Source organism: Helianthus annuus, chromosome 15 (assembly GCF_002127325.2).
Source record: "Helianthus annuus cultivar XRQ/B chromosome 15, HanXRQr2.0-SUNRISE, whole genome shotgun sequence".
NCBI classification, from domain to species: domain Eukaryota; kingdom Viridiplantae; phylum Streptophyta; class Magnoliopsida; order Asterales; family Asteraceae; genus Helianthus; species Helianthus annuus.
The window spans coordinates 39,129,220-39,201,308 of NC_035447.2; the positions used below are offsets into that span (position 1 = coordinate 39,129,220).

Consider the following 72,089-nt stretch of genomic DNA (forward strand, 5'->3'; position numbering starts at 1 on the left):
ATTTGAGTCGAGTCGTAATGTCGAGTCATTGTTTAGGTCAGCTTAGTCATGGTGTTTATGTCGAGTCTGTAGTGAGTAGTGAGTCGGGTAATGTCTATTGTGTTAGTGTCTTGTATGGGCTTGGCAAATGAGGCACGGGTGCGGGTGAAACGGGTTGGCTTGGCATGTTGATTGATTTGAGCGATGTGAGGTTGGAGGTGTGATAGTTCTAAGGGTGGGGTGGTTTTGTCCGTGTCTTATTGATCGAGTTCTTATGCGCTAACCTTTATGGGATAAATAAAACTCAAGTGTGGGGATGTGACGCGCGCCCTGTCACCAAACTTCGAAATTTTTTATCAAACATACGCGCGCCGCATCCATTGCTTCCACACTTTGGGATTGTCTAATTTTCGGCACTTGGGATTGCTCGAGGGCGAGCAAGGTGCCGGAAGGGGGTAAATGTTGCGTCTTTTGCGTCAAGTTTGCGTCTTGTGAGTAGTCTAGTGTCGTCTTTAGTGTGTCGAGTCGTCTTGAAGTCTTGTCCAGTGTCAATTTGCGCAATGTACATCGCTTGACAATCGGATCACTTTGCTCGTACTCAATCTCCATTCGGGCATAGTTGATTTGGTTTTCGACCCGATATGCGTAAAAGTCACTTGTATCGGATAATGGCCGCGAACGAAATGCTATACGGCCAGTGTTCGACTGTACAAACATCTAGAAAAAAAAAATAAAAAATAAAAATAAAAAAAAAATAAAAAAATAGTTTGTTATTACTGATGATCTGCTTGGTTTGTCTTGAATGTTAATTGTTTTGCAGATATGGCGAGCAGTGCGAGAGCAGGTCGCGCCAGGAAAAGGGTCGTGGGCCAGACTGCACCGGGACAGGATCCGGTAGTTGTCGAAACGCCAATCATTCAGATAGCACCCGATGATCCGAATTTACGAAAAATCACATATGATAAGTATAGCTTCATCCCGGATTGTAAGATGCACAGAGATGACCATCCGATCCTCAAGTTCGAAGAGGATACGTACGAATGGGACAAGTTCAATAAGTTTAAGAAAATGGGTTTGCTTCAGCATAGGATAATACACTGGGAATGGTTGGGTGAGATAGGAGCTGAGCAGGAGGTTAGAGATTTGTTAGGAGAGAGGTTAATAGCTGCGATGAACTGCATTGAGCCACAGTACGTAGAGCTTGTGCTAGAGTTCCACAGTACGTGGTATCATAAGGAAGGTAAGTTTGAGCAGGGAAATGCGTTATCATTCAGTTCTGGTAGGAAGGTGTACGAGATGAACGTACCTCGGTTCGCGGTTATTTCGGGCTTATATACTGAGGATGAGGTTAGGAGGCCCGAGTTCTCGACCTGTCTGAGGGGTGCGTACGTGGAGAATAGGAGGTTTAGTGTGGGGAAAAGAGAGTTGAAGGCGTTCTGGGAGTCGATATCGGATACGAAGTTTGGCCAGACAAATCTGATTTCTACGGTTAGGAATCCGATATATAGGTATGTGCTGAGGTTGTTGGCGACTACGTTGGTAGGTAGGAAATCAGGGGAGAATAAGGCCAACTGGATTGAGTTGTTTGTGTTGATGTGTAGGGTTCAGAGGCGAGAGTTTAACTTAGCCACCGTGTTGGTAGACTCGATTAGTCGAGGTAGGAGAGGTGGCAATAGAGCTAGGTTGGATATGGGCCCCTACATTACTAGGATTGCATCACATTTGGGGGTTTTAGATGTATATCGACCTGAGTTCTTACATAGGGGGCCGACTACTGCGATCTTCGGGTTAGAGGACCTGCAGAAGGCAGGAATAGCATCGTGGAAGGCACCGTACGGCTGGGAGCCGCTTAGAGAGGGCCCACCTGTTCAGCCACGACAGAGAGGACCGGTAGAGGTAGTTGAGCCTCAGCAGGAGGCAGGACCGTCGGGTGTTCAGCAGCCGCCACAGTCACCGGTACAGCCGGCACAGCAGGCTGAGAGGAGAGTTCCATTACCAGTTCCCCTTACTTTAGAGTCATTCTCTGGCTATGTGGAGCAGAGATTTGATAGACTGGAGCGCATGATTGAGCTACTACACAGGGAACGTGGTGCACCGGCAGGTTCTGTTTCTACTTATCAGGTTTATGAGGCGAGTAGCCACGAGACAGACAGTGGCTAGAGACTGTGGATGGAGTACAGGAGGATGAGCAGCAGCTGATGATATCTTTTGATGTTTATTTTTCTTTATTGTTGTTTTCATCCTAGTTTGTTTGGTCTGTACTTGATATTGATATACGTTAAACTGGTTGGGTAGGATGGGTTGGTTTGAAGAACAACTTATGCTGTTATTTTGATAGATATATATATGATGGCATGTTGGTAGGTTGTTCGTTGTTTGATAGGTGATTATGTTAGCCGCTTTCGTTCGCGTGTACGAGGTTGAATTGTTTGCTGAGCGCGTTTCGAATTGGAGGGCTTATGTGGAAATGACTGGCACTTTGACAGTCTCACATATCAGCTAAGTCGTTTCCCTTTTGTTGTTGTATTTATTTTTATTTCGTTAGTTCGTTATTTATTTAGTAGTTAGTTAGTTTGAGTCGTATTCTCGTTCTTGCATTAGGGACAATGCAATCTCTAAGTGTGGGGATAGGAATACATGTAAATAATCGAGTCTTAATTTTAAAAATCCAAAAAAATAAAAAATTGAAATAAAAAAAAAATTGAAAAATCAGAAAATGTCTTTCGAAATAAAAAGAAGTTTGCATTTTTAACGGAAAATGATAGAAAAAACAAATGATTGCTCGGGTTTGAATAATAATAATATGAGATTATAATAAATCGAACTTGCGTCTAGTTAGGGATATGTGGGTAGGCCCGGGTTTTGGTTTTAAATCCCTTTGAGTTAATACACCTTAATTGTCGGTCTGCTAGTGGGTTCTCGCCTGGGAAATATGGGAAACTAAAACTGGCAAAAATAGTATAAGGGGTGCCGTTATAAGCTAAGATGGTTAGAGTTTTTTGTCATATCTCGCTGAAAAAAAAATAAATAAAAGTGAGCTAGAAACTAAATGAAAGTAACACAGGCCTATGTAATCTGTGGTTGGGGATAGCGACTCTACAGCCGGAATGCCTCTGGGATGTGTGAAATCGACTTGCCGAATAAAAGTACCGAAACCTATGTAATCTGTGATTGGGGATAGCGACTCTACAGTCGGAATACCGCTGGGTTAGGGAAAGCATCGTCTAGTCTCACGAAAATGAATTTGAAAAAAAAAAAACAAGCTGAAAAAAAAAGAAAAAAAAAAGAGAAAAAGAAAAAAAAATTAGATTTGATGTCAAACTCTCTTTATCTTGGTATAAAACGGTTAGGAATTGGTCAAATGATCGTTCTTTTAGCCCTATAAGCTTGAGTTGGGAATAGGTGGACTGTTGATTCTAGTGTGAGACCCTAGGTAGACTGACCGCACTTGAACTAAATCTACATGATAAGGGTTTAGGATCAAATTCGGGTTTAAAGTGGATCAATATATCTGCAATCGCTGCTAACGCAAGTCTTGGTTTTAATTAAATATACCTATGATTTTCAGCCCGAGTGTTTGTTTGTTTATGATTCCGTTGCATAATTCTTTTTCGGGGACGAAAAAAGAGTAAGTGTGGGGATATTTGATGTATTGCAAAATACATACTTTTATCGTGTATAGTTTGTATATTTTATCGTTAATTTTAGTTTAGTTTAGGTTAGAATTGCGTGCTATTGATCTTTATTGCGTTTTCCAGGTCGTGATACACAAAAATGCTGGAATTGGAGCAAAACCGAGCTGGAATGTCGAATGTCAAGTCCTGGAATCAATACACAAGGTGTTAGAATAATTTTCAAGGATTTTGGAGAGTTGAACTAGCTTTTGGAAGCAACATTCTGTGAAAAAGTCCCACTCGCGTAGCGCTAGGGTGACACCCTTACCAGTCGCGCTACGCTACTGCCACAGTTTGATTTTTCGTTGACCTGGGATGCGCTGGTGTAGCGCGAGCAATGAACCCTTACCAGTCGCGCTACGCGACTGGTGTAACTGACGAACCTGATTTGCTGGGTTACTAGGGTTTAATATAAAAGCTTATTTTATCATCATAAAACAGAAGACACGAATCAAGAACCCTAAGGCGATTTTCTCAGCAGATTTTGAAGGTTTTCGAGGCGTTCGAGCGTACAAGAATCATAGGATCGAAGCACGGAGCGTAGGAAAGAAGATAACTCGGGTCTTACCTCCCGTTTTTCACTATTTTCTCGTTTTGTCACTTTAATCATGAATTCTTGTTTTGAAACCGATTTGTTTTCGTTAGACATGATGTTTCTTGGCTAGATCTTCGTAACTACCTAGACTAGATGATGGTTTGATTATTGTTTTGGATCTTTTAACGGTTTTTATTTGTTTGATTATGGATTGATTTTTAAAGTAACGTGTTCTAGAATTTTTGACTTGGTGCACATGCGTATTTACCTTTGATTGTGGATTACTTGCTGTTTCACATAGATCTTAGTGACGGTCTTTATCACAACATAGGTCTGTGTTGATTATTTGCATCCTTGCGGGTTCGGGTAATCTTTGGGTAAATCGGCCGATAGCCTTAGAAACAGTAACTAAAATATAATTAGAAGTAAGTATTCTGCTTAGCTTGTCGCTGAGAGGCTCGAGTTAGTTATTAGGTCGCAGTGCAATATATAGCTAAATTAGATTTTGAGAGAAGTCGAGGTTAGTTCCCTAATTGCAGTTGTGTCTAGTAAGTCAAGTCAGAACCTAGAACTGCCTTAGATTATCGCGCTGAGAGGTAGATAGTCATATTAGGGCACTTTTAGAATCGTTAGAGGACTGAGAGGAAATCTAACAGTCGGTAATCATAACAGCCTTGTAGGGTTTCCTAGGTTTCTTCCTGAGAAGGGTCGGGAAGTCTTAGCATTGAAATACCTTAAGGTTTAGTATTTAACGATCCCGGCTCCATACAACAATAAACCTGTTAAAAGTCCATTCATTGTCAAACCGGATTCATGTCTAGGTAGTCTTTAATCTCATCTGAATCAAAACCTTAGTTCTTCGTGCGTGCTTTAGTTAATTCTAATTTAATCACAATTTTAGGATTTTAGCAAACCCCCCCCCCCCAAACACAATATTTGTTAGTCGTGTCAGTATTTAGTCTAAATTGAGTCGTTAACGTAATTCGTAGAGTCCTTGTGGGTTCGACATCCGGACTTACTTTTCTGTGCTAGAGTCGACCGGTACACTTGCCGGTGAGTAGTTTAGTCTGGTTTAGGAGTCTAGATTTTTATTACTTGAGTCGTAATTTAGGGTAATTTTAGTTTAATTAGTTGAACTACTTTTTCCACATCAAACTTAATTCATTATCTTTCAATAATCCGACCCTTTAGGATTGTATCCTTGCTGACTCAAACTACTGGGTTGAGGGTAACGTCGCCTTCAAAAGAGGGGCCTACTACAATAACTAAGATAATCTCTTAAACAAGTGCAAAAGTGCGAAAATAATCAAAGGTTATACTAATACACGTGTCGGATCCAAGTGATTCATCTTGTCTATCTGTTTTTATTTTATTTTATTTTTCAGCATTTAGTTAGTTTTTATTTTCTTAGTTTAAAAAACATTTTTCTCACTTTTTGATTTGATTAGACGTTGAGGATAAACCGGTATTAAAAGCTCTTGTGTCCTTGGACGACCTCGGTATCTTACCAACACTATACTACGTCCACGATGGGTGCACTTGCCCATATGTGTGTTTAGTGTTAGTGAATATCGTGTTTTATAAATTTAAAACTTGGCTAAAAGTATAAAAATGGCTTAATTATACATCTAAAAAAATATATTACACTACACACGCATCAATCCTCAACCATTTTCTCACCTAACAAAACCTTTAAATTATCCGATATACTTCATGTTCCTGAACTAAAACAAAATCTTTTGTCTGTTCAAAAATTTTGTGTTGATAATGATGTTTTCTTTGAATTTCACTCATCTTATTTTGTTGTGAAGGACGAGTCTACACGCACTACCCTCCTAACGGGTCCCAGTGAACAGGGCTTGTACTCCATTCGTCTGCCACAGCTCAAGTCTATTCCCAAGGTGGCATTCACTGCTGTCAAAGCATCTTCCACCACTTGGCATCAACGTTTAGGACATCCTCATGCTCAAGTTTTTCGTTCCATTGTTTCACGTTTTTCTTTACCCATTTCGGACAAGTTTTCTAATAATTTATGTACTTCGTGTCAATTAGGCAAGTCTTCCAAATTATCTTTGTCAGACTCAACTTTTCGGAGTACCAATTTTTTTAGACCTTGTTTATTGTGATGTTTGGGGGCCTTCGTCCGATTTATCATTTGATGGTTGTCGTTTCTTTTTATTATGTGTAGATCATCATTCTAGATATATGTGGTTTTATCCATTAGTTCAAAAATCAGATGTCTACAACGTGCTAACAAACTTTATTAAATTGGCAGAACGACAATTTAACACCAAACTAAAAAGTATACAATCTGATTGGGGAGGGGAGTTTCGTCCTCTTACGTCCTTTTGCACTAGTCTTGGTATCATTCATCGATGCTCTTGCCCTCACACAAGTGAGCAAAATGGGATTGTCGAGCGTCGTCATCGCCATGTTGTGGAAACTGGACTTACTCTTCTTGCACATTCCAGTCTTCCCCAACGTTTCTGGCAATTTGCCTTTGAAACAGCCATTTACTTAATTAACCGTCTTCCCTCTCGTGTCTCCTCTAACAAATCTCCGTATGAACATGTTTTTAAACGGAAACCTGGTTACTCCTTTCTTCGTGTTTTCGGATGCCAATGTTTTCCTTATCTCCGTCCGTACAATCGTCATAAGATTGAATTTCGATCCACCCCGTGTGTCTTTCTTGGCTACAGCCCTGTTCACCATGGCTACCGATGCTTTGACCCATCCACCAAACGACTCTACATTGCCCGACATGTCCGCTTCAATGAACACATCTTTCCATACCACACACCCATACCTACCCAATCCTCACCACAGCCCGAACCATCGTATGTATCCATCTTTCCTGAACCACCACCCGGTTTTCCAACCGAACCCATCCTACCGCCACCACCCTCCACGGATCCATTACCAACCGCTACCATCTCACCTGAAACTGCAACCACTTCACCACCCACTAACTCATCTCTCGGACCCTCAACCGAACCCACCATGCACGCGGCCCAATCAATCCCAACTCCTAGACCACGGCCTCCCAACCTACGTCCCCATCCCAAGCCACCCACTCGCTATGATCCTGCTGCCTACACTGCCACCCCCACCCCCACCTCACCCATTGAGCCCACCTCTTTTACCGTTGCTAATAAGTCTATAGAATGGCGCCAAGCCATGGCTGACGAGTTGGATGCGCTACATAGGAATGGGACATGGACATTAGTTCCCCCTGCCCCTCATACTAACGTCGTTGATTGTAAATGGGTTTACAGGTTGAAAACGGATCAAAATGGAAAGATTAGCAGGTACAAGGCACGACTTGTGGCAAAAGGACTTCAGCAGCAACATGGGGTCGATTATCATGAGACTTTCAGCCCAGTAATCAAACCTGCTACTATTAGGACTATCTTATCACTTGCTGTTACAAATAAGTGGTCTCTCAAACAGTTAGATGTCCAAAACGCCTTTCTGCATGGTGATCTTCAAGAGACAGTTTATATGCGACAACCTCCTGGCTTCGTTGATCAAACCAGGCCAGATCATGTGTGTTTATTACACAAGTCCTTATATGGGCTCAAGCAAGCCCCTCGTGCCTGGTTTACAAAACTGTCAATGGCTCTTCTTCAGTTGGGCTTTCACGGGTCCAAAACTGACCCGTCCCTATTCATTCTCAATTCAAGTGGCACGCTTGTCTATCTTCTTGTGTATGTAGACGACATTATCATTACAGGTAATCACTCTAGGGCTGTTAATGATGTTATTAAAGATCTCAGCTCTATGTTTGCACTCAAAGATTTGGGTTAGTTACATTATTTCTTGGGCATTGAAGTGGTGCATCATGGTTCTGATCTGGTTCTGTCTCAACGCAAATATATTCTTGATATTCTTCATCGAGCAGGTCTTGCAGACTGCAAACCCATATCATCCCCTATGAGTACCTCTCATGTCTTCTTACCTGATGATAGTCCTTTACTTGATGATCCTTCCAGATACAGGCAGACGGTAGGTGCTCTTCAATATGCAACCTTAACTCGCCCGGACATTGCCTTTGCAGTTAATAAGGTGTGCCAATTTATGCATGCTCCTACCGAGAATCATTGGGCTGGTATGAAGCGCACATTGCGTTATCTGAAGGGCACGGCTCATTTTGGCCTACTATTTCGTCACAACACAGGGTCCAGGCTACAAGCCTTTTCTGACTCCCATTGGGCTACTAATCTTCGGGCATTCTCGGATTCTGACTGGGCTGGTTGCCCTCTTGATCGTCGATCCACGGGGGGATATGCTATCTATCTGGGTTCCAACCTTATTTCTTGGTCTGCTCGCAAACAACGAACTGTCTCTCGATCTTCAACAGAATCCAAATATAAGGCTATTGCTGATACTGTCGCAGAACTGATCTGGTTAAAATCTCTACTTCATGAACTCGGTCTAGTTAGCAAGGCACCAACGCTTTGGTGTGATAATCTTGGTGCAACCTATCTCTCTGCCAATCCAGTGTTTCATGCCCGCACAAAGCATGTTGAAGTAGATTACCACTTTGTTCGTGAACAAGTTATTCAAGAAAAGCTGAATGTCAAGTTTATCTCGACTGATGATCAAATTGCTGATGTGTTTACAAAGCCCTTATCTTCACAAAGATTTGAGTTTCTACGGTCCAAGTTGCAGGTCGTTCCCCGCCCTCAACTTGCGGGGGAATGTTAGACTAAATTGTTTAGATAGACAAGATTATTATTATTGAGGGTACTAAACTGTAATTAGTTTATCTATATATAGGGCCTTGTATTCTCTATTCATAATCAATAAAAACCAATTACAATTACAACCAAATATACGCTTTGTTTTTTTTAAAGTTGACGGTTTATAAACCGGTTCTAACACATTCAATAGAAATAAGTGATTACATAAATCGTTATAAAGCTTATTAATAAATCGGTTCTAACACACTCGTTAGAAATAAATGAGTACAAAAATCGTCATAAAGTCATCAGTTTATATATAATAAACAGGTTATAACACACTTGTTAGAAATAAATGATTACAAAATCATTATAAGGCTTATTGATTTATATAAAATATATCGTTTTTAGCACACATGTTAGGAAGCAAGAACTTTAGACAAACGTTTTACACAAAAAAAATTATATATAATATAATAATTTCTAACACACATGTTAGGAAATAAAACATTTACAAAAAAAAATGTATTGTTTACAAAAATAAACCTGGTCTAACAAGTATGGTAGAGAATTTAATGTTTATAAGAAATGTGTGGTTTATACCAATAAACTCGATTAACACACACATGTTAAAACCAAATTTGGTTGAATCATAAACTATTTGTTTTACATCATGGTATATGGTTTAAGATTGTACCACAATCTTAATAAATCTAAAGACAGCATGTTGTACCATATACATATTCCTCCCCCACCCTCATATTATTCCATATATAAATAAGCAAACTTTTTGTGCATAACAACTTGTAATATGTGCTTTGTGAGTTTTTCAAAAAAAAACTTCCTTTTTTAATTTTAATCCAAAAATTTTTAACTTTTACAATTTTAACCCTACAAAATTTGTTTTTTTAACTTTAACCCAAACTTTTCATTATTTTTAACCTAAAAGTTTTTACCTTTTGCAGTTTTAACCCTACATAATTTGTTTTTTTAACTTTAACCCAAAATTTTTCATTATTTGCAATTTGACTTCACAACTTTTGTCACTTATACTTTTCATCTTTGGCAAATTTTCGTTTTACGTATAGTTCTTAATTTTTCGAGTTAATACGACGCAACGTACAAGTGTGGTTCAACTTTTTTATGTTTTGTTTCAAATTTTGCAAGTTAATACGACGCAACGTACATGTGTGGTTCAACGTTTTTACCTCTATTTTTCCATGTTTAACAGGTTCGTCGCAACATGCAAACCCTAGGTCGAGTCAGTGTTGGTGGTCGATAACGGTTGTGTAACATTAGTACTATTTGACACCGTTTTACGCCCCGTCGCAACGCGGCGTGTGCTTTGGGGGTTTCCCAAAGAAAAAATCATTATGCATCTGGGTGTCGTAACCTTGGCTTTGGGGGTTTCCAAAAAAAATTGATTTTTTTTACTTTTCACCCAAAAGTATTTCATAAATTACTTTTAACCTGAAACTATTTGCTTTTTTACTTTTAACCCAAAACTTTTTATCTTTTGCAATCTATCCTCACAAATTTTTTTACTTTCAACTTTGGTCCTTTACAGTTTTCATTTTCCACAAATTTTTCGCTTTATGCTTGGTTCTAAATTTTGTGCCTTAACACATCGCAATGTGCGTCTTTTGTTTAACTTTTTTACGTTTCGTTCTAAATTTTGCGAGTTAACATGACGCAACATGCGTGTGTGGGTGAATGTTTTTACATTGTCTATTTTTCCCGTTTGACAGGTTTAACATAATGTGCGAGTCCTAGATCGACTTAGTCATAACTAAAGAATCCACGCCGCATTGCGGCGGGTCTCAATTCTAGTTATATATAAAGAAGTATAATCTCTATTCTCTAGATATTTTTTATTCTATATATAATAACAAAAGGAAATGTAAACATTATTATAATACTATTTGTTTTTTTTTTTCTTTAATAGTTTGATAATTAACCATTAGAATAAATTGCTATTTTAGTCCCTGAGGTTTGTCTAAATTTGTCATTTTAGTTCAAATAGTTTTTTTCTTCTCTGTGTCCCTGCCTTTCCCGTTTTGTTGTCATTTTGATCACATTGCCTAACTCCATCCAAAAACCTCATTTTTTACCAGGGGTATTTTGGGGATTTTCAATGTAAATCTTTCAAATTGTCATTTTGATCCATTCTTTTTTATATTGCAAAAAATAAAGGAAAACCATTTTGATCCATTTTTTTATATTGAAAAAATAAAAGAAAAATATCTAATTAGTAGAACCCACCCCTACCCTCCCCTTCTTCATCATCTCTCTCTCTCTCTCTCTCTCTCTCTAAGTCCGAATTCTTTAAATTCAACTCTTGTACGAACCTATCAGCAACACATAAATTTTCTAGACTTATCAAAATTTAGGATCTTTACCTAGCACTTGTATTCATTTTTTATATCTGTGTGTTGGTAAGAAAAATAATATGGAAATAATATAATAAGGATATTCAAAACATGATGGTGTTCCTAATGATTCGAGATTTGAGATTGGATAACAAATTCGAACACTACATAAGCTGATACGAGTTTGGTTATTCACTTATTCTAGAGTTTATCCTTGATAATTGGTGATCCATAAGGGTTTGTATGAGAGCTCTTAATAGGATAAGAAGCTTCCATTGCTATACCACATAGCCCATTCTTACCAGGAACGCCACGTTGCATTCGTATGTATCCATTCTCACCCAATTCGCCTCCCCACGAGTTCTTCACTATCCACTACTTGAGTCCAACTTCACTCGTATCATATCCGACCACTGCAACACCATGATTCAACTCCGTTCCACACTTTCCAGTAAAAAGTCCCTATTAAATCGTGTAAAAAACGCTAATCTCGCTTTTTGAATCATGGTTCAAGATTTACAAGCACATCTTCATGTCCATCAATTGATATAGCTTCATCACCCTCCTGCAATTAAAAGATTTAGAGAGAGAGAGAGAGAGAGAGAGAGAGCAGGTAATGAAGAAGGAGAGGGTAGGGGTGCGTCCCACTAATTAGATATTTTCCTTTATTTTTTCAGTATAAAAAAAGAATGAATCAAAATGGCAATTTGAAAGATTTAAATTGAAAATCCCTAAAATACCCCTGGTTAAAAATGGGGTTTTTGGATGCAGCTAGGTAATGTGATCAAAATGACAACAAAAGGGAAAAATCAGGGATCCAGAGGAGAAAAAAAACTATTTGGACTAAAATGACAAATTTAGACAAACCCCAGGGACTAAAATGGCAATTTACTCTAACAATTATAAGGCTATAAAAATATAGTTTTTATAATATATTTACGTTTCTAACCTTAAACTTTAAATAATTTATCATATGACCCCTGAACTCTAATAATTTTTTATAAACGATTTACCTATACCTCTGAACTTTAATAGATTTATCATACGGAAGTTTAGTAATAATTCTTTTCTCGATAAATAATGTACGTTTTAAATCCCGAACTTTAATCAAGTTATCATACGACCCTTGAAGTTTAATAAAGTAATTTTTTAACAAATATTTGTTCTTTTATCTGTTTTATTTTACTTATTATAATTAAAACTAGGGTTAAGACCAGCCCGCGTTGCGGGGCGGGTACATCGTAAACATTGAATGGATTAGTCCAAATGTTATATGATGCATTAACCATAGGAAAACACACATGTCGACGTATCCAGTTGAACTCAATGTAACATGTATAAGCATTGTGATTGGATCAAACGTAAAGTAAATCAAATTCATATCGAACAATTATAACGTATTATATGTGACCCAACTTATACATAGAAAACGTAACGGGTATGAAGGAAAATATGCACATGTAATCAAAAGGGATTAATTAGAGTTTTCGAAAAAAGTGAGACAAAGAAACCATAATTTGACTCCACTCAGTTCAAAACAAACTTTACGAAACATAAATAAAATAAACACGAAAACATATTATATTTGACCTGAATCATTTCCCAAAAAAGTTTACGTCGAAACGTAGAACAACTTGAATTTATACTAAAACGTACATAAAAATATGCATGTAAAAATGGTTTCTTTAAATGAAAACGTATTATATTTGACCTGACTCGTCTATAAAAAATTTTTACGTCGGAATGTAGAACAAATCATATTTATACATACCCGTACATAAAATATGCATGTAAAAAATAGTTTTTTAAGTAAAGGAAGTATAGGGGTAAACCGAAGCAAAATATTAGTAAAAAATTTAATAGGTTAAAAACGTTCGTAAAACCGTGCCAAGTAGCACCAATGCCACAACGACATCGACTCTCAACATCGTAAAAAAAGTAGATAAAATGGTAAAAATTACACTGAACGAAAAGCAGACTAAAATCATTGAACCACGCACACCCGTTACAGTGTGTTAATGCGAATAAATTAATCAGAAACGTAAAACGTAGAAAATAATAATTTAGTCGATCTAGGACCCGCCCGTTACGGCGAACTTTTCAAAAGGGAAAAATGGATGCGTTGCGACGGGTTTGTCAAATATGGAAAAATAGAGCAAAAAATATTGAACCTCACATGCACGTTACGACATGTTAACTCGCAAAATTTAGAACGAAACGTAAAACGAAAAACGAAAAACTTGCGAAAGACAAAAAGTATGGGGGACCAAAGTTGTAAATAATAAAGTGTTGTGTTAAATTACAAAAGATGAAAAAGTTTGAGTTAAAAGTAAAAATTTGAAACGGGTTAAAATGTAAAAGAAAAAACTTTAAGGTTTAAAGTGGAAAATGAAGTTATTTTTTTTTTGAAAAAGTTCCAAAGCATAATGTACAAGTCATGATGCACAAGAAAGCTGCTAATTTATATATGGAATAATTAACTTTTAACTCTATATATATTTACTTGATCATGTTACTTGCTTATTTTTACCAACGTTTAGATTAAATCTTACATGGTCTATATTAACCCTTTACTACACCAGGTAACAAATATAATCATTTTTTATTTACCTTATTATAGTTAAAGCTAACTTTTAACTCTAGACATGTTCAATTAACCGCGTTGATTACTCATTTTTACCATCGTTTAGATTAAAGTCTGCATCATCTATATTAACTCATCGATATATCATGAAACAAGTACATCTTCGCCAGCAACCTCCAAGGACCCCGCCGCGAAGCGCGGGCGCCAATTCTAGTTTTAAACAATTTCGTGAACTCAAAACCCATATAAATAAGGTTTTAAAATTGTAACAACAATCTCACAAAGTATGTATGAATTGTAGGAGATTGGTCACAATTTTATGAGAAATGTATTAACAAAAATAATAAAGATACTCTTTATGCATTAGGGGAATTGTAGGACACGTACTGTGTACAAATCCAAAAGAAAATAAGATGATATACAACATATGTAAATAAATGACTCAAACTGACAAGAGATTGAATCACATCTTTTTGTATAATCCTTTGCGTAGTCTTCAACGAGATCTTGATTCACGTCTTCTTATACGATCATTTGTGTAGTCTTCAGTGTGATCTCGAATCGCATCTTCTTATACAATCTTTTGCTATAATAAAGAACAAACAAGTGTTGATGATTGTAGTTGAGGATTCACGTTTAACACGGGTCTCTTAAAACAGATTCTGCTCCTCTACTTAGACAACATGTCAATATACTAGGGTACAATATCCAAAGCAGTATGTACTGCCAGATAAGGACACTCACCCGAGGTTACAACGGGTGAAATCGTAGTGTTACAACTTGTGGAAGGATGTGAAGGTGGTGGAGTCAGATAGAGAGTACTCATCTCTATTTACTTCTAAAACATACAAGCCATCAAACGTTCACCTCTTCTCTAAGAATTCTTGTATATTTTTATGTATATTCTCATGTATATTCTATGTTACAACTCAAACATATGAGACAAGTTCTATACCTTACAATGATTTAACTCCGTAACATTTCATGTACACAAAGGAAGCGCAAAGTCTTCTATTTATACAACATCCATGGGTGAATAAAGAGTTAATTAGAGACTTAGTTAAATACTTAAATTTCTAATCAAGTGATATAAAAAAAAAACTTTTTTTTCTCTTAAATTTAGCATACGAAGAGTCTCATTAAATCTCCATTCACCTTATTCCAAATTTCCAACAAACACCGTCTCCCTTGATAGGGATGGAAGGGAAGGAGATGACATGAATTAGAGGGTGGGGACGACACTCTTCAACCTAAGGAGGTAAGAATATATTGTAAAGATCTACAAATCAAACCTGACACCACTCGACTATGCGACACATGATTTACCTCGCTTGTGTTAGGGTGAAGGGAGTGGTTACCTATTTGGAACAGGTAAACTCCCCATTCACCCAAACAGACAGTGCCGCATGAATTCACCTTAATTGTTTACCTAATACTCAAAAACGTTGGTGGTTTACCTAATGGGGTTTAGGTAACTATTTAAAAAAAAATGTGTGATAGGTTGAGAAGGAATGGACCCCACCACACATCCTTCCCTCTCCCCCTTCCCTCATCAGTAAACCTTCACCGAGCGGTAAACACAGACGACGACGGTGTTACCGTTCGGTAAACCGCTTTGCCGATCTGTTTACCGCTCCACTTCGCTCACCCTTAGCCATGAGACCAGTCAATGAGGATGCTAGTCTCGCTTGTGTTAGCCATGAGACCAGTCAATGAGGTTGCCAGTGGCACAAAATTCTATGGTTTAAACTTTAAAATATAAAAAACATTCTAGTCATGTTGTTAAATTAAAAAACCCAAAAACAAATCATATATCTTGATATCACTCGAATAACCAACCGGTTACACTCCATCCAAACCTTGGAACTTTCACGATGTCCAACACGTCACCGGAGTCAACCACCGCACCGTTACTCCGGCCACGGCAACCCACCGGAGACTCACAATCCACCACCGCTAGACCTAACACACTCGCTCTCCTCCTCGGCCGAGCTTCGGGACGCCACGGCGCCTCTATGCTGGTGCGCGAGACGGCAGCGCGCCAGCTGGAACAGCGCCGAGCCGACTGGGGCTATTCAAAGCCGGTCGTAGCCCTAGATATGACGTGGAACCTCGCGTTCGTTGCGGTTTCGGTAGTTTTGTTGTTCTGTACGATGGATGAGAAACCTAATGTGCCGGTTAGGGTTTGGATTTGCGGTTATGCGGTTCAGTGTGCGTTGCACGTGGTGTTGGTGTGGTTGGAGTATAGGAGGAGGAGTCGGAGATTAACGGAAGAGGAAAGTGCAGGTGGAAGTGATAATTTGAATGATAGTGAAGAGGATGAAGGGAGGATTGGGGATGGTTTGAGTTCTAATGGAATCAGGTGTGTTTTGTCAGTTGAATGTTATGATTCTGTACTCTGCATGTTGTTATTGTTATTGTGGTGTGAATATGCCTGTTTTTTTTTTTTTAATATGTATCTGCAATTTGTGAAGTGTTTATGTTGAGAAATATGGAGTATGTTATTTGAGTTGTGATTTGTGAGGTATTTTCAAGGAAAAAAAATGTTGTGTTGCGTTCTTTAGAATCTATGTTGTCAAAAGCCCAAGGGGCACTCAGGTGCATAGGCTGAGCCTGGAGCCTAGGTGTTTAAAAAGCGAGGCTTTTTTTAAGCTAGGCGCATAGTATAAATTACCATTTTTAGGGGTTTAAGACATGTTTAGGGCTAGTTTAAGGTTGATTCCAAGCTATTTTAGGTTGATTCCAGCCTTAATTTGGACTTTTTTTTCTTACATTTTGGCTAGAAAATGCCCTGAAGCAGGCCTGAGAGCTCGAAAGCTCGCCTTTCAGGGCGCAATGCAAATGCGTTGGGCTGCGCCTGGGCGCCTAGACACGCACCTAGGGGGCTTTTGACAAATTAGCTTTAGATGTTGGTGTATTCAACCTTTCAGCCTCTTTTTTACTGTTTTGTGTGTGTTGAGCTGCTGTATTTTCAAGATATAAGCTTCACTTTGTCTGCAATCATTGAAGACACTGAGATTTTAATGGAACTCGTAGAAAATTTTGACAAAAAAATACAGTTGTCATCAAGTCAATATTTCCATCGTGTTCACTTGGGATCGATTTGGAGGCTATTAGATGGTTTGATTTTTGTTTATTATGCTAGGCATATCTAATCATCTGTGAGGTTCATTGCATTACTCTGATTTTTTGTAGAATTTGTTTTGTGCCTGTTGTCTGTTGTATACTTGCACCTCCTAGAGGACATGTGATGAGCAAATTAAGCATATGATTTGTTAGACTTGCACCTCTCTGTGAACATGATCGGTGATAAGAGTTCTTGGAGACAAGATAAAGGTTAGCTTTTTTTAGGATATAGGTTATTCATATTTGTAAAGAAAAATACCTACGGGTGGGGCATTACTTGGTATGTTTGTTTGTTTTGTCTGCTGTATACATGATTCATTAAGCGATGCGTTTCAAGATTTGTATGTTTTTCAGCTACGCTAAAAGATGTGAAAATCTTAATACAATGGTATCATTCGTCTGGTGGCTGATCGGCTTCTACTGGATGGTTGCTGGTGGTGAGATTCTTATGCATCGTGCTCCGCGTCTGTACTGGTATGTCTTGAACCAATATAATATTATTACAGTCTAGAACACCGAAACCCCTAAGTGCTACAATTCTCTACCTTTTCTTTCTTTCCTTCCCACGATTGCAGGGTGACCGTGGTGTTCTTAGCCTTTGATGTGTTCTTCGCCATCTTCTGTGTTGTGTTGGCATGTTTAATCGGGATTGCCCTTTGTTGTTGCCTGCCCTGCATAATTGCTATTCTGTATGCAGTTGCTGGCCAGGTGAGAAGACAAATATTCTTTCTTGTTTTTTTTATAACAGACGGGTCATGCGGGTTGGGTAACATTTTAAAATGGATTCTGGTTAGAAAGGGTAACTTCATGTTTTTTGTCAACTTTGAAATTTTGTAAAGAGTAAAATGCCATTTTCGTTCCTGAGGTTTGGCCAGTTTTGTGACTTTCGTTCAAAGGTTTGTTTTTTTGCATCCGGATCCAAAGGTTTGAAATCTTGTCATTTTCATCTGGCTCATTAACTCCATCCATTTTTCTCCGTTAAGTCATGTGCATTTTCGTCTTTTTTATTTAGTAGGGGTATTTAGAATACTTGTACATTATGCTAAATGCTTGTACATAAAGTGAAAAAGACTGAATTGCCCTTTAAGTTAACAAAAAAGACGAAAATACCCTTGACTTAATTGAAAAAAATGGGTGGAGTTAACGAGCTGGATGAAAATGGCAAGATTTCAAACCTTTTGGATCCAGATGCGGAAACACAAACCTTTGGACGAAAGTCGCAAAACTGGCCAAATCTCAGGGACGAAAATGGCATTCTACTCTTTGTAAATAATTAGATGACTTTTGACCGGTTATCAAACAAATACAACCTGAATTGTCGTGTTTGCATATAAGTGGGTTGACATCACTGCATCTACTAACGATCAATGTTTCATGAACTTGTATAACATACCATAGTAACATGCAGGAAGGTGCATCCGATGCAGACCTCAACGCGCTTCCTAAATACAGATTTCAGGCATCCAAAGATAACGAAGACAAACCTGAGGTGGGAGCAGGTAGAATGGTTCCTGCTGAATCAAATGGCGGTCACTTAGCTGTCGAACGTGTTCTTCTACCTGAGGATGCTGTAAGTTTATTGTTGATGATTTGGAAGGGTATGTTAGGAATTTGACTACGATTAATTTTTTTTGTGGGATAAAATGTTGCAATTTTCTTTCAGGATTGCTGCATTTGTCTAAGCACATATGAAGATGGAGCAGAGCTTCATTCACTTCCTTGCAACCATCATTTCCATGCTACATGCATTGTGAAATGGCTGAAGATGAATGCAACTTGCCCACTTTGCAAGTACAACATCCTCAAGGGAAATGAACAGGTTTAAAAAGTAATCGAGTCTTCATGCGCGTGCTACTATGTATTTATTCATGTACATGAAGTAATGTAAACAAATAAATATGTGATGACAATAGATCCCGACCGTTGCTTATTTGGTTTTTTGTATGAGTTTGGTCTTCTTGGTACAAATGAAGAAAATAATGCTTACATTTATAGGATTTATTTCAGCAGTAGTTTGTGTAGCTATTTGATGAGTTCAGATCTTGTATATGTAATACAAAGTGGAGCTTTTTAGGATGTTTACCCTGGGATTGTTCTTATCAAAGCATGTTTAACTTTGAAGTTCTCTAATCCACAAGACAACTAATGTGTGTAATACGTATTGGTGGTATTTGAAGTTGGTCATTCTTTATAAACCTATGTTTACTTTTGATGTGGGTTTGCTTTAGTATGTTGCACATTTGCCTTATTTGTATTGTAAAATTGAATTGTACATGCTGAAAAGTAACCATGCCAGAAATGTGAGTACCATACGGTATCGGTATGTGTGTAAAATTCGGTAAAAATACTTGTACCGTGGTATCGGTATGTGTGTAAAATTCGGTAAAAATACTTGTACCGTGCTGAACCGATACCGTACCGAGAACACTGGTACTGAAAACTCCAAAAGGTGGGTACCTAATCGGTACCGAAAAAAAATCGGTATAGAAAATTCGGTACCGGTACCAAATCCCAAATGCTCATCCCTACAACTCGATATGCTCATCCCTACAACCAAATAGGCAAAAATTCGGTATGGGGAATTCATTCGTTAGGTTTTTTTTTTTTTTTTACAAAAACAAAATACTTAATATAATGTTTTTTTTTTTAAACCGGATCGAGCCTACCAACCAAAAAAATCGGTACCGTAACTAAATAAGCGATATAAATCTTTTTGAAACTGGATCTAGCCGGTACACATCGAAAAACATTGGTACCGTATTGGTACTATTAGAACCGGTAGTGGTATCGTTTGGTATGGTTTTCAATCAGTGTAGAGCATGTGTTGATATTCTTATGGACTTATCACGGCTTTATTTTTTAAGTTTTCTCTTTCGGTTGCTGTATTGGGTGTTAATACTATATCGATACTGTAATAAACCGAACTGACATCGACCAGGTTCTCGCTATTAACTTTATGTTAACCGATACGTTTACGGTCCATATAAAATTTATTAAAAACTGGGTAGCCCCCGCGGATATAACCTGCTGGTTTGAATAAAAACATGTGAAGTTTAAATTTGAATAAAGAGAACGCAAACAACTCTTCTGTGTTCCATTACATGCTCAAATGAGAATCCCACGCGCCGCCATGGAAGCTTTCAAATTCTCCGCTCTGATTTCATGGAGATCCGTACGTCTTCATCTCTCTCTCTCTACGTATATATCACATATATCATGTACGGTACTTGATGATCGCAGACAGGTAAGCAGCAGCAGACGATCGCTCGTTGCATCGAGAAGACAGGGCGGGCGCTTCACTCCGGCGATCTATCGACGGTGAGAATCTGGCCGGAGTTAGCCGGAACAGGAAGGTACTTCGATTTCCGTTCACTTTTAATTCCTGCCTCAATTGATTTTGCTGAAGATTCGCCGCTTTGTACTACGCTTCGTAAGGATGGACACAGTGTTCGAACTGTTGAGCATTTGTTATCGGCTTTGGAAGGGACCGGTGTTGATAATTGTCGAATCGAGATTATGAATTCTGGTTCTGATGATACATCAGTGGAGGTATCATCAAACAGCCCTAACTAGTTTCTGACTACTTAATATACGTGTAGCTAGGGTTGTAAACGAGTCAAACCGTGCGAGCTATTCTACAGCTCATTAAAAGCTCGAATCGAGCCGAGCTTAAACAAGCACGAACCGAGCTGTAATGAGCTTGAGCCAAGCTTAAATGAGCCTTTTAGTTATATAATTTTTCGTTAATAAATTAAATATATATTTTTTTCGAACAGTTATTATAATATATAAAATTATGATAAAAATAACTAAATAACATATATTATCTTATAAAAATTATAGTTAAAATACATTTACAAAAAATAATAAATGTATATAAATAAATGAATACATAATAAACGATAAACGAGCCCAGATCGAGCTTCAAATACTACTCACGAGTCGAGCACGAGCTTTAGAAATATAGTTCAAATTGAGCCAAGCTTGGGTACACACGTACATACAGCGTGCAAGGAGTTTGAAATCGAATTGATGTGATACATAAAGTTAGATTATTTGTTGTAATGATTTCAATTTTTAGGGCAAATTAGTGTGCATGATGTTATTTAAATGTGAATCAGAGTATAGTTTAGTATCAGAAGTTGAATTGTGTGGTTAATTGATTTAGGTACCCATTTTTGATGGGTCAGCTAGGGAATGGGTGGAAGCTATTGACCAAGTTGGGTTGACTGATGCCATGGATTGCAATGGCAGAAGTTGTGATAGAGTAGCACCTTATCTTACTCAACCTGTTCATGTGTCAAAAGGAGATTCTGTTATAGCAGCATTTCCTGCTAATGAAACTAATATCAGTTATGGAATTGATTTTCCGCAGGTGAATATGTTGTTCATATCGTTTCTTTTGTTTAGATACATATATACAGACATACTCACAGACTGCTATGTTGTTCATATCATTTCTTTTGCTGTTAACTTCTATATACTATTTCAGGTATCAGATTTAAGCCTCAAGTGGTATTCATCAAGCTTTTGCACTGGCTCTTTTTATTCTAAGCAAATAGCTCCTTCAAGAACCTTTTGCATTTATGAAGAGGTAAAATGCTGATCTTCTTAACCAACACTTATACCTTGATGTCTTCCTATGCTGGGATATTCCAGCTGTAACATCTTATTTCTTAAGATCCCGCGACTTGTATATTTGACTTTAAATTTCAGTTATTATCATAATGAAATCCGTCAAATTTGTTGTGCCGTAGAGTTCTAAAGTCGATCATAAAAGAGGACCTTTAACGGGCTTGTGTGTCTTTTGTTATGTTTAATTAAGGAAATAATCTATTACAGGTGGAGAAAATGCGTAGTGCAGGACTCATTAAGGGTGGTTCTGCAGAGAATGCTGTTGCTTTCAGGTGAGATGCTAGTTGCTTGAATAGTTGAATTAGCAGATCAGTTTGGATTAACAATCATGTTTATATACTTGTATGTACAAACTAGAGGTGGTCCTTTTATGGAGTAACAGATTAATTTAGGTTATACATTGAGGTCAAATGGTATCATTGTAACAAAATAATCTATCTAAAACATTAGTTATCAATAAAATTCAAGGTAAGAAACGAGAAAAAAGTATTGGCATGTGCACCTGGCCATGTACTAATATCGACCCGTTGCCTGACCCATCTATTTTTCCATCTTTAGTTTTAATCGTTGTGCCAATTGATCTTCATGTTCTGTTCCAGTATCAGTAAAGGTTTGCTGAATCCACCTTTGCGTTCACTGGAGGAGCCATGTAGGCACAAGGTTTTGGATTTCATTGGCGACGTCTCTCTCTTCGCCCGAAGGGGTAGTCAAGGGCTCCCAGTTGCAAATATCATAGCTTTTAAGGTTCGTCTCTCTAATCCTATTTAACACATGTGCTATGTATAATAATTATATTAATATTCTGATTATATGGTTTTAGCAATCATATTTTACACATTATGTATAAAATGTTCTGAAAAATGAACAAAAACCCAATCCCGCCTGTCGTGAATCTTGTTCCTTCCTCACAAACTGGTTCTAAACTTTGTACAAATGCAGGGAGGACACTCATTGCATGCGGAATTTGTTCGCAAGCTGTCATCTACTTCTTAAACAAGAATAAGGCAAGACCGCATCCTTATTTTTGAGTATGTATGCAAGATTTGGCTTGCTTATACGCGATTGTAGTATACGCATGGGGGAACAATATGTTGAAATTGTGCTTTTAGAATCTGCTTGTGCACTTCTGAAATAGTCTTTATTCAGGAAAATAGTCTTAGTCTTTAGGAATTTGTTAGTCAAAACACCATGCTTTGAGATCTTGTTATTTTTTAGTTAGTATTAGAAATCTGTTATAAATTCAGTGCTTCCGACTCTCTGCTTTTAATGGAACATCTTATTCAGTTATATCGTTTTCATTCGGTATCTGTAAGCTAAATTCTTCTTTCTTTAATTTTAAAATACCAACAAATTGGTATCAGATCCTCATTCTTCTGGAATATTAGTGTAAATTCTGAATGTTTTCAAGCGAGTTGAGAGCAATTAACACCCAACTTCAATACTGCACAGTGACATGACAAGTTCAGTAGCGATTGATCGGTGTCGAAGCCCCAATCAAAATAGAGAGAAAATGTAGCTACTCACTTAAGACTAGTAAGGGTAAGAAGGGTGTTGAGTCCACGGGGAGTTGGTGGATGATAACAAATTCGTATTGATGTTGAAAATAAAAATCATTTTCTGAGTTTGTTGGTAATTAATTCTAAAATTTAATTAAACGAGATTAAAGGACAAGTTGTCATGTATATGAAGAAATTTGTACTTTTACCAATATGTTTAACAAATCATATAGACATGACTTGTGCACTTTTCACATAAACCAAATAGATTATCGTCAACTCACATTAGGTCATAAACAACACAATGGAGTTTCTCCGGAATGACATTTTGGTGATTAACGATGGACCATCTTGATGAATGAATCATTCATAAAATCTTTTTTAGATTAATACAGAAGTAGTAACAGACACAATTGAAAACATTTGCTTGAGCATGAAAACTAGTATCTAATGTTTAAACACGTCAACAAACCAAAGTCTTACAAGTGATGAATAAAGACCCCTAACTCGGTTGTGACTACAAGCGATGCTATTCATGAATGGGTTGATCAAAACGAATGCTTGTGTGAAATCCATCCAAAGTTGATTACCAATTGATAATAATCAAATCTCTAGTGTTTCACTTCTCGTTCTCGTGCTTTTAAGTGTCAAAGTTAGCAATGTCTATATGGGATAATCTCAAAATTGAGTAATGGGTAGGATGATTGAATCGGGATGCAACTTCTTAAGAGCGGGCCTATTATCAAACCGTTTGATTGATTTGAGCGATCGATCAAATCGATTTGAAAAATTGGATGTCATTGTAATTAATTTAAAAATATCAAAATACAAAAAAAAAAAAAAGAACCTTTAAAATAAGAGTTAATAAACGTAATTCAGTTAATAAGTTTTCACTTTTTACCAAATTTTTATTAGCCCTTTTGACCCACACTATCACCATCACAAGGATATTCATTCACCAGAGATTTTTCTTTTTGAATTTCTAAAAAATTAATTCAACTATTAGATGTAATGTGCTCATAGGGTATATCTCATGTGACAGATTAACATTAACTCATCGCCTAACATCATATCGACATGTCATTCTTGTTTAACTGCTAACCCATCTGAATCGTGTGAAACATTGAAACATATCTTTATTCACTTTTATGATTTTTGCTTTGTGTTCCCTCCTCCTGTACCTCCTCCTGTACTATCCTCTTCAACGTTTGATATCAATCTTGTATATTAGTTTAACTATTATTATAATACTATTTTCTTAGATGTTACCTAAATTTCAAAAGGTTGAACTATACAAATAGAGATACAATATTTATAACATTTGTCTTTAATTCACTTTTGTATTTAACTTTTTTTTAAATATTCAACGATGATTAAAAGAACATAAAAAGATGGATTTTAATATAAAATAATCAAATAAATAAACACACAAATAGAAATTAAAAAAAAAATATTTTATAAAAAAGTGTTTTTCTTAGAAAAGAAAATATATTATGTGTCTCATTTCAATTGGTGAGTTTTGAAGTTTGGACGCTATATTTATAAATCGGGTACTACCCATCCAATTATATCTCATATTTTTCTTTTTATGTTTCTCTTCTTTCATTTTTTTTTTTTTTTGATTCTTCATGGAGCCACCGAGCAAAGGTAGAATAAACAAAAGAAGTGTCGAACAACGGAAGTGTAAATCATCAAGTAAATCCAGTAAAAGAACTGTTGACCGTCAACAAAACTGTAAAAGTGTTGACTTTCAAACGATTGAACATAAGAAATTACAAGGAAATATCGAACAACAAAATAAATTAGCTGGTATGAAGGGTTGTATAGCTATCAAACATTGAAACACTAGTTTTGACACATGAGCCAAGCTCAACCGGAAAACGTAAAACCCGACCGGTCCAGTACAAGGCGGTCCATATATCCTGGACTAGATTTGCGTGATATCCGGTTCCCGGTCTAACCATTCCAATTCGTTTCAATTTTTTAAACCTTGGGTAAAACACTTAAATTAAAATGACAAATCAGAAGCACCCAATAGATATTGAATTGAAACATTTGTATATGTATAAGCTCGTCTATGTATGTGTTGATTTATTTAGTGTTTTATGTTTTGATTATATTTATACTCAATGTTTTTTATTATATTTTTCCATTGGAAGGAATATCTACCCTTAGACCGGCCGACATTTTGGTATTTGGATGGATAGGAGGAAAGCAAGCATATGTAGATCTATCAGGGGTTTTCCCCCTTGTGGGCTTAGGGGGTAGTGTTTTCACGATAGGTCAGATTGCTTTATAAGCTGCTTCGGGCAAAGTGACCAAACACGAGAAAGCGTGCCTTGACAACCAACACGTGTTTATCCCATTTGCTTTTGATACCTTTGGGTTCCTTGCGCCAGAGCCTGTGGACCTACTTAGCCGAGTTCAAAGGGTCATGCACAATGATGTTATGACCCAAAGATCTATGAATGTAATTTTTAAAAGACTTAGTTTTGCTATTAAAAAATGGGTAGCTGCATAGCTTGTTGTCTGTTTACCTTCTATAATTTCATTGATAAAGGATAAACATTATTTGTAAACTCTTTAACTCTACTGTCACCTGTTTAAAGTGAAACTTTTAGGACCATTTTCAGGAAACACAAAATGTGGGTTGTGAAAAAGAATTGAGAAACTTTTAGGAGCATTTTCATGAAAACCAAAAATTAATATAAAAAAGCTTAACAAAATGTGGGTGTTTCATGTGAAAAAGAATTGAGAAACTTTTAGGAGCATTTTCATGAAAACCAAAAATTAATATAAAAAAGCTTAACAAAAATGTGGGTTTTCATGTGAAAAGGGCATTTTGGAGCAAAGTGATGGAACGTAAGACAAAGAGGAGAGTGGTGATATAAGTGAAAGAACAAAGCGGTAATAAGATTATCATTGCCGATGTGTTTAGGCTATAGGGTGTGGTCATGACCCTTATAACCACCATGATCCTCCACATAGGCATCATGTCATCCATCTTTAATTTATCATTTAAAACCACTACCCTAAGGGTGTGGTCATGACCCAAACCACTATCCCCTTTATTTTTTTAATTTATTTTTGTCTTAATTTCAAATGGGAGGATTGTGGCAATCGTGGTTTAATCCATGGGAACCACCATCAATTAAGGAGGGGGTGGTATACCATTTAATTAATGATCCTATGTGGAAATAATGTTCCAATCCATGACCCCCACACCTCATAGCCTTAGAGAAGTAAATGGTGGTCATTTTTAATGTTCCGATTAAGGGCAAAGATGAGACCATTCGTTACTATCATGAGTGGATGTGAGATATAAAAACCGAAAAGAAAGCGAGAGATAGTTCTCTATATAATCATAGAAAGAAGATACCCCCTCCTCCCATAAATTAAACGACTCTATAAATAAACGCTATATTCATTTTTAGACCAAGTGTAATGGAATAACTAAAAAGTGCAATACCTTCACTTAGGTAAAGACACAATAAACTAAACTACATATAACTAGGTGTAGTGTTTTAACTAATAACTTTTTGAGTAAACTTCTGTTTTGCTCCCTGTGGTTTGGTCACTTTAACGGTTTTGCCCCAAACCTTTGAAAATGGTCATTTTACTCCCTGATGTTTTGGTTTTGTTGCCAGTTTGCTCCCTGCAGGGAGCAAAATGGAAAAACAAACAAATTGGATGAAGTTAGAGGCGGGGAGCAAACTGGCAAAAAAAACAAAACATCAGGGAGTGAAATGGCTATTTTTAAAGGTTTAGAGCAAAACCGTTAAAGTGACCAAACCACAGGGAGCAAAACGGAAGTTTACTCTAACTTTTTTTAAACGACTAACAAATCCTCCAAATGGGCTACTGGCGAGATACACTCGCCACCGAACCGGGAAAACCCTCGCCTAGTGCCGAAGCCCATGAACACTCACCCGAAGGCACGACAGTGCGGTGAGATAAAACCCACTTAGTTCAAGGATCGAACTAGCGACCGCCGCCTACTCGCCCAACCTAGCTATCACCGCCTACTCGCCTAGTCTCCCATCATCACCACCAGGTGCCACCTAAACTAAATGGTGGGGTAGGAATTGAACCCAGGTCACTTGGAACACCAGATCTCTCGCTTACCACTCCACCACCAGCTCATTTGTCTTTAACTAATAACTTAAATAAATTAACTAATAAATAAACGTGTGTGCTTGTGATTGGTGGTATGATGGTGGAACCCATCATCTAATTCCCTTCGTGCCTGTTATCGTGTTATAAGAGAAGGGTGGCGTTTAGTGTCTGATGGGTGTGACATGTAGTCCTTGACGTCTTCACTACACATAGTTTATAACATTTCTAGTCGGTAAAACTGACCCAAAACAGACCAACACGAACCCGGAAATTACTATAGTAGAATCGGTCGTCGGTCTTCTATCTCTTGCCAATTCGATTTCGATCCGGTTCATCCCGACCCGACCCGAATACCCAAGCCAAGGTTCTCCACGTAATAATAGTTTCAAGAAGTTTTTACATAATTACCCTTCAACCAAAAGCTGTCAAACTCCTGTGATCAACTCCCAACTTACATCACGCGTTACTTCTTATACACATTCATTACAAACCCCAAAACGCCAAAAACACGCCGTTGAGAACTCAGAAACCACTGTTTCCGGCAGATCTCCGGCGTCTGATTCCATTTCCTTCATTTAAATTCACACTCTCAAACCTCCAATTCAGATCTGCAACAACTCAATTTCATCAAATTTCATTTTCAATTCCAAAAATCACTCATTATACGTACTTTAATCGTTGTTATTGATATTATTAGTTGTAATTCATGAATATTATGTTCCGATACCAGCAAGAGAAGATCAGATTATTATCCTTTTGTTCAAATTAGGTTTCGTTTTTGTGTTGTGATTATCGTGTGATATGGCGGATGCGTTATCTGCAATTCCGGCTGCCGTACTGCGGAATCTCTCCGATAAGCTTTACGAGAAGCGGAAGAATGCTGCGCTTGAGGTTAGGGTTGAGTTTTGATCGGTTTAGTTAAATTTGAAATGTTTTACTGTTGAATTCAGATGAGATTAGTTTTGTGTTGATTTTAGGTTGAAGGAATTGTGAAGCAGTTGACAGCTGCTGGTGATCATGATAAGATTACTGCTGTGATTAATTTGTTGACTCATGAGTTTGCTTATTCGCCTCAGTTGAATCATCGGAAGGTGTAGTGAGAATTATTTGTGAGATTTGGTTTGAATTGGTTGTGATTTGGTGTTGTTTTGTTATAGGGAGGGTTGATTGGATTGGCTGCAGCTACTGTTGGTTTGAGTGGTGAAGCTGCACAGCATCTGGAGGTTTGTGTTAGTTTTTTGCATTGTTGGTTGGTATGATGTATGAGCATATGTATAGGTGTTGTGCTTTGAGGATACACTAGTTAAACATATGCTATAGTAGTTATTGCTTATCTTCACATTTCTGGTGATGTGCTGGTAGCAGATAATAGAGATGTTACTTTAGAGTCATGGTTGATTTGCGTGAATAGCTATTTTAACGACAAATGAGGATTTAATCTATTAATTTGTTTCACGAGAATAGTCTTGTCTACTTTTTAGGGAACGTGGACTGTCTATGTCGCGACTTCATATGTTTTCTGCTAAGCTTTTTGTAGAATAGAATAATATAGGTAAAAACGCCCCGCTTGCGGTATGCGCATATAATGTATATATGTGTGGGCGTTTGGGGGGCAAAAGTGAAAGTGCAGTAATTTGAACGTTATTTTACTAATTTCGTGAAAATAACGTTAAAAGAGGGGGATGGTTAATCATGCATCATGTGGTGGCGTTGATAGCCGAAAGACAAGGGGGTACATGCACTAATCAGCATTTGTCTCAATTGCTGAGTGTTATGTGCCTTATGTCCAAGGCTTGATGCAAAACTACTATGGATCCGGGGGTCTCACTGGAAGCAGCCTCTATTTCTACGGGGCAGAGGTAAGGGTGTCTACATCTTACCCTCCTCAGACCCTACCTTAGCTTTGCTATTGGTGAGATTTACTGAGTATGATAATGATGATGAATAATATAGGTAAAACATAGAGTCTAGACATAGTGATAAGCAGTACTTAAGTTTTCGAATACCCTCCTAAGCATCATCCAAGGTATCACATCATTGGAATTGCCGAGTTGCTGATTATAACAATGAGAAATATTTTCTAGAAAATGTGAGCTAACGGATGGATAATACCCTCCAAAGAAGTAAATTTGTAGATCTTGTGGTACCAGTTGTGGAATGGTTGCAGCTACAATTAAATATGATTAATTTGGTGGTTATCAGTCATCAGTCAACTTCTTATTTCCTCGTCGTGATCTCTGTATGTGTCCTGTTAAAGCTTTATTTTACTATGTAATACAAAATAATAAAAAACAACAAGAAGTCTTCATTAAGTAACCGTTGCATTCCAAAGTCTACATTGACAATCATTTGTATAATATTATTGATACACATAAAGTTTATATAGACGTGATTAAACTTAAATATCAAACTTATAACCTGAATTTTCCAGTTAGTTTAAAGGGTATTTGATTCAACCAAAAGTTCGCATAGGGTTCATGTCCAGTTTTTGTTAGATGGTAATCTACTTGAAAGTGAGTTACCGGTCTGAATTATTCCGGCACTTCTTTTACTTTTAAGATTTTTCAGCAATTAAAGAAGTCTCGAATTCTTTTGAATTTTTTTTAGCCCCATTGCATTGAGTTTAATGTTACCATATTAATATATAATTTCAGCGTATAATTTGTTGATCTCTTTGCCATTTTTGTGCATCACTGCTAACGCAAGACACAAACTAGTTAATGTCTTGAAGAAAGGATAAGATAGTCGTGATATACTTGTACTAGACATTAAGTTCTCGATATAGGATCCAATTACGATTCATCAACTTGTGTGAGTCACAAGAGGTTGTCGTTGTAGTTATTTTTCCTTGTTGACATGTTTATATACTAATTGCCTTACTATGCATATAAAACAATAACTTATAGGCAACCTATTTGGTAATCAGGTTTTCTTTATTTTAAGGGATCATTCCATGATAGATCATGTGATCCTTAGAAAATGACCAGTCGGGTTATCAGTTAGGAAAATTTTGTTTTTTATGACGGATCGTGGAACACCATTATTGGCCAAGAAGTTACCATGTTGACAAAATGGTTGGTTTATTTTGATGTCTGTTTTATGATTTATTTCATCACTACTTTTTATACATGTAGTGTATCTTATTATATTACTACAGCTAACAACACACCTAAAGAACTACCCATTTATTACCTTCCAGCCACATGATTGAATGAACTACTATATTGGAATTTATTTGGCATGCCATATATAAAGAACCAGACTAAGGGTTTTTTTTTCGAATTGTATCTCTTAATACACAATGACACAAAATAGCGATTCGAGTCTTCAAAACATCTGTTCACCATTTCGCTATGGTGTATATTATTTAACGGTTAGAAAATCACGTTTTAGATATGGTTGTATATCAGTGAAGTTCATTTATTATCCAAGAAAAATATTTTGTGCAACTTGATGGTACAACAATTCATTCTCTATTTTACGTCTATTTCTCACATAAAGTAACCAGTTGATGCGAACATGATTGTACCAATTAATTTGAATGAATTCTTCTTTCTTCTCTTTTGCCGTTTCATACAACCTTCCAGCAAATTCTACCACCAGTGATAAACTCTTTCTCTGATCAAGATAGCAGAGTTCGCTACTATGCTTGTGAAGCTTTATACAACATTGCAAAGGTGAGGATGAATTCAAATATCATCAATCAAGCTTTCTCGATGCAAGACATTTTCGGTTTATGTCATGCCTTTTGCAGGTGGTGAGAGGAGAGTTTATTTTCCACTTCAACAAAATATTTGATGCGTTGTGTAAGCTTTCAGCCGACTCAGATCCCAATGTACAAAGTGCTGCCCATCTTTTAGATAGACTTGTGAAGGCAAGTATTCTTATCAGTTATCATATGCTATAGCTTTTGACCATCTTCTATGTGACCTAAACTGCAAACTATGCTGTTTTACGTGTCGGAATACAGGACATAGTGACAGAGAGTGATCAATTCAGGTGATTATATATTTGATTTCATCTGCTGATTCGACTTAAAATATGTATGTAAAGTTAATTTGTTATCCTGCTTATTGTAACTAGCATTGAGGAATTTATACCGTTGTTGAGAGAGCGGATGAACGTCTTGAATCCTTACGTTCGCCAGTTTTTGGTGGGATGGATCACGGTATTGGACAGTGTTCCAGACATAGATATGCTGGGCTTTCTTCCTGATTTTCTTGACGGTAAATTATTCTGAATTAAAGCTAATAGAATGTTATATTGTTATCTCTCACACCACTTTTTTTTGTCAGACCTTTATAAACTTCACTAACATGATGAAATTCCAGGTTTATTTAACATGTTAAGTGATTCCAGCCTTGAAATCCGGCAGCAAGCTGATTCAGCACTTTCAGAGTTCCTTCAAGAGATTAAAAACTCTCCGGTAAGACTTGTTCTATAGGAATTAGGAAACGTGATATGTAGTGTATGGTATTATACGTCTTTGTGTTTTTAAAATTACGTGGAACCTATATACGTCTTTATGTTTTTAAAATTACGTGGAACCGATCGATAAACCTAACGATTAGTGTTTAAATTCGTTCAAGATGGAAGTTTTGATAGATAGAACTAATTCGGTAAGAATTTCGACATTATAATGACGTCATCACAGATTTATTCAGTACCGGAAGAGTTTACATCGTTAGGCTCTGGGAGAATCAACTGTGATATCTCCTCCCAATCAAGACTTATCTAGTTTAAACGTGTTGCACCTCTATTTATAGCCCATGATCCATACGTTTGGGAGCTTCAACCGTATGGCTCTTGCGTTTGAACTGTATAATCGTATGGACTCATACGTTTTACATCACCAAACGTAAGGCCATCAGTCAAACATATCACTCATGTGTTTGACTGTTCTCATGTGTTTAAACTCACTAACTCATACATATACACTACAAACTCTATCTATCCTATTCACACAGTAACAGACACAAATATGCATTAACAGTTTTGTCAATGCCTTTTGCTTTCAAGGAAATACAACTGGTTGGCACTGGTAGTAGTTCGTGCTGCTGTGTGCACTGATGAAACTTCTGAGTTTCTTGACGATGACATCATTCTTTTTCACCATCAATTTTCATTCTTTTTACGTAAATTTCTGACTAGCAATCTTACTCATGAAGTCTGTAGACTATGGTCGTATGGCTGAAATACTTGTACAGAGAGCAGCTTCCCCTGATGAATTTACGCGTTGGACAGCAATAACATGGGTGAGGATCAAATATATCATCGCTATCAATATTCATATTTGTGCAGATATGTTTATTGAGGCATTATTGATTAGAAAACTGTTTGTGCAGATAAATGAGTTTGTCAAACTTGGTGGAGACCAGCTTGTACCTTATTATGCCGATATATTGGGAGCTATCTTGCCTTGCATAGCTGACAATGAAGAGAAAATACGAGTGGTAAGTTTGTAATGTTTTTCAGTATAGAGTCTTTATGTGCTGAAACCTAAAATTTACTGATTTCCCAATATTTAATGTGATATTCTACTGTTTTTTTTATATATCATGTTATGACCATCAGGTAGCCCGTGAAACAAACGAAGAGCTTGGTGCAATCCAAACTGTTCCAGCTGAAGGGTTTGATGTTGGAGCTATTCTCTCCGTTGCAAGGAGGTGTGCTTTACTGCTTTAACACTAAAGTTTTAATAATTTGCCTATGTGGTTTATACTGCTTTAGACGTCGTATATTGAGACAGAATATCATAGTAAAATTTCCTTTAGGACACTTGTGCTGTGTATGTTGTTTTGAATATGGTTTTATTATTTCAATCTATCAGGCAGTTATCTAGTGAGCACGAGGCTACTCGAATTGAGTCATTGCACTGGATTTCAACTCTTTTGAATAGACACCGTCCAGAGGTAACATTCCATTATCATTATATAAAACAGTGTTACCATTTGTTCTAGATTTTTGTTAATTATATGCTTTTTAAGTTTGTCTACCATTAGAGTTTGTATTCAGTTTATTTTTGCTGTATTTTAGAAATATCTCTACTTGCATACAAGCTGGATTTGTTATATGTACCGGTATTGAACTAGCTGACAAGTTTTGTGTTTGTAACACTGCACTTCTCAATAGAGTATATTAATGTGTGCTTTCTGGCCTCAAAGATAAAAATGATCGAGATCTTAACAAATTCGGAAACAAATTAATATGTGATCTCATGTGTTTAACAGGTTCTGACTTTTCTTAATGATATTTTTGACACACTTCTGAAGCCACTCTCAGATCCCTCTGATCAGGTAATCTTTCACACACACACACACTTTCCGTTTCTCAAAAAGTCAGTGCTGATAGAGTTATCTTATATAAGTCCAACTGTTTTACGGTACCATCGTAGGTAGTGCTCCTGGTACTTGAGGTGCATGCAGCCATAGCAAGAGACCAATATAACTTCCGCCAGCTCGTTGTTTTCTTAGTTCATAAGTTCCATACAGATAATGATCTCCTGGAAAGGTGATACGTGTTCTTATCTTTACCAAAATATATTTTTTTCTGATTTCCTTTTTCGTTTCTAAATGAATTTCTGTGCTAACTTTTTTGTTTGCCCCTTCAGGCGAGGCGCGTTAATTATTCGCCGACTTTGTGTGCTTTTAGATTCCGAAAGAGTTTACCGGGAACTTTCCAAGATTCTTGAGGAGGAAGCAGATCTGGATTTTGCATCTACAATGGTTCAGGTATCATTCAGTGGTAGATAGAAAGTTATATATGATAATAAACCGAGTATTTGAAGAGCTGAAGTTTGATCTGAAGAACAATTATTCATATTTCAGGCATTAAATTTGATTCTGCTGACGTCTTCAGAGTTGTCTGACCTACGAAACCTTTTAAAGCGATCTCTAGTTAATACTGCTGGAAAAGACTTCTTTCTTTCGCTGTATTCCTCATGGAGCCATTCATCGATGGCCATAATAAGTCTCTGCTTATTAGCACAGGCTTACCAACATGCAAGTTCCGTCATTCAGTCTCTAACGGAGGAAGATATTAATGTCAGATTTTTAATCCAACTAGACAAATTAATACACCTGTTGGAGACTCCTACTTTTGCTTACCTTAGACTTCAGGTGCTTTGGTTGCTATTATTTTTTTTTTCCTTCTATAGTTTTGAAAGTTGATTATACTTTAATAATATGTGTTTGTGTGTGTATATTACTTGCAGCTTCTTGAACCGGAAAGATATGTATGGTTGTTGAAAGCTCTGTATGGTCTTCTTATGTTACTTCCTCAGGCAAGTATAGTTAATAAGTTATTCTTTATTTCCTTTAGAGTAAAATGCCATTTTCGTCCTTGAGGTTTGGCCAGTTTTGCGACTTTCATCGGAAGGTTTGTTTTTCCGCATCTGGATCCAAAAGGTTTGAAATCTTGCCATTTTCATCCAGCTCGTTAACTCCATCCATTTTTCTCCGTTAAGTCAGGGGTATTTCCGTCTTTTTTGTTAACTTAAAGGGCAATTTGGTCTTTTTCACCTTATGTACAAGCATTTAGCATAATGTACAAGTATTCAAAAGACCGAATTACCTTTTAGGTTAACAAAAAAGACGAAAATACCCCTGACTTAACGAAGAAAAATAGATGGAGTTAACGAGCTGGATGAAAATGTCGAGATTTCAAACCTTTTGGATCCAGATGCGGAAAAACAAACCTTTGAACAAAAGTCACAAACCTCAGGGATGAAAATGGCATTTTACTCTTTCCTTTATTATAACATACAAAAATATGATCTGTAAATTCATATCATCTGATGATATATACTGATGTTTATATATTCAGCAAAGTGCTGCGTTTAAGATTTTAAGGACTCGTTTGAAGACGGTGCCTTCATACTCCTTCAACAACCCCATGTCAACAGGGCTACATGTTTTAGAAGATGGTAACATGAACGATGGTGATATCAGTAGCATGCATAATGGGATAAACTTTGCATCTTTGCTGCAGCGATTTCAACAGACACAACATCAGCATCGGCTGCATTCAAAATCACCAGCACGGTCACACAACATTCCCACATCCTCGAAGGTGGGTATTCTGTTCTTTCTTCCCTTTTTCCTTGAAACTTATAAGAAAATCTGTATAAACATTTTATCTGTGCAGGAGGTTCAAAAACCGGAAGAAGTGAGGGGAAGTGGAGCTGTGGTGCCGGAGATTAACAGGCCACCTTCAAGATCATCCCGCAAAGGTCCAGGACAGCTACATTTATGAAAATATCTATTTTGTTGGCGGGTATAGAGTGTAAATTGTTGTACATCGTAGCGGTTTATCTTTCTCATCAACTTATGAAGGCATTGGATTTTTTTTTTTTTTTGTTATCTTTCCCGATTTCCAGAACGATGCCTGGAACCAGACAGACGTTTGCTCTTTGTGGTTGTGTTATTTTTATTGAAAACCGCAAAGCGTGTATAGGCAGAGAGACTATGTTTAAAGCTGGTTCCCGGTCAAGGTTTATGCAACTGCTGCTGAATCTCAGATAGCAGAATTTCATTTGTGTTTGATCACTTATTTCTCATTGTCGTATGTAACATCGTTGGTACGCCCTGCACACAAGGTGTCTGATATTTCTAAAAATTGATTATAGATTACAGATTTTACTTTTTAATCCTTCTGTTTTTTGAACATCGATTTTTTTATAAAACCGACAAAGCCAACAACCAGCAAGATGTGCAGGCAACGCCACGATATCCTTGTACATTCACTGCATAACCACATACAGCTACATAGAAACATTCTGAAATTTAAATTTACACCAATCGGACCGCCAAACAAGATGTTGTATACACATTACAGTTTACACCATAAGTTACAATACAAGGACACCGAGAAAAGACAAGGATGGGTCAAAGCCATTTCTCTTCTTCTAAAATGTTAGCTGGCCTGGCATTGATAACCTCATAACTGATCCATGTTTGCCCCAAAACTTCTAGTCACCACATCAGTTTCTATATGTATACCAAATAGACACTAAATACAACTGAACTAGTACGAATGTACAACGTTACATATATCTAGCAACGTTACATATTATGAATGTACAACGTTAATTGACAAAGCCATCGGAGCTAAGGTGTTGCTTCCCTTGAGATCAAGGGTTCGAGCCCCGTCGAAGGCGGATTTGGTGGTTTGGAACAATTAGGGGTTTTATGAAGTGTATAGCTCAGTAAATTACTATAAAAATTTTTACACTTTTATAATTCTATTCTTTTTTTACTACCAGAATACTTTTAATATAATTCTGTTCTTTTTTTTACTACCAAAATACTTTTAATATGATTTATCGTCTAAAAAGGAACAAAATAATAAAATTGAATTCATATGATTTATCGTTTAAAAAGGAACAAAATAATAACATTAAATTATTTACTGAGCTTTTCATTGAAACATTAATTGCCCATAAATGTTTGCATAAAAATGATTTCAAGTTGAATTTCAATTCAAATCGCTCTACTTTTCATGAACTGCCCCCAAATGGGTTTTTATTATTTTAACGGCCAATGAAATAAAAACCGGCTACCTGGGTAATCCAATGGCAAAATACAACCCTATACGCCCGCGACTGCAGAGAGCACTAAGTAGCCCAAGCCCACTAACTCCAGTCGCCCGAAGGCCCATTGCAGTAAAACCCGGTTAAACTTATATTTAAACTTAAGACCTATGACCTCAAAACCAATTTTTTTACTTCCCTTCACTCATTGGCGCCAGGTTTAAGTAAACATATCATTCATCACTGACTAAAGTCTTTAATTTTTTATTTTTAGATTGGGTTTAAGTATTGACTTTAGAAGCAACTCAGATCTTTGAACATATGAGTTGGTTCTTTTTTCAATATTCTAAATTTGTATTCATTTTACCAAATATGCTAAAGTAAAATAAAAATTATTCGTTACAAAAAAAGGTCTTTTACTTTTTGATAGAGTAATTATAAAATAAAAGGTCTTTTACTTTTTGATAGAGTAATTATAAAAAAAAAAAAAAAAGTATATAATCAGAGCAATAAATATAAACTCAAAACTATAACCATTTTTAATTTTATCGCCACTTATCAAGAACAGAAACATATACACAAGATTAAGAATTAAAAACAGTAAATTTTCAGAATCCTATTTTTTAACATATGATTAAAAATTAAAAACATTAAATTTCCAAAATTCTTTTTTAACATACCTTTTAAGAGTCAAATTAATTTTTTTTAACATACCTTTTAATAGTCAAATTAAATTTTAATAACCCAAGTTATAACTCGATAATAATATGCACCCATAGTTTAACCAATGACATTTCTAACTTTTACTTTCGTTGTCAAGGACAATCTCACTCTATTAGAGAAGCAATCCCATAAGCACATGATGAACACTTTATTCATCCTTGTCCTGATGATAATGTTGTAAAATGCCATAAAACATCATGTATAGGGAAGACGGAGTTACTTCTTCGTTAAAGTAAGACCGTTCTTAACAATGCAAGTGAAAGTTAGAAGAGTCGTTGCTCAAATTGTTATTATGAATTATTATTAGCCAGCGAATCATAGTTTGGATTATTGAAATCCAAATTATGTATATACATTGCATATAAGTTATAAAGATAGTGCATGCGGTAAACTTATATTAAGTTAACTTGTGGAAATCACACTTAATCTCAATTGTTAACTTAGTTGTAACATGTTTGGTCCTTTTTAATTTATATTTATTAGTTTCATAAGTTACTTTCTTTTTAAATGATCACTAACACATGTAACTAATAACACAACTTTAAAATTAAATCAAAACTCGTTTGGCGAATCTCCAATCATCCCCACTGCTTGTAGCCCTAGCCTTGTCACTTCATAACTGTCGTTCTTGTTTTTCTCTCATGATTATCCTCATTGCCCCCCCCCCCTCCCTCCCCCCCTCTCTCCCTCTCTCACTCTCTCTCGTTTTGCTTGTTTCCTTATTGTCATTCCCCAAGCCTAACTACACTAGAATCACCGATGACCACCACATATATTCCTTGATTGCCATCTTCTTTCTTTGTTCAAATACGTAGCCATAACATTGCTTCAATATAGCTACACTATCACAATCAATCGATATGGGTTTCGTTTCAAAATCGGAGGATCTTATATAAAATTCAAGTTTCTATTTAATCATGCACATGCAAAAAAACAATATTGATACACTATCGCAGTCTACTTACTTTTTAAAAGTTATCATTACACATGTAACTAATAACAAAATACCAAAATTAAACTGAAACTCCTTGCCAAATCTCCATTCATCCTCACTGACCTTTTTCATTTCATGACCATCATTGATTCACAACTTTATTACGCCCTCACCCGTTTCTTTCTCATGATCATCCTCATCGTCCTCTTAAAGCTCGCAAAATCTCTCTCCTGTTTTACGTGTTTCCTTACTATGATTTCTCAAACCCAGCCACACAAGAATCACCATCGACCATCACACAAATCCCTCATCGTTATCTTCCTCCCTCTTTGTTCAAATGCGTTAACCACAAGCTTCTTTCCATATAGCAACACCGTCACACTCGATCGATATCAAAAAAAAAAAATAATAAATAAATAAATAAATTAAATAAATAAATAAACATTTTGGTAAACTAATATTATTGGTCAACATGAATTAAATGAATTAACAACTCTCCTGCATCTTTGTGCTTATTATTTGTCATCTATAAAACCTCATTGGATTTCATACGGGGACCACACCCCACCCTGATTCCAAGTTAAACTAATCACACCTAAAATTGGGGCGACAAATTAGGGTTTCATAAAATCCCCAAATCCTTTCAAATTCATCCTTCGATCGATTCAAATTCTTCCAATATCACATTGAAATCGATTATCATTCGCAAAATCAACCGTCACATCCTTTCAATTTCATAAATTCACCGTGCAATCTATTCAAATACATCTCCAATCGTTCAAATTCATCACAAATCGACTCAAATTCATCTCAAATCGCTTCAAATTCATCTCAAATCGTTCAAATTTCACAAATCCATGGGACTGAAGAACTTATTCCACCGGAAAAAGAAATCCGGCACCGACAACAGCCACAACGGCGTCGTTTCACCGTCCGTCAACTCCGTCCATTCCGTCAACAACTCTCGCATCCAGATCGAGACCGAACTACAACAAGTTTTCAAAAAATTCGACGTTAACGGCGACGGAAAGATCTCCTCCTCCGAACTCGGATCAATAATGGGGAGTTTAGGTCACCGGCCGACGGACGACGAATTGGAGAGCATGATCAACTCTGTGGACGCTGACGGTGACGGATTCATTGATCTGCAGGAGTTTATTGAGCTGAACACGAAGGATGTTGATTCGAATGAGGTGTTGGAGAGTTTGAGAGATGCTTTTTCGGTGTTTGATACTGATAAGAATGGTCTGATCTCTGCGGAGGAGTTGCAGAATGTGTTAGGGCGGTTGGAGGAGGAGTGTTCGATCGGAGATTGCCGGAAAATGATCGCCGGAGTTGATGTGAATGGTGATGGGATGATTAGTTTTGATGAGTTTAGGGTTATGATGATGAGTGGCGTGAGGTTTAATGGGGTCAAGAATAGTTGATTTCATTTTTGGTGAAATTGTTTATCGGTTAAGTTTTTAGTGTTTTGAAAGTTGAAAGTTAAAAGTTGAGAAAGTTGAAATATGAACTTTAAAAAAGAAAAGAGAATGTGTTTTTTTTTTTTTTTTTTTTTTTCAGATTTTCGGTGAAATTGTTTATCCATTTTTCGCTAGTAGTGTTGAATTTACTGAAAATTTTTGAACTGTTTTTTGTGCGGTATAAATATTGGATTTTTAATAGTCCGGTCTCCATCAATTTGGATTTTAAGAGTCTGGCTCTCACTTCGTTTAAGCTCTGGTTAGGATGTTGGTTTGGCCGGTTTGTGGGTTTTGGATGATTGGTTTATTTTTGTTCTAGATCTATATATATTTTATATAATGGTGTTTTAGATGTTTATTTGTGCATGCAAATTATTGTGAATTGACTTTGCATATTTAATTGAGGTTATGATGCATGTTTCTTAGTTGGATAAATCATTATATGTTGTGTTTTGTATATTTAATTGAGCCAATGGTTAAATATTTAACATGTTAATAATGTGTAGATTTGTAATTTATTATGTTCAAAAAATAGTTTTTATAATCAAATATAGTTTTTATGCGTATAATCATATGCTATTTATTATTTATTATGTTGTATTTTGTTAAATGGTCTAATCGCACGTCTTGTGTAATCACATGATCTTTTCAATTTAAATTTGTATTGTTCTACGTATCTATCTATCTCTTTTTTAAGAGAAAATATTCTTTAGACGAAATACAAAAATTACTAACTTTGTTTTGTCCGATAAAATTTATGGTCATATATACACCAATGTAAAACCAGGAGAAAAGATGCAACAAAAAACACTTTCTGACTCGATTTTCATACCTTTTTTTCTGTATTCTCTTTTTAGTTATCTTCACCCATATAAATGTATGATATAATAGAAGTATATATATGTCTGTTTGAAAAAAAAAAGATTAATATAAGAGGATTAAGTATGACTTTTGATACAAATATAGAATACAATCTTCTTCTTCTATGTTATCACTCTTCATGCTAAAGGTAAAACTTTCATACGTTAGTATTGCTATTAATCACTTTACCGAAAGGCCAACGACTATACAATCCGTAAACCTTAGAACCCATTCTTAAAAGAGGATGACTATATTTATGTACCTTATTTCACAATTTTGGTTCTTACTTCATATTCGGGTTGCGTATTCTTTTTTGTACATTGTTTCTTTTCTGATTTAGGTTAACTATTAAGAAAATATTCAGTTACGAATTTCTTTTTCTAGTAATCAACTAATTAGCAATCATCACAAGATATTACTAAAATATCTTTTTGACTCACTGGCCCATACGTCTACATTTTACGTTTAACTTGTGCATGATTATCATTTTATATATGGTGAAATAACCTAATTGCATGTCTATGGTAATTACCATGTGTTGTAGTTGTGTACCCTTTTCATATTGTTCTATTCTGGTATAGGTTATCGACACAAAATTTTATAAGGAAATGTTCCTTCACGAATTTAATTCTCCGCTAATCGACGCATTAGCAATCATCATAAGATACTTCTAAAATCTCTTTGACTCATCAATGTGTCTATTTTTCATGTTTAACTAAAACCTTATTTATCATGTTGCATTTCATGAAATAACCTAATCACGTATAATTGCATATTTTTCTTGTTTTGACGCAAGTCTTATTTTACGTATATGTATATATATTTTCCTTTTAAAGGAAGAAATGAGATCTTTTTAAGCAAAACACCAACTTTGTTTGGTCGGATAAACTATTGGTTATTTATACGAATGTAAATATAGAGATAAAGTATGATATGTGCTAAACCCTAGAAAAGAATTCGAGGATCAAAAGCGACATTTTTTTTCTCTTTATCCTTCACATCTTTTCACCCATATTTCCCTTTTAATTTATCCTCATTCGTATATACATAATAACAGAATGATACTTGAAAAAAAAATATCTTAAGATATGTACTAATTTTATTACAAGACAATCTATCTTCTTTTATAAGATCACACTCTTCATGATAAAGCTAGAACTTTGATACAAGTATCACTTCAGACATGTTAGTCTTGCTATTCCCTTAATATCATTTTTTTGTTTTTTGAAAAAATGATTCTTTATTAAATATTTGCCAAGTTACATCAAAACAGAAGGTAGACGGGCAACAAGCTGCACCGCCACCCCTTTCTGAATTGCACATATCAGTTGGAATCCAAAAATCATTTCACTCATTGTTAAGGAAATCGCCTTTTTATGTAGCCATATTTCATGTATTGATTTCTACTCCTATCATCCACTTTTCTAGTTTCAGGTTCTCAAAAGTATTAGTGTGTCATAGTCGCATGCCATATGCACATTGTCCTCTACTAACTTAGGTTATCGACACAACTTAATTTTCCTTTAAAGGAAAGTTCCTTAACGTATTTAGTTTTCTAGAAATCGACTAGTAAAATCGAATGTATGATTATAAGATCTCTCAACTTTCTTCGGTTAAAGAGTATGTCAGTTGCTTAATTACCGATCAAAACCTTTTAACACATTTATGCAAAGTCAAGTCCTATTGCAAACATCCTAAATAACATTCTTAGTAACAATTTATACCATTTATGTCGTAACACTGATACAACTAAAAGCAAATCATTCTCATACCCACACCCGATTTCCATCATCCAACGTCTCCTATCCATTGAATGCAAGATTGGACACAAGATGACTTCATACACGCGTTATTTTATAGCGATATCTTGCAACAAGACCTACTTACTACTTCACCAAAAACAAACTTCAAGAGCTAACTAGGGGTGCAAACGAGCCGAGCCGAGCCCGAGCCCGAGCTCGAATAGACTCAAGCTCGAACTCGATTAACTTATGAGAACTCGAGCTCGAGCTTGGCTCGTTTATTATTTGTTAGTTAATATATTAAATCAAAATAATATAAATAATAGACACGTTTAGGCTCGCAAACTCGATAGGTGAAGCTCGTACTCGGGTTCATTTACTAAATAAACTTATTTTAGGTTTGGGCTCGGCTCGTAAACAAGTTCAAATAAACTCGACTCAGCTCGTTTACTAAACAACTTTGAATAAGGGGTCGTAAAACTAATATTACACTTTAGGTTTGACGAGCCTGACATGTGAACATATCAGGCTTGAGCTCAAGCTCGATATGACTTGGCTCGTTTCAAGCTTTTTTTTTTTTTTTTTTTCGAGCGGCTCGACTCGTTTGCACCCCTGGCTAAAACTACCAACATCAAATACCTTAGTGGTCAGCTTAAAAAGCACCCCAAAGTTTAGGGATTACACATTTAGAATCACTATTACCAACCCACTTCTCACTTCTTCCAAACTACACACCCTTTACAGCATTGTATAACATGCATAAAAACTTGTACCCTTGTACAACAATAAATGCAAACACTCTCCTTTTAAATAACTAAACTTGCTCGGACACCGAAACCCTAGGCGCGTGCGATCCAAATGGGGACGGAAGGATCAACGGTTGTCGGTGAGTTCTAATCATTCCGTAAACTTCCGTTATCGTTATCTGAATCTGTAATTTGTTGCTTTTCGATCTGATTATACTGTTTGTTTGTGTGGTTTGAAGTTTTAGGGTTTTGAATTTGTTCATGTTTGTTAGGTTAGTGAACTCTAGGGTTATTAGATTTGTTAGATTGTTCAGAATATTTTGCTGTAAGTAAACGAGTTATAATTATAATCTCTTTATCATTTTGGTCATTTTTGCATAGTAGCTGTGCAGTAATGCGGTTAAAGATCGGATACCGGTCAAGGACCGATATTTGAGGTATAGGTTATCGTGGTGGGATATCGGTACTTTTAATATCATGCAGAATTTATATATATAGCAATTTAACATTAACAATTCAGTGTACACTTCTACCGTTAACAAATTAACCTTTTGCAACTTGCAGAACAAGAACAACAAGAATTGTAGCATGTAGGAACTGACTAAGACTTAAAACACTGGCATTTCACACTAACACTTAAAGACTTAAAACACTAATAGCAAGTTAGCAACAATAAGAATAAGAAGAAAGAAAAATGGTAGAACTAAGAAGAAAGGTACTGATATAGGGAAAATCGGTCAATATCACCGATGATATTGGTAACCGATATTCTGACCAATATCTGACACTGATATTTTACATAGGGACCAATAATTGGTATATGCCTGATATTAACTGCATAGCATATTAGTGACCTCAACATCCTAATTTTGACTAGATTTTGCCCACGTGTACTTGAAGCGCCGCCTCAAGGTCCTGATGCATTTTTCTGAGCGCCTTGCGTGTCTTTTTAAAACCGAAGAGGGTTCATTTGGAATGATTTGAGGGTGCCTTTTTGTTGTTATCTGTGTTTTTTTGGCAATCAGACGTTTATGGTATAGTAAAGATCTAGACTTTGATCAACATTTTAAAGAGCAAACAGAACAAATTAGCTTATGTAATTTAACAACAGGGCATTTCTATTTGCATGGGTTGAATATTTTAATTACCTTTGGCATGATTGTGCAGACTTGCATATGAATAACTGTTATAAACTGTTATGTGTTTTTCATCTGTTAATGATATTTAAAATGAATTTGAATTCAATATAGTTCCAAGGAGCTTTAGATTACTAGAAGAGCTCGAAAGAGGAGAAAAAGGAATCGGTGATGGAACCGTAAGCTACGGGATGGACGATGCTGATGACGTGTACATGCAGTCATGGACCGGGACTATCATCGGTCCTTCTAATGTTAGTTTTCTCAAAATCTTTTCCATCTTAATTGTCAACTGCACGTTTACATAAGAAGTATGTTGTATTTTATCTCATTGTTGTTACATGTCAGACTGTTCATGAAGGGCGCATATATCAGCTGAAACTAATTTGTGGCCTCGAGTATCCTGAGAAACCACCAAGTGTGAAATTTCAATCACGCATAAACATGACCTGTGTGAATCCGGAGACTGGTGTGGTGTGTACTATTCTCCTTGTTAAACCTTCAATACTTACATGATATGTATGTAAATAATCTCATGCGGTGTAAATTTAACAGGTTGAACCGTCTATTTTCCCCATGCTTGCTGATTGGAAACGAGAGTATACAATGGAGGACATACTAACACGACTCAAGAAAGAAATGGCCTCCCCGCAAAACAGAAAACTCACGCAACCTCCTGAAGGTGCGTTTAACGTTTTCTTTTCTTTTTTTTTATATCTCAACTGTTTTGTTACGGGTAAAACATTAAAATGCATGCCAATAAAAGAAACTGATACGACATATTTAATGTTCTTTTGTTTGTTGCAGGAAATGATGAGGGGCGGGTGGACCCAAAGGGACTAGTGCTGAGGTGTTGTATTATGTAAGTAAAGCATCTAGGATGCAATTATTATAACGTATATAGTTACCTAAATTAACTGAATCCTGCCTGTTAAACACAACTTATGCTGGTTAAATATGATCATCATCATGGTTAATGTCCCAATGTCAAAAGAATGCATTGGCTATTATTATTAAGTTTATATTTTTACCGGTTGATTTTGATCCAAATATTGCCGGCTGAGAGAGGGAAAGGCTTGTAAATTTTTATGCTACTGAGAATGTTTACATGAAAGAAGATCCGGCTTGATACAAAGGAACCCAGTTTGAAGTATGAAATAAGGTTCTGTATCGCTAAATACGGTCTGGTCGCTAAATACTCTGGTATTTTACATTGAAGAGGTATTAGTTTCTGAATAATAGAACCCAATTTCCTATTACCAACTGGATTCTATAATGTTAAACTTCATCATTAACGAAACGTTAATAATACATAAATCTTATTATTCTCCCGCATATACGCTTTACCTCACACCCCTTTTTTAAATCTCGTTACATTTTTTGAACGAACAAAATGTTTCTTCTACTCTACAGCCACCAATAATCATAAATTTTACATGGAGGCTAAAATTCACTACATATCCAGATAAATTCGGTTAGTGAATTTTCATGTTACTTTTGTATGGAAAGAAATCAAGCGACATACCTTTTAGCTTTCTTTCTGTCTAGTTTTGAACCCACGTAAGTGGTTAATTCAAGGCAAGAGCACAAGTAATCAAAATTCACAGCTTGGAGATAAATAATTTTAGTGTTAAATAAAATAACTCTCATATGTTGTGGAAACGATTGTTTCACCAAAATATCCTGAGGAAACCATTTTTTCACCAAAACAAAATAATGAATCTGGTGTGGTATTAACTTAATATCCACATATAACACAATGAATGTTATTATAGCCTAGTGGTATCTTGGTGGTGGGATAAGGCTTATGACCATTTGGTCATGGGTTCGATTCCCACAAAGGGGGTTTTTCCCAGATTTATTGGGTTTCCTCCTGAATTGGTGTATAGGTATTATTGCCTAGTGGAGATGGATATGATCGGGTAGTTCTGCTGGTGGCACGATGATACTCCAGTGGTCCGTCAGTGATCCAAATTTGCCGTTCAAAAAAAAAAAAAAAAAAAAACACAATGAATGTTACTGACAAGGAAAGTCCAAATATTTTTATTGTTTTTATCAAGTATAGGATTTTATCACGAAGACAAATGTAAAAAGGATGTTACTCAACCAACGAATGGGTTAATAATATCTGTTTTATGCTGGATGTTATGTAGCTATTCATTCAAACATGCTTAACAAATAACTTATATCGCACAACGTGGCACTTAAGAGGTGGATAATATTTTGGAAACTTAATCTTGCCAAATAAGTGGTGACCGCACGGTTAGACGACTACAATATCGTATTAAGCCGAATATTTCTCAGTTTCATAATAGTACTCAGTGTTTCGGTTACTTGTACATATTACTCATAGCACAATCTCGATAAAAGTTATATCCAGTTAACCAAATAAGGGAGTGCCCGACAACTGCCTAACACTAACGATAACAAACCTGTAATTTTTAACGGGGGGACAAAATCGTATTTTGCTAATGGGAAAATGTTAGGCAAGCTGCCAGACACTATTCCCCATACCCCTTTTGTATATATAAATTAAGACCGAGTGAAGGGGTTTAACGTCACAACCACCCATTTCTTTCCTTTATCGGCTAGGAGCAGGGGTGAACCTAGACTTGTAAGATAGGGTTCACCGGCACCTGATAGGCTGTTAATATATATAAAAATTCGATCGTCCCCCCCAAAAAAAAAATTGACATCGATCCCCATGAAAATAATAACGATCCACAAGAAAAATTAATATAAAATTTTCTAAATATCAACATTAATTAACTGGGAACAAAATCAATAAATATAATTAAGAGTAAATTGCCATTTTAGTCCCTGAGTTTTGTCTAAATTTGTCATTTTAGTCCAAATAGTTTTTTTTTTTTGCCTCTAGGTCCCTAACTTTTCTCTTTTGTTGCCATTTTAATCACATACACTAACTCCATCCAAAAACTCCATCTTTAACCAGTGGTATTTTGAGGATTTTCATTTTAAATGTTTTCAATTGCCATTTTGATCCAATTCCAAAAAATCAAAAAAAAAAAAAATCCAAAAAATCAAAAAAATAATAAAAATTCTAAAAAATCATAAAAATTCTAAAAAAATACAAAAAATCCGTTTCGGCGCGTTTCGAACCCGAACCGTTTCGAGCTGAACCGTTTCGACCAATACCCTTTCGACCAGAACCGTTTCGAGCTGAGTCGTTTCGACGCGAACCGTTTCGACCCGTACCGTTTCGACCCGAACCGTTTCGAGCCGAACCGTTTCTAGCTGAACCGTTTCGACCCGTACCGTTTCGAGGCACGGTTCGCGTCGAAACGGTTCGCTTCGAAACGGTTCAGCTCGAAACGGTTCGGCTCGAAACGGTTTGGCTCGAAACGGTTCGGTTCGAAACGCTTCAGCTCGAAACGATTCAGCTCGAAACGGTTCGGCTCGAAACGGTTCACGTCGAAACGGTGCAGCTCGAAACGGTTCGGCTCGAAACGCTTCGGCTCGAAACGGTTCAGCTCGAACCGGTACGGGTCGAAACGGTTCGCGTCGAAACGGTTCGGGTCGAAACGGTACGGGTCGAAACGGTTCGCGTCGAAACGGTTCGCGTCGAAACAGTTCGGCTCGAAACGGTTCGGCTCTAAACGGTTTGGCTCTCGAAACGGTTCGGCTCGAAACGGTTCGGCTCTCGAAACGGTTCGGATCGAAACGGTTCGGCTCGAAACGGTTCGGCTCAAAACGGTTCGCGTCGAAACGGTTCGGCTCGAAACGGTACGGGTCGAAATGGTTCGCCTCGAAACGGTTCAGCTCGAAACGGTTCGGGTCAAAACGGTTCGCGTTGAAACGGTTCAGCTCGAAATTTTTTGGAATTTTTTAGATTTTTTCGGGTCGAAACGGTCCACGTTGTAACAGTGTCAGTTTAGAATTTTTTAGACTTTTTATGATTTTTTAGAATTTTTTGGAATTTTTTTGATTTTTTGGAATTGGATCAAAATGGCAATTGAAAACATTTAAAATAAAAATCCCCAAAATACCCCTGGTTAAAGATGGAGTTTTTGGATGGAGTTAGTGTATGTGATCAAAATGGCAACAAAAGTGAAAAGTCAGGGACCCAGAGGCAAAAAAAAAAAAAAAAACTATTTGGACTATAATGATAAATTTGGACAAAACTTAGGGCCTAAAATGACAATTTACTCTATAATTAAAGAGAAAAATGCCCGGATAGTCCCTGTGCTTTCGCCTTTTTTCACCTATAGTCCCCAACTTTCTAAAATTACCTGAATAGTCCCCAAGTTTTCATTTTTTGTTCCCGGATAGTCCCTGGGTCTAACTTCAGTTTGTTTTCTCTGTTAAGAGGGTGTGAAATGACAAAAATACCCTTTCCTTAAAGGGCCAAACCACAGGGACTATCCGGGCATCTTCTTTATTTTTATTTATATAAAACCCCACCACCACACTTCATCTTCAACCTCCACCCACCATTACCCTCCTCCACCCACCATCACCCTCCTCCACCCTCCACTATCACCGCCACAGTCACTCTCCACCAATTGTGACTACAGATCCCACCATTTTAATTTGATTAGTCGCAGCTGAGATCTGAAACCAAGGCAAAAATTAGAATCGGGAACGTGACTACAGATCCCACCATTTTAATTTGTGACTACAGATATCTGCACAAGTTCATCATTTCTTAATGCACAAGTGGGAACGTGATTATCTTTCAGTTCCGAATCTGAGAAGCAACAATTATAAAAAACTAAAACATAACCCATCAACAACCACCCCCCTACCCATCCCCTTCAACCTCCTCAACCATCACCGGCAAAGAATTCCGGTCACCACCGCATGCCACAGATTCCAACCAGCAAAGCAAATCTGTGAAAGCAAAACTCTCACTTGTTCCCGAGTGAGAAAAAGAAATAGGCGGTGGTTGTGACAATTTTCATAGATCGGATGGGTTTTGGTGAACCGAATCGGACGCCATCTATGACAATCCATCATCGTTTGATAAAACGCCCTCAAGGTGTTCGATCTTTTGTGTGACGTCAACCCTGTCGGATGACTTGACTTTGTAGCCGAGAACTGCTAGCAGCTCGTCAACTCCGGTGTCTTGTTCATTGAATTCGTCCCACATCTTTGATTTACCGGTCAGATCGGGAAGCAGGGAGGAGTGGAGCTGCTGGAGCCGGTGAAGAGGGTGTGGTTTTGATTTGGGTAGTCACGTTTCATGTTTGAATTGGTTATTGGATGAGTTGGTTTTGAGTTTTGCTATTTGGGATCGGGATTTGTTTTGTTTAACTGTTGGTGAGGGAGAGTGACTGTAGTCACAATTTGTTTTGTTTGAATTGGATGAGTTGGTTTTGAGTTTTGCTATTGGCCTTGGTTTCAGATCTTAGCTTCGATTAATCAAATTAAAATGGTGGGATATGTGTTCACAATTGGTGGAGAGTGACTGTGGCGGTGATGGTGGAGGGTGGAGGAGGGTAATGGTGGGTGGAGGTTGAAGATGAAGTGTGGTGGTGGGGTTTTACAAATAAAAATGAAGAAGATGCCCGGATAGTCCTTGTGGTTTGGCCTTTTAAGGAAAGGGTATTTTTATCATTTCACACCCTCTTAACAGAGAAAACAAACTGAAGTTAGATCCAGGGACTATCCGGGAACAAAAAATGAAAACTTGGGGACTATTCAGGTAATTTTAGAAAGTTGGGGACTATAGGTGAAAAAAGGCGAAACCACAGGGACTATCCGGGCATTTTTCTCATAATTAAATTTGGATGATAGAAGCCTTATAAAAAATCGAGGATTCAAGCCCAAACTAAACAAATTATTAAGCCCATTTAACTTACCCCAATTAATGTAATCTAAACCTAACAAATAATTGTTTAGCGCGTTTGAAAACTAGGGAAATGTTCAAATGAAAACCATTAGTTATTATGAAAACTCGAAAACTAACTAAAAAAGCCAAAAAAAACATACAAATTTTTTTTTTTGCATACCAATTTTCGCCATTTTTTATATATAAAAAATTTCAAAAATAAAAAAAAAATTTTGTAGTGCACATGTGTAATACTACACATGTGTATGTGTAATACACATGTGTACTACAAAAGATTTTTTTTTTTGAAAATTTTTTTATATATAAAAAAACCTACTATTTTTATAAAAAAATTGAAAAAAAAAATTTGGTGTGTTTTTTAGGCTTTTTTTAGTTAGTTATCGAGTTTTCACAATAAAAGTGGTTTTCATTTGAACCATTCCCTTGGAAGCTAATAGCATCAATTAACAAAGAAGAAACTTAATGCCATTTGAAAAGTCGCACCACCAATCTTGTATAATTTATGGTTGAAAGAAATAAACACCCTTCATTTAGATCGCTGTAGTTAGTGGCGGATCCAACTCTGTTTTGTTGATTCATATGAACCCACTCGATTTGAAAACTATTAGTAAGAACTTTGTATGATTTGGAAAAATAGTGAGAATCTACCAAAACGAACCCACTGAAAGAAGTTTTTGGATCCGCCACTGGCTGTAGGTAGCTCTCGAATGTATTTCTGTGGTGAGGTACATGAAAGTTCGATTTGCATAATCAGATTGATGATGAGAAAATAAACGATAATTGTATTTGCTATACTGAAAAAGTGTTGTTTAAAAATGTTTGTATAGATCATGTAATGGTTAGATTTCAAAAAATAAAAACATAAAAAAATAACTTTAGGGATATTTGTATTTCCTATTTTCCTATAATACATTTCTAATAGTGATTGATGTACTTTTTTTTTGTATTTGATATTTAACTAGAAGGATCATCCGCCGCGTCGCGGTCGGGTTCAACTTCATATCAGACGTTTGAGTAATCCAGTTTTAGAAAGTAAAATACATCAACCAATGTAGGGTCTAAGAAGGGTAAAATGTAGATAGTCTTACATCTACACCGTAGAAATAAAGAGTCTGCTTCCAGTGAGACCCCGCTCGATAGTAGTTTTGCATCAAGCCTTGCACATAAGGCACAAAACACTCAACATTTGGGGACAAAAACCAATTAGTGCATGTACCCTCTGTCTTTCGGCTATCAACGCCACCACATGATGCATGATTAACCATCACTCGCTTTTTAACATTATTTTCACAAAATTAGTAAAATAACGGAAATTAGCCGACCCATGGTTTCTTCAAAACAACCATATATATTTCAATACAAATGGTACAAACAATAATACAAACATATATTACTACTTATTATTATAAATAATGCTTTTATACAACCATTGAATGCTCAAAACACCAACATAGCATGGTGTACAATCTTTAATGCAACAAAATGTTACAAATTAGAATATTATATAATATATAATTTGATTTTATTTTTATTATATAATTCGTCCCGACCTAGCCCAAATTGATCCGAAGAAAAAGTAACATATAGCAATGGTCAACCGATCACAAAAAAACTTCTGACCCTAATGAAAGTTTATCATTTAGCAATATTTATATGTTATTAAAAAATTAATATCGTTATTAAAGAAGAAAAGTTTTAACGTGTGGTATAGTAAAATAAAACTAGTTTTTACTTTTTCTTTTCACTTTTTACCTTTTTTTTTTACTTTATTTTTTCTTTGTTAATTTTGTTATTTACCTTTTTTTATTTTCTCTTATTTATTGGCGTTATACCGAGTGTTGACGTTGAAAATGCCATAAGACTATCTCCATTGGTGACCAAACCTAACCCAACTTTTTATTAAAAAAATAATCTCTTTCTTCCATCTACACAACCCAACCTTACTCAATTTTTAACACACATTCACAACTCATCCCAACCTAAAAAATATGTTTTTTAACGAACTCGGTTTCTAATAAAATTTATATCAGGATGTTCACAAAAAAAAAATAATAATAATAAGATATACCATGTATTTAGTTTTTTTTAAATGTTTGAATATTATAAGTTATTTGAATAATTAAACTAATAGGGGAATTAGTTTGTGTTGCAACCAAGGTTGCTCCACCAACTTGATTGCCAATTTTAATTTCATTTTTGATTTTATTAATTACTCAAAGTTTTGTCTTATTAGTGACCAACCCAACTTTAGGTCACCAATGGACATAACCTAACAAATCAAAACAGTACCAAGCGAATCACCACCGCATCATATGAAAAAATGTCGTTCGCCATGAATTGCGAAGTTACCACGACCCTGGTTTATCTTATCAAGATTTTATTAACTAGTTTTTAATTAAAATTTAAAAAAATAGTTTAAGGTCGATCAAAGTTGATTAATATATTATTTTATTTTTCTTTTCAACGACAATCTATCATTCTCCTATTCTACTAGTGCACCACCGACCCAGGGTTGTAATAAAAAATTATTTACATGCAATTATTATTATTATTATTATTATTATTATTATTATTATTATTATTATTATTATTATTATTATTATTATTATTATTATTATACAAGTTGTTAGCTACAATTGATTTTCTTTTTTGTTTTGACCATATATCTTATATGTTTTTTGAGGCACATCAACTTCACACTTTATCTCTAAATTTTGAGTAAATTGTGAAAATGATCATTGAGATTTGGTTATTTTTGTCATTTTAGTTCAAAATTCAAATATTTTGAATCCGGTTCCCTGTGGTTTCAATTTCATTGCTGTTTTCATCCAAAATAAAAAAAAATGGTTAGATTTTTCAGTCCACATCTAATTTTTTTTCCTATTTTTTAATGAAGACAAATGATCTTTTAAGGTTTTATTATAACAAATTAAAAAAATCTGACCATTTTGTTCTTCATTAAAAGAGATGAAGAAGACAAAAAAGCTTAATATTAACAGAAAAATTTGACTAAATTTTGCTTTTGGATAAAAATGATAACAAAATTGAAACACAGTGACCTAGATTCAGAAGGTTTTAGGTTTGAACTAAAGTGACAAAAGTGACTAAACATCAGGGACCATTTTAGCAGTTACTCCTAAATTTTATGTGGGTGTGAGGGATAGTCAAGAAATGTCATTATTACGAGTGAGGTGATGGTTCATTGACAAAGACAAAGGCTTTAAACACCTTGAGAGAGAAAAGTCTTGGGTAGTTGGGTTCAAGTCCCACATACAACAACAGAAATAAAAGAAATTTGTCATTCAAAAAATAGAAAAAGAAATGCCATTATTGGTGTCAGCCCAAACTCAAGAAATTATTACGTTTTGTCTTTTATAACATATTATTTTTTCGTTACTGTACACTTCAATTATTTTGTTCAGTTTAAGTGTTTTCAAGTATTACAACACTCTTTTTATTTGTTTTTATATGTTTGGTGTTTTTAGTTAAAATTTATGTATTTTATTTTACTCTTATACATGATTCAGTTGGTGTATTTTTACGTAAATTTTGTTTTGAAACGAGTCATGTCAAATATAATGTGTTTTAAATATACGGTATAAATTCAACTTACTTTACGTTTCATGAGTCATGTCAAATATAATACGTCTTGGTACTTATTTTATTGATGTTTTTAGTTGGTCTACGATTTGACGTTTATGTACCTGTCGATATAAATTGAAGTTGTTTTACGTTTCGATGTAATAACATTTGACCCCCTCGAGTTTTACGTGCTTAATTTTATGTACGTATCGGTATAAATTGAATTTGGTTTACGTTTCGATGTATTTTTTTTCGAAAATGAGTCATGTTGAATATAATACGTTTTGCTTATTATGGACGTTTTGAGTTGCTCTACGGTTTGATCGATAAGAAATTACAGGAAAAAAAATTAGTACGCTCAAATCACGTTAAAAAAACCGACCTCGCAACCCGGAGAATAGAATAAAAGACATTGTGAAGAGTTGTTGATATTTATTTGATTTATAATTATAGAGCTACAATGTTATTATTTTTTAATTTATTTACATTTCTAACCTTATATTATTGTTTTTAAATAAATTTATATTTCTAATCCTAAATGTTAATAAAGTTATTAAACGGCCTCGGAGCTCTAATATTATTTTATAAACGATTTACGTATACTTGTGATTTTTAATATGTTTATTATACGGAAGTTTAATAGTAACTTTTTTCTATAAACAATTTATGTTTCAATACCAAATTTTAATAGAGCTATACGTCCCTTAAAGTTTAATAAAGTTAACTTTTTAACGAATATTTCAATATATATTTATATAACATTAAAGATAAATGTCGGTGGTACAAACAGACAAAACACCTCCTTCTTTTATATATTATTTATGGGTGTTGCTAAATGCACTCCCATCTTCTTAATTTTTACTGATCGCACTCCCCCCTAAAGTTTTTAAATAAGTATAATCAAACCTTTTAATGTAGATGGCTTGAAACGATTGATCAGTCCATCACAACAGAATTTACACATGCTTTTTTCACGTGAATAGCCATTTTATTTTAGTTAAACTTCATAATTTCTTTTTAAAAAAATTCACAAACTTTGGGCGAATGTTTCTTTTTGAAATTTAGTTGTTAAACACGTCCTATTTTTATATCAATAATATACAATAACATGTAATATAAAAAATCTTTCACGTCAAATCAAATTGTTAAAAAGTATCAAAATCATCTGTGTGAAAAAAAAATTAAACAAAACAGTCAACAAATAATACAAAACAAAATCATCCGGGTGAAAAGAGAAAGAAACTTGAACAAAACAATCAAGATTTAATAAAAAACAAACAGGGAATGAACAAAAAAAACCGTAAACAATTGAACAAAACAATAATATATAAAAGGTAAAGGGTGGAATTTAAAAATTTATAAAAGTGATATTTTTGAAAATGGGGGTATAAACAGTAAAAATGGAGGTGCATTCAGCCACACCCATTATTTATACACCTAGAAGTTTCCTCAATTATCTTTACCAATCATCGCCACTCTGATCTTTCTACTCTCTCTCACGCTCCTTCTTCTGCTCTCTCTTGGCAATTGCTTCGCATGAGCAACGATCCGGAAGTCGGTCAAAGGTAGATTCATCATTTTCCTTCTTAGCGACCCCCAATAACGATGATACGCGGTGGTATCGATAGACCGTCACCGTTCCAGTAGCAAGAGGAATCCAATCGAGTGGTGATGGGTAGATCGAGCAAGCCCAGGGTTTAGTAAGGTAAGAATCGGCGATGACTTGGGAGCTAGGATTCTATAGATTCCGGCAACCTTTCTAATCTGCTCTTACATGTCTCATATTCACAGGGGAACAAAGATAAATAAGTATGGATTGGTCAAGAAACTAGAAGATACGTCGACTAAGGATCTAGAGTCTTGAACGTCTGCTGGTGAAGGTGGAGTTCACGGCGGCTAAGGTGCGATGGACCTTTATTTGATTTCTTAAGAAACACCTGATATTTGGCAACCTTGATTCTGGTAAGCACCTGATTTTGAACATGCTTTATTTTCGGAATATATTTCAAGTGCAGTTATTGATATCATCCCCAATTCGATTCTCTATATTTAGGGTCCTAAGTTCAGTTCTCAAAATGTTCATTTCTACCTAGATTCAGCTGCTTTGAAGTTGTTTTCTTTCATAATTTCTTAGTGAACTTTAATGTGATAAATATGATTTCGATTATAGTCTATGCAGGTCAAAGAACTTAGAAATAAGTCAGTGGTTATCAATAAAGCTTTAAAATGGGTTCAGAATTGATTGATGTTGTGAAGTTTGTTCTAAAATGAAACCTGCAAAATTGTTTCAACATGGTGAAATTAAATTAGAATTTTGCAGTGTTAGGCGCCCATGGTTATGTGCATTTCGCCAGATTACAAATGTTAGGCGCCCATGGTTATGTGGCTCGCTTTTCGTCATGTTAACCATGACCAGCTCTTGAATGTTGTTGCTCTTAATTGTTTGGATGATAACAAAGGAGACATCCCAGCAATAACCTCTACATCAGTCACAGATTTCAAAGGTAAGCTTACAACTAACGCAATGAGTAATGTTCAGTTTTAGTAGTATTGCTCTCACTGACATGTTACTCGGTTAAATCGAATGACTAAAATGCCACCATTACTGGAGGTTTTGAATCAGTTTAGAAGTCCTGAACCAAAGTTGTTTCGTTTCCATCTGATCCTAAAACTGATAAAGATGTATGGTTTATGATGTTCCACACTTCTTTTAAATCGACTTTAGCTCTCCAAGGTGACTCTTGGGTAAAGAAAATGGCCACTTTAACTGTAAGCTTTGGTATTTACACTATCACCCTAAAGTTTAGAATCTTCATTCAGGGTACACACATTTTTGTTTCTTTAACTGTAAGCTTTGGTATTTACACTATCACCCTAAAGTTTAGAATCTTCATTCAGGGTACACACATTTTTGTTTTTACTGTAAATCATTGGCTACTCTTATATGAAGCATCATCAAACTATGATTCAAAATGGGTCTATGTGCCCATACCTATTTATAACAGTTATTATTTGTATAAATGTTGTTTCGACTCACGGAAACTGTGAATGGAGGCATGGTCTGCTTTCTCATGTTATTTATTAGTTTGTATGTTGTCAAATAATCAATATTACTGATGATCATATATGCGTTTGTTCAATGTTGTTAAGGAGTCCAAGAAGGACAGCACCATCTGCAGTTATGATTTCAAATTTTGACCTACGGGTGCACAGTTATGAAGTTAAGGACATGCATAATTCAGCATTAAAGACAATTATTATGGTACTAAAACAAATTGTTTGCTTGCTTTGACAAATGCCATTTATCTTTCTTTCTTTCTTTCTTTTTTTTGTTTTTGAACAGCAAACACACTTTATATATATATATATATAAAGAGCCAGCAAGCGGCTGGGAACAAACAACAACCCCACAAAAACGAAACAAAACGAACAACAACACAGTGTTACATTATGCCTATGATATCAAAGTTCTTCCAGTCCTCCCATTTTATCGATCTGAGCTTCGCACAGTTATTAATCCAAACGAAGGAATCCTCTTTGATCTGGTCCACCATCCTACCGATCGGGATAAAATTGCCCTCAAAAAGCTTCTCATTTCCCTTTATCTTTCTTTCTTTCTGTTCATGAATTCATGAACCTCTGTTTTCTTTTTCTTTTTTTATTATATCATGATTAATTATTCATATAGTTTTGGATTTTAAATAAAGTTACAGTAGTTTATTTAGTTTATTGAATAGTCTACGAACTTACGTTTTTCGTAAAGTAATTGTGCATCAGTTCTTATACAATAGTTTATTGAATAGTCTACGAACTTGCCTTTATCATTAAGTAATTGTGCATCAGATCTTATTTGAATAAAAGTCCCACTTCCCAAAAAAATGGCGTTCCTAATTCTATGTTTAATGACGTTAACCTCACGAACATAATGTGTCTAACAAAGTCAAAAAAACGTGTAACGACGTGTGCGGATCCAATCTTTATTCTGTTGGTTTTCAAGAATACAAAACCAAGAACTTAAGAAACAAATTTTTTATGTGCACAGGTTGATAGAAGATATAAACAATATTATCATCAAATGCAGATAATTATATCATCATTTCAAGTAATTGCTGAAGGTGGAGCAGCAAAAACCTACACATCACTCGCACTCGAGACCAATTCATGCCGTTTTCGGTGCTTGAGAGATGCAATCGACAACCAGGTAACATGTTTTCAGTAACTTTTTTTCAGTAAAGAGCCGGTCAAATATAAAGTATAAATATGTTTTCATTCGACGGTGACATAGTTTTTTTAGTAAAGAGCCGGATCAAATATAAAGTATAAATACGAGTTAATTTAACTTTCGACACCGCCGCAACGCGCGGCGGGTCAAAATCCTAGTTCTTAAATTTAAAGAGAAAGGTCGGTGGCAAAGCCACCGGCCAAAAGACAAAAGTACCCTCGCAACAAAAGACAAAAGTACCCTGACAACAGAGAAGTCTTGAACACTGGGTAGTGGACAATATTTTAGGGTTAATTTCTAATCTGTTTCCTTTTCTTCAAGGGCTCTTCTTTTTCTACTGTCAAACGATTATCTATCACAGAGACGCACTGCTCGCTTGGTGTTTCGGTGAATATTCCTGTTGTTTTAAAGAGAAGCTAGATTCAATTCTTACCAACATGAATTTGAAGAGTGATTTACTGTTGTTTTAGGAAGATAATGTTTTGATTAATGTCTGTAAGATTGTGAAGTTTCAAATCCTAATATAAATCCAGGATTTTGAGAGATAAAGATATAAGAAAAGTTATTTACATTTGAAAAAGATGTGACTTGTGGACCCATTTAATAAATAATTATTTCAAATAAGTGATTTTTAGTCGGAATAAAAGTTATTGAAGAACCAACCTGTGGATGAAAAAGAATGAGATCGATGAGGTGGTGATGTTTGTTGTTGTTAGATCTTTTGGCTGGAGGCCAGTCGTCGGAGGTCGACTATGGGCCACCGCCGTAGTAGATTTGTTCGTGTTCAACACTTCTATCACCCGCACACATCTTCTCCGTAAAAGCAAAAGATGACGCCGGACTTTGCTCCACTGTGGGAGGCCGCTGGAGCAACAACGGGTTCCCTCATTCGTCTCTCTCTCTCTCTCTCTCTCTCTCTCTCTCTCTCTCTCTTTCTCTCGCAGTATGTTTACAGTAAAAGAAAAAATAGATATATTTTAGGTTAATTGAGCTGGGATGGATATTGGGTTTGAAAATCCATTAGCTGGTTTTATGCAAAACAATGGGCCTGTAGGTATAAAACCATATTATGACTTCGGTGTTGTTTAAAAACTAAAGCATAAGCTTGCAAAAGAAAATATTTATTGTTAAGTATTACATGACATGCGTAGTGTTTTAACGTTTTAGTAATATATATTTATATTATATTTATTTCACGTTGAAATACATAGTACTTGATATAATATATTTATTTATCAAGTATAAAATTGGCTAGAAAGGTAATTTTAATATGAAAGGGTGATTAAAAAAGGTAATGCTTCAATTTTCGTGGAAGGCCTGGAAATTATTGCAAATTTGTATAAGACCATTGGCAATGGGTATTATAGGGGTATGAAAAGCTTTGATAATGCTCCTCATAGCACACCTGAATATTCGTTAAATAAAACATCGCCAACGCTCTAAACGAAAGAACTCAAAAGAGACCGCAAAACCACTTAAAAGAAGCCAAAGAAGACGTCTAAAAAGTCTGGGCTCTAGAATTATTTGAGCGAGAAACAAATCGCCTATGCACGGACACTCTTTATTCAGCATTAGACAAGAAGATGGCATTTTTGTGACAACTTTAATTCCGACCTAAGGAATGTAATATAACCCATGTAAAAACTACAACATGAAGTTTGTAGCATTCTCGCTTAAAACCCTATAGATATATGTAGTGTATGTGTTAAGACTTATAAATCCACCTGCTATAAACAACTTACTTGACGCCGCCGCAACGCGCGGCATTGGGCAATGTAACACCCCATGTTTTCGAATGTCAAAGTCAAAGTCCAAGTCAACTTTGACTTCTTTGACTGTAATTTATCGATTTTGTGTTTTATTGTATTATGTGGAGTAAGTGTTGTCTAAATGAATTGATCGAATGTTTAATCAAAGCGGCCGATTTACGACTGTGAATAATAAGAAGTAACAATGCGATAAAGTTAATCAATCAATAATCAAGTTAATCAAATCAATCAATCGAACTCGAGACTCGAACTATGCAAAACTGGTGTGGTAATACTTACGTGTGTGTGTGCCTTATGTGTTACTTGTGCATGTTTACTTTATGTTTTGTGTGGTATTCAATCGGATCAATCAAAACTCGAATCGAAACTCGAAAAGCAATCGAACTCAATCGAAACCGACATTGAAACGCGACTTATAGATGATTGTATGTTAGATATAGTAGTTGGGACTGAAAGTAATTTGACTAGGAACTCTATCGTATTCGTATCATCGTCTATCGAAATCGAAATATCGAAAACTGTCGCGAAACATTCGAAAAGGGGTTACTGATCGAACAGGCCAGTCGATCAGCTAGCACTTTCCTGGCCGATCGAGCAGGCCATTCGATCGGAGATCCTGGCCGATCGGTTGACACTTTCCTCTTTGGGAGGCCTATAAATAGCCCTGTCATTTTCATCCTTTCTATTTTTGGAAAGCTCTGACCGAACCAGCCGTGTTCTTCACCTTTTCTCAGATTTCTCTCAACTCCGGTAAGTTTTCACTCTAATTCTTGTAAGTTTTTTATCAATACATGATTCTACACCTTTCTATCTTTCAAAACTTGATTTCTAACCATGAAATCACCAAGATCTAAGTGTTCTTGGGTGATGTCATCATGGTGTTCTTGAAGAACATCATACTTTGGCCTCATTCAACCATGAATAGCTTAGATCTGACCGATTCCCACATAAACAAACTAAGATTTGTAAGAATCTTAACACTTTCACGGAAGGATTTCCAACTTTTCTTCAACATTTTACACTCAAACCTTAAAAACCGATAGGAACGAAGCTCGAACCGACTAACTAATCATTCTAACGGTTAAAAGGTTCAAGATACGGATACTATCTACAAGGTTCACCGATTTCGGGTTAAACATCAAACTACCGTTCCGAACAGTTCACCGGCCGGACTTGGGTGATTCCTGTCCGAACCGGTGCAACAAGTAAGAACCCACGTTCTACGGTTTAACTCGCCGTCAAAATACCTTAAAAGCATGACAAATAATCAAACAGCTAAGTGTTAGACGAAAGGCCGACCAAGTCAGAATTGCTGGCCGAACGGCTAGGCCGTTCGAACGAACAGCCCAGCCGATCGAACATACCAGCCGATCGCCTGGGCCAGCCGATTGGCTAGCACATGGTCCCACACTTTTCAAACTTCATGAAGTATGCTATTGACGAAGTGATGTTCGATCGAATACGCTACTCGATTGGTAAACATTACTCTTCGGATCATGAGATACTATGCTTCAACACTTAATCGATTTTGCAACTCGTTCGTAGTACGGAATGCCATCCGATCGAATAGGCTGTTCGATCGAGTGACATCCTGCTGAGAACTACTTCTGAAGTTCCTAACCGATCGGTTAAGCCGGCCGATCGAACAGGCCGTTTAATCGATCGACCTGAAAGGTAAGAACACTTCAGTGTTCTCAAATACTACAACGAAAACTTCAAAAGTTCAAACCATCATACACAAACACATCAGAGGAAGAAACAATCCACTTGAATGGACCAGCCTACCGGCTGATCGAACAGGACTGTTCAAACAGACTTTCAAGCCGATCGAACAGCCCGTTCGATCGAACCTGCTGTTCGATCGACCAGACTATTCGATCCATTTGCACTTGTTTGCATTCCGCGTTACTCATTGTTGTGCTATCGAACTATTCAGGCTAACCCTACTCTCAGCGCTCCCTTCAATCCATAACCAATCACTGTGAGTATACTCGAACCCTTTTTGCTTTAGCACTTTTGGGTGTTACATACGTTACCTATCAAAATCACAATCAAACACACTACTCAAACTATTTGAACGCTAACCGATTGCATGTATTACGTGACTAAGTGAATGCTTGTTTACTATGTTTACACGTGGAATGCTGTCTACCTGCCTTAGCAACGTAGTACTATAGTTTGGACTCAGCACCCGTTCACACGGGGGTTGTTAAGGACAATTACTTGCATGAATTACGGTGGTAATCATGTATTGCGAACTGTCTCGGACAGTCAACCCGCAGTCGTTGGTATCGATAGATCCATGTCGATAATTAACATGCATCATTTCCCTTTGTGTACGTGTTGTTTATGCGTAAACTATTCAAACTCTATATGCTATTATCAAACTTGTATGCTCACCTTTACATTTTATGTATTGACTTTATTTTAACGTATGTGACAGGTGTTTAAGGTATTTGCTTGCTAGGGAAGTGAAGCTAGAATAAGTCTCTAGAGGCCCCCAACAAATAGTTGTCTGTCAAGAACAAGCTGCTAGTGCATAGTTGTCTGTAGATCTTGTCAGTCTGGGTCTTTAGGGGCATTGAACAATACTTTATACTTATGTCTAATTTGAACCTGAGTTGTCGGAACATGATTAATTGTTTGGATGTTATCTGTAATAACTTGTTATTTATTCGGGATACGGTATGGGACGTATCACTTTAAACTGAATTTGTATTAATAGTTGTTGTGGAAACTTCTTGACAACCTGTTTCGCTCAGTGCCATGCCCCGATGCTTCCGCCATCGGTTGGGGTGTGACAGATTGGTATCAGAGCCATAACTATAGGGAATTAGGTACGACACGACCTAGTCTGGGTCGCTGTCTTAGAGACCTAGACTATAGTTAGGAACCAACAGACCAAGTTTATGTGCCTTATTCTGCAATTCTTCACTATCACTGCACTTGAATTTTCAATAAAAGTTAAGCAATTTGGTCAGGAATAGGTGTGAAAACCGTAAACTCCTGACTGAATTGCCTGACTTATGATGATTTTATCCATTTACTCATGCTTATCCTGATATTTTCCATAACATACGAGGAGAATTATACCAAATCAGGAGTGAAATCCCCATTTTGATGAAAATTCTCCTTAGGTTTTCTTAAAACAAGGAAGAAATTGCTAAGCCAGGGGTGAAACCCTAACCTTGGCAAATTGTTCCGAATATTATTTCATCTCACCAAGGCATTCGACGGACTCCAACGACCTGAACTCACAAGTATGACCTAAGGAATGCGTGTTGAATGCCCAAGAATCGAGGCAGAAACACGACCCTTAAAGTCGAAAGTGACGACAAGTCCACTGTGAATAGTCGGATTGCTTTGGGTAGTCGATGTCTAGTAGCCGCAGACAATCTACCTCTCGATTTTATGCGTTTTGATTCTGAGAACCGCAGCCGTGTACTCTGATGACTCGTTGATTTTATGTGTTTCTGTGTGCTTTATCTGTTTATGTGTTTATATTTTGGATATTATTCGATTTTGCTGCCATTTCGATCAACACACATGACTCGCATTTGCTAATCTATCTCAACACGCTAATAAGTCGCTACAATTCTAGACGACACCATGCTACGATATACGCTATACTATACTCAATAAGCTATACGATTACGTGGTACTATTCGATATACTATACGCGATCACTATATACGAACGACACGCGAGCTTTGAATGATAGGTTTCTGTATTTTGACTGCATCTGTGATTAAATACCTAGGTGCTTATGTGCTTCTGTGTTTATGTGACTCTGTGCTTTACGTGCCTACGTGCTTACGTGCTTCTGTGCTTACATGTAACTGTGGTTATGTGCCTATGTGTTTATGTGATATGTGCTCCGACGTTTTCCTAAGCTTTAGTAGTCTAGACGAGTGAGGCACGACTTCGTTGTGTTGAGTCCAGTGACGATGTCTATTGCAGACCATGTCGTCGTCTGGATCCCGACACCACCTGACCCGTCAGGAAAAGAGAGATAAGCGACTCGCCGCTATCATCGCCAAAAGCGTAGCAAAGGCTGTGAGTAACGTTTATGAAAACGCCAGCAAGTCGTCTGAAGAATCGCGAACAGATGCACCCAAAGATGCTAGCAAGGCTGCTTTCAGCTTCAAGCAGTTCAAAGCATGCGGACCCAAAGAGTTCACTGGCGAGGATGGCCCTACCGCCATGTTTCACTGGTTTGACTCGGTTGAAGTCACTCTGTGCCAAAGCGGCTGTCCTGAGAATCTCCGCACACTCAATGCTACAGGCGTCTTCCAGTCCCGTGCTCTAGACTGGTGGACGGCCGAACGAAACAAGCGCGGAAATGATGCAGCTTACGAGCTAACATGGGAGGAGTTGAAGGCAATTATGATCGACGAATTCTGCCCTCCTCATGAGCGCCAAAAGCTGGAGGACGAGTTTTGGACCATCAAGCAGAAAGATGGAGACAACGCTGCTCTCACTGCTCGTTTCAAGCAGCTTAGCATCATATGTCCCGATCAGGTCAAGACCCCGGATCAAACCATCAAGAAGTACATTCGAGCCCTGCCCGACTGTGTAGCCGACTTTGTCCACGCCGCCAAGCCAGCAACGATTGAAGAGACTTACCTACTCGCCGCTGAGATAAATGACAAGCGAGTGAAGTCTGGTTTTTGGGATAAGCAAACCAAGTCTCTGCACCAAGCCACCACAGCAACCACCGACTCATCTGCTCAACCCTCCAAGTCATCAAGAAGAAGGAAGAAGCACAACAACAACAGCTCCAGCAACAAGAGCTGTGCTGCCGCAACAACTGCTGCTCCTCTACAAGCTGTACCAGCTCAGCAGCAACACCACCACCGCTCAGCTCCAGTGATCAATGCACCGCCAGCAAAGCGTGCATACACAGGCCCTCACCCGCTCTGCCCGACATGCTCGTATCATCATCCAGTGGGTCTAGCCTGTCGTTTTTGCACTCACTGCAACCTTTACGGTCATTTCACTACGAACTGTCACTATGGTCCCCCCTCAAGCCCCAGTTCAAGCTACTGCCAATCAAGCTCTACTCCCCGCCCCTCAAGGCCAACAAGCAGCTCAAGCATCTGCAGTCAATGCTCGAGTCTGCTTTGCATGTGGTGACCCTAACCACTTTGCAAACCGGTGCCCGAACAGGGTAGTTAAGCAAGAACCCCAGCAGCCCCAGCAGCAGCAACAGCAGCCTCAGCAACAGCAGCAAGCAGCCCATGCTCGAACCTTCAACATCAATGCCCGTCAGGCTCAGGCGGATAACAACGTGGTTAATGGTACGTTCCTTGTGAATGGTATTTATGCATCATGTTTGTTTGATACTGGAGCCGATAACTGCTTTGTGTCGTTTGAATTCGAGAAGCTCCTTAGTCGTAAGCGCTCTTATCTGTCCTCGTCATTCGAAGTCGAAGTCGCTACTGGAAGAACTGTCGCAGTTAACTCTGTTCTTCGTGATTGTACTCTCGAGCTCAACAATCACATCTTTCCAATCGATCTTATTCCGATGCCACTCAGAAGTTTCGATATCATAGTAGGCATGGACTTTCTTCGTGAAAACCATGCTGAAGTTGTATGCTTCGAAAAGATGATTCGATTCTCGCTAGCAAATGGTGATCTTCTATGTGTATACGGTGAAACAACGTCGAAAGGTCTCAAGCTCATGTCGTGCGTTCAAGCCAGCAAGTATCTCCGCAAGGAATACCGAGCCTTCTTGGCCAACATTGTAGTAGCGGAGAAGGGAAAGAAAAAGAAAGTTGAAGTCAAAGATGTTCCAGTAGTCCGTGAGTTTCCTCAGGTGTTCCCTGACGATCTCCCCGGACTACCGCCAACTCGTGATATCGACTTTCGTATTAACCTTATTCCTGGAGCTAACCCCGTTGCCAAAGCTCCGTATCGACTCGCTCCATCCGAAATGCGGAAACTCTCGAACCAACTCCAGGAATTACTCAAAAAAGGCTTTATTCGCCCAAGCACCTCTCCTTGGGGCGCGCCAGTCCTTTTCGTCAAAAAGAAGGACGGGTCGTTCCGGATGTGCATCGATTATCGGGAGTTGAATAAGCTAACCATTAAGAATCGATACCCTTTGCCTCGAATCGACGACTTATTTGATCAGCTGCAAGGTGCCAAGTGTTTCTAGAAGATCGATCTACGTTCAGGCTATCATCAATTGCGGATTCAAGAGGAAGACATCCCCAAAACCGCTTTTCGAACCCGATATGGCCACTATAAATTCGTTGTTATGCCTTTTGGTTTAACTAACGCACCCGCGGTTTTTATAGATCTAATGAATCGCGTGTGTAAGCCTTTCTTAGACCGTTTCGTCATCGTGTTCATTGACGATGTCTTGATCTATTCCAAATCGAAGGCCGAACATGCGCAGCATCTACGTTTGGTTCTCGAGTTACTTCAGGGGAACCAACTTTACGCCAAGTTCTCCAAGTGTGAATTCTGGTTAGAGGAGGTTCAGTTTCTGGGTCACATCGTGAATAGTCAGGGAATACACATCGATCCCGCGAAGATTGAAGCCGTCAAAAGTTAGATTACGCTTAAGAACCCGTCTGAAGTTCGTTCTTTTCTCGGACTAGCGGGCTATTATCGACGATTTATCGAGGGATTCTCCAAAATCGTTGTGCCACTTACCGCTCTTACGCATAAAGACAAGCCTTTTGTGTGGGGAACCGCACAAGAATCTGCCTTTCAAACCCTCAAGCACATGCTGTGCAACACTCCGATTCTTACGCTGCCCGACGGAAGCAACGACTTCATTGTCTACTGTGATGCTTCCAACCTTGGTCTTGGTTGTGTCCTCATGCAGCGAGACAAGGTTATAGCTTACGTATCTCGACAGCTCAAGATCCACGAGAAGAACTATACAACCCATGACCTCGAGCTAGGCGCGGTTGTCTTTGCATTAAAGATTTGGCGACACTACCTGTATGGCACTAAGTGTACAATCTACACTGATCACAGGAGTTTACAACATATCTTCAATCGAAGGGAACTTAATATGCGTCAACGCCGATGGGTAGAACTCCTCAACGATTACGACTGTGAGATTCGTTATCACCCAGGCAAAGCGAATGTTGTTGCCGACGCGCTCAGCAGAAAGAGTTACGTGCTCAGTATCCGAAACGTTCAAGCCCAACATAACCTCGAAGCCCTTATTCGCGAAGCTCAACATGCTTGCTTTAATGAGCGTACATTGAAGAGAGAAAGGATCTATCACGATGGAGCTCAGTTAGTAAGCAAAGCTGATGGGATATTCTACTATCTGGACCGAATTTGGATCCCTAAACGGACCGATTTGCGAAAGATTATCATGAATGAAGCCCACAAATCCCGATACTCCATTCATCTCGGTGCTGACAAGATGTACTAGGATCTTCGTTATAAGTACTGGTGGCCGGGCATGAAACGGGATATCGCTCTCTACGTTGGAAGTTGCTTAACTTGTGCAAGAGTCAAGGCTGAACATCAAAGACCTTCTGGCTTACTCAAACAACCGCCGATACCTATATGGAAGTGGGAGAGTATAGCTATGGATTTCATAACGAAACTCCCGCCCACGCCATCAGGTCACAACAGTATTTGGGTTATAGTTGATTGTCTAACGAAATCAGCCCACTTTTTGCCGATACGAGAAGACTACAAGGTGGAACGACTAGCCCAAATCTACACCGACGAGATCATTTGTAATCATGGTACGCCTCGCGACATCATCTCTGGCCGTGATGCTCGGTTTACTTCTCGGTTGTGGGAAACGTTTTAAGCGGCTCTTGGTACGTCGCTTAATCTGAGTACTGCATTCCATCCATAAACCGACGGACAGACTGAAAGAACGATCCGTACTCTTGAAGACATGCTCCGGGCGTGTGTCATAGATTTTGGTGTAGTTGGAACAAACACCTGCCACTAGTCGAGTTCTCATACAATAACAAATATCATGCCAGCATTCAAATGGCACCATTCGAAGCTTTGTATGGAAGGAGATGTCGATCGCCTATTGTGTGGCACGAGATCGGTCATTCGCAACTAACCGGTCCCGAGATCCTACAAGAAACGACTGACAAAATCCACCAGATTCGGGACAACTTGGTAAAAGTTCGAAGTAGACAGAAAAGTTACGCCGATAGAAGACGCAAGCCCCTTGAATTTGACGTTGGCGACTACGTACTCCTAAAGGTATCCCCTTGGAAGGGTGTAGTCAGATTCGGCAAGAAAGGGAAACTAGCGCCTCGATATGTTGGACCTTTTAAGATTCTAGAAAGGATCGGAAAAGTCGCCTACAGACTCGAACTACAGGAGGAACTCAGTAACGTCCACCCGACTTTCCATGTGTCTAACCTCCGCAAATGCCTTGCTGATCATGATCTAATCGCACCACTCGACGATCTTCAGGTCAACGAAACCTTACACTTCGTGGAAAAGCCTGTCGAAATCATGGATCGCCAAACTGTTGGTGCACTTGTGTCTGTACTTTGTCTGTATTCGGTCTGTATATAAACGATGTCCAAAGTTAGTCTGTAAGTTGACCAAGTCAACTATCCTCCTAGTTTGACTTGGTCAATCTGTTTGTAATATGCTAGTCTGAATCGAAGGATAGTCTCGAAGGATACTGTCGATCCTTCGAGGTAATCGAAAGATATGCTTCGAATTGTTGGACCTCGAAGGATCATCCTTCGAGGTCATTGCTGATCATTCGAACATGTTGTCATCGATAGATGATCCTTCGGATCATCTATCGGATCCTTCGAGCAGACCTGCTGTGTTTGGGTATATATACCCATGCAATGTGTTGAGTTCTGTGAGATGCATATAGACACACACACCTGAGAGAGAGAGTTCTTGAGAGCATCTTCCGAAACACACACACTTTGAGAGTTTACAAGTTAGATTTGTAAACATTGTGCTTGTAACCGAAACCTTCATTTGCATTAATACAAGTTGTGTTAATCGGTGAACCCTTGTGTGTTGTGTTTGTACTTGCTTAATCTCGGTTTGCTCACTAGCTTGGATTCCGCACTCGCTAGTGGGTTAGTATAACAAGGTTTGAGGTTCGTCATCCGACAAAAAGGGACCTACAAGTGGTATCAGAGCTTGGCTCTTTACCTTGTTTAAAACCGGGTTTTTCAAGTTCTTGGTGTGTGTTTGAACACTTGGTTTAACACCCGTTTTTGTTGGTTTTTCTACACTTTTAAACTGGAAAACGTGTTTTAAACTTACCGGGAGTGTTCGTAAGTGGGTTGGGTAACTTGAAAACTTGTTTTTGAGTGATTTGGTGAATTCCGGCAATATTCCGGTTAGGGTTCCGGTCACCGGTTTCTGGGTTAAATTTACCATTTTGGGTAAGTTCTTGTTTGAAAATCGTGGTTGGTAAGATAGTACAGTCTGCCATACCCTTTTGCCGAAAGTTGACTTACCAACCCATCACCTTTTCACCTACCCGTCACATCAGTGTCAGTGTGTCAGTGCACATTCGAAAGATATCCTTCGACTTCGAAAGATATCCTTCGACATCGAAAGACCATCTTTCGATCAAGGAAGGCTCGAAAGATCATCATCCTTCGACCCATCCTTCGAAGTCTGAAACATATCTTTCGATAAGGGAATCTTTTCGAAAGATAGTTGTTCGAAAGATAGTTGTTCGAAAGATAAGGATTTATCTCGAAAGATAAGGATCTTTCAAGTGTGAATCTTTCGAGATTTTGAATCCTTCGAAGCCATTGCTCGAAAGTCAACAGTGATCTTTCGAACACTGTTGATCATTCGAACAAGTGTGATCTTTCGAAAGTCAGCTATACGAAAGATAAGGATATTTAACTCGAAAGATAAGGATCTTTCAAATAGTGAATCCTTCGAGCTTGTGAATCTTTCGAAACCATTGTTCGAGATACAACAGTGACCTTTCGAGTACTGTTGATCCTTCGAACAAGTGTTGATCTTTCGGGTGGCCATCATCCTTCGTGACCTTGACATAGAATTTATTTTTCTTGTCAAAGATGAATCCGAGTTGGTGGGGAACTCCGGCTCCAGACAGTGGAAAATATACAAGTTCAGGTGTTACTCCTTCATGGTGGGGTACACCGGCTCCTGATAGTGGAAAATACACGTGTACAAGTCTATCACCATCATGGGCCGAATCTCCAGTATCTACATCTTCACAAGCAAATGCTTTACCATCAAATCAATGGGCATTAGTAACGGGTCAAACTCCGAGTGTACAAAGTATCTTATTAAGCGAAAGCGAAACAGGAAGTTTGAATCGACCCCCAAAACTGATGAGTTTGAATGAATATCCAGGATGGGCTGAGAGGTTTAAAACATATGTTCTTGGTCAAAATACGGAACTGTGGATACGTTTCACCACAGATTTCGATCTAGCCATAGAGGTTGCTGCTTCAGAGACTGCGTCATTTGCTGATCTTCCCGAAGATAAAAAGAAAACGTATGATCTGGAAAAGAAAGCATACGCCATTCTCACCCAGGCTTTGAGCAAGGATATTTATCACCAGTTTGTCAGCTTCAAGACAACTAAGAAGTTGTGGGACGGGTTGAAAACAAGAGGAGTAGGGAATGAAGCAACACGTCAGCTGCGTCATGATCTACTCAAGAAAGAATTTGACAGCTTCGCTTGCATGGATAAGGAGTCTCTGGGAGACATGACAAGTCGTTTCTATCACCTGCTTACTGAGTTGAACAATTTTGGAGTTACAACAACTCAAGCAGAGGTGGTAAAGAAGTTTGCTGATGCCTTACCTCCTCAATGGAGTAGTTTCTTGGAAATCCTTAAGTATAACGGAGCGTTGAGAACTACAAGTTTTAACGACTTCGTGCAGCTTTTGGAAAACAAGGATCAGGAGGAAATATTGAAGGCGAAGAGAGTTCCATTGCCACAGAATCCAGAAATGTATTATGGAACTTCCAGCTCTTCGTCTGCAAGAACTGGTTCACATGCTCCAATTCAAACGGCGTTTGTCACAAGCACAAATTGTTTTGGCAATCCAATACAAGTTCCTGTTAAGCCGCCTCCCACCACAGACATATTTGGAAATCCAATCCAACCACCTCCACCTCCTCCTGCTCAACAACAACGTGCATGTTATGGAGGAACATCATCTGCTGGTCAACAATCAAAGCCAAATACAGTACAGCTCGACACTTCAAGCTTTTCTAAAGTCAGTGTAGAAGTAGCCAAGGAACACATGGAGCTACTTAACACTATAGTGAGCGCGTACTGTGGGTTGATAGAAGGTCAGATTGGTAACATTAATCTGACACAGGAAGACTATCGGCAGATAGATAAAGAAGAGATGGACTTGATGGATATCAAGTGGGCCTTTGCTAGTGCTGTGAGAAGAGCAAAGGATTGGATGGAAAGTACTGGCAGAACCAGCTTGGAAAGTAAGAGAGACACCAAGTATGGGTTTGATAAACAAGCAGTAAAGTGCTTCAACTGTGGTGAACGGGGTCACTTCAAGAGGGAATGTGCAAAGCCAGCACAGCATGGAAACCAGAACCCCTTCAGAAACCAGGGCAACCAGCAGAACCAGAACAGGAATAATGAACGTACATTAGTGCCTGTCAACAATCAAGCCAACCGGGCACTTGTAGTTCAGATGGATGAAGGTTGCGACTGGTCAATCCAGTTTGGTGGTGATGCTCCTAATGGTACAGCTTGCTTTGCTCAAGTTGTGAAGGATGTAGTTAACACCAGTGGTGGAGAATCTTCCGCCAGTGGTGGTGAATCTTCTGAAGATGAAGACTCTTCTGGGTACAGCAGGAGTGTTGATGAAGATTCATCTGGGTCAGGCGATGAGAATGTGGGTGAGACATCTGGTGTCTCGGCTGATGCTGATATTGATGAACGTTTGGATGAAGCTGCAGCACTAAGTGTTGGAAGATCTATTCTGGTGGACCAAGCTGCTAGTACTTCGTCTTCTCTCCATTCAGCCTTTATGGCTAATGTCGACAGTTCTTCAAGTCAGGTATGTGTCGATGAACCCATTGCTGTAAACTGTGATAACTGTGATAGCTTGCAGGCTAAATGTGTTAAGTTAGAGGCAAACATGTCTGAGTTGCAAGCCAAACATGATGCTTTACAAGCTAGTTTGTTTGACTTGCAAGACAAACATGGTTCCTTGAATGATAAGTGGTGTGCATTGCAAAGCAAACACGAGGCTTTGCAAGAAAAATATGATGTGACATTCATCCACAATCAGAAGTTGACTGTGGATCTTTCAAAATGCACAGAAGCCAATATGTTTTATGAAAACCATGAAAAGGAATTTAAGTCAATGATTGAGACTTTAAAGAAAGATAAAACTGAATTGACTAAAATGGTTTCCAGAAAA

The 72,089-nt window shown here is 37.3% G+C and overlaps 5 protein-coding genes across 7 annotated transcripts; all 5 read left to right on the forward strand.

The window, feature by feature from the left end:
- The first annotated feature begins 15,624 nt into the window (after positions 1-15,624).
- LOC110911401 (E3 ubiquitin protein ligase RIE1) lies at positions 15,625-19,053 on the forward strand. Of its 2 annotated transcripts, none has more exons than XM_022156009.2 (5): positions 15,625-16,185; positions 17,304-17,423; positions 17,525-17,657; positions 18,358-18,547; positions 18,613-19,053. In XM_022156009.2, exons 1-5 carry the CDS (start codon positions 15,698-15,700, stop codon positions 18,639-18,641), a joined length of 960 nt encoding a protein of 319 aa, XP_022011701.1. In that variant the 5' UTR covers positions 15,625-15,697; the 3' UTR covers positions 18,642-19,053. The 2 variants fall into 2 exon arrangements, with proteins under 2 accessions (XP_022011701.1, XP_022011700.1); XM_022156008.2 differs by having other exon boundaries at positions 15,626-16,185; positions 18,358-18,519.
- A 934-nt stretch (positions 19,054-19,987) lies between these two features.
- On the forward strand, positions 19,988-22,880 carry LOC110911403 (probable UDP-3-O-acyl-N-acetylglucosamine deacetylase 1, mitochondrial). Of its 2 annotated transcripts, none has more exons than XM_022156010.2 (7): positions 19,988-20,121; positions 20,190-20,498; positions 21,118-21,324; positions 21,442-21,543; positions 21,792-21,856; positions 22,184-22,328; positions 22,524-22,880. In XM_022156010.2, exons 1-7 carry the CDS (start codon positions 20,059-20,061, stop codon positions 22,575-22,577), a joined length of 945 nt encoding a protein of 314 aa, XP_022011702.1. In that variant the 5' UTR covers positions 19,988-20,058; the 3' UTR covers positions 22,578-22,880. The 2 variants fall into 2 exon arrangements, with proteins under 2 accessions (XP_022011702.1, XP_035839695.1); XM_035983802.1 differs by having other exon boundaries at positions 19,996-20,121; positions 20,194-20,498.
- Positions 22,881-27,651: 4,771 nt separating this feature from the next.
- LOC110911404 (protein VAC14 homolog) lies at positions 27,652-35,742 on the forward strand. Its single transcript, XM_022156011.2, has 19 exons — positions 27,652-28,087; positions 28,174-28,287; positions 28,354-28,419; positions 30,784-30,873; positions 30,951-31,070; positions 31,167-31,195; positions 31,280-31,422; positions 31,528-31,622; positions 32,365-32,451; positions 32,542-32,649; positions 32,771-32,862; positions 33,027-33,108; positions 33,427-33,492; positions 33,591-33,706; positions 33,807-33,927; positions 34,024-34,314; positions 34,410-34,478; positions 35,021-35,266; positions 35,342-35,742. The coding sequence occupies exons 1-19, from the start codon at positions 27,998-28,000 to the stop codon at positions 35,447-35,449; spliced, it is 2,133 nt and encodes a 710-aa protein (XP_022011703.1). The 5' UTR covers positions 27,652-27,997; the 3' UTR covers positions 35,450-35,742.
- A 3,198-nt stretch (positions 35,743-38,940) lies between these two features.
- Positions 38,941-39,910, forward strand: LOC110911405 (probable calcium-binding protein CML25). The gene has a single exon (XM_022156012.2). It carries the CDS (start codon positions 39,240-39,242, stop codon positions 39,807-39,809), a length of 570 nt encoding a protein of 189 aa, XP_022011704.1. The 5' UTR covers positions 38,941-39,239; the 3' UTR covers positions 39,810-39,910.
- A 3,268-nt stretch (positions 39,911-43,178) lies between these two features.
- LOC110911406 (ubiquitin-conjugating enzyme E2 variant 1B) lies at positions 43,179-45,366 on the forward strand. The gene is made up of 5 exons (XM_022156014.2): positions 43,179-43,334; positions 44,445-44,584; positions 44,679-44,804; positions 44,886-45,012; positions 45,138-45,366. The coding sequence occupies exons 1-5, from the start codon at positions 43,307-43,309 to the stop codon at positions 45,194-45,196; spliced, it is 480 nt and encodes a 159-aa protein (XP_022011706.1). The 5' UTR covers positions 43,179-43,306; the 3' UTR covers positions 45,197-45,366.
- The last annotated feature ends 26,723 nt before the right edge of the window (positions 45,367-72,089 follow it).

Coding starts and splice junctions, on each gene's coding strand:
- LOC110911401 (XM_022156008.2), top strand. CDS start 15,698: ATGTCCAACACGTCACCGGAGTCAACCACCGCACCGTTACTCCGGCCA. Junction 17,424..17,524: donor CGTGCTCCGCGTCTGTACTG/GTATGTCTTGAA, acceptor CCACGATTGCAG/GGTGACCGTGGTGTTCTTAG. Junction 17,658..18,357: donor TGTATGCAGTTGCTGGCCAG/GTGAGAAGACAA, acceptor AGTAACATGCAG/GAAGGTGCATCCGATGCAGA.
- LOC110911404 (XM_022156011.2), top strand. CDS start 27,998: ATGGCGGATGCGTTATCTGCAATTCCGGCTGCCGTACTGCGGAATCTC. Junction 30,874..30,950: donor CTTTATACAACATTGCAAAG/GTGAGGATGAAT, acceptor TGCCTTTTGCAG/GTGGTGAGAGGAGAGTTTAT. Junction 33,109..33,426: donor TGAATAGACACCGTCCAGAG/GTAACATTCCAT, acceptor TGTGTTTAACAG/GTTCTGACTTTTCTTAATGA.
- LOC110911405 (XM_022156012.2), top strand. CDS start 39,240: ATGGGACTGAAGAACTTATTCCACCGGAAAAAGAAATCCGGCACCGAC.
- LOC110911403 (XM_022156010.2), top strand. CDS start 20,059: ATGAGAATCCCACGCGCCGCCATGGAAGCTTTCAAATTCTCCGCTCTG. Junction 20,122..20,189: donor CTCTGATTTCATGGAGATCC/GTACGTCTTCAT, acceptor TGATGATCGCAG/ACAGGTAAGCAGCAGCAGAC. Junction 22,329..22,523: donor CAAATATCATAGCTTTTAAG/GTTCGTCTCTCT, acceptor GTACAAATGCAG/GGAGGACACTCATTGCATGC.
- LOC110911406 (XM_022156014.2), top strand. CDS start 43,307: ATGGGGACGGAAGGATCAACGGTTGTCG. Junction 43,335..44,444: donor GGAAGGATCAACGGTTGTCG/GTGAGTTCTAAT, acceptor AATTCAATATAG/TTCCAAGGAGCTTTAGATTA. Junction 45,013..45,137: donor ACTCACGCAACCTCCTGAAG/GTGCGTTTAACG, acceptor TGTTTGTTGCAG/GAAATGATGAGGGGCGGGTG.